Source organism: Drosophila subobscura, chromosome A (assembly GCF_008121235.1).
Source record: "Drosophila subobscura isolate 14011-0131.10 chromosome A, UCBerk_Dsub_1.0, whole genome shotgun sequence".
Lineage (NCBI taxonomy): Eukaryota > Metazoa > Arthropoda > Insecta > Diptera > Drosophilidae > Drosophila > Drosophila subobscura.
In genome coordinates this window covers 2,005,000-2,066,235 of record NC_048530.1, presented here as the reverse complement: position 1 = coordinate 2,066,235, position 61,236 = coordinate 2,005,000, and the positions used below count along the sequence as shown (strand labels likewise).

Here is a 61,236-nt window from a genome sequence, read left to right as displayed (position 1 = left end):
ATTAAAACTAAGGTTTTTGAGTGACGGAGGGGGCTCCACTACACCCCTCTCCGTCTCGTAAATCTATCTATATATCTAAGGCTCTTCCTTCCTGCTGGTGGGTGACGGTACTCTGCGGAGGCTGTGCAGAGGGCGCGTGTGTGTCGCCTCAGTGCACAGCCCCCGACGACTCACCGCCGCTCCCCCCAAAACGATACACTGTTCCATCCATCCCATTCTCCTGCCTCCTTTTGTTTAAGTTTAACCAACACCAAGCGATTGCACATGAAAACCCGTTGTTGCTTATAAACATAAAAAATTGAACAAAAAAAAACTACTCAATTAAACCTAAGCGTAAAAATAGAATTTCAATTAAATCAAAAATTATAGTTCGTTTTTTGTTTGTAATTCAAATTCAAATCAAAATCAAATTCTGAAGAAAAGCTCAGGCTTTACACTTACTCTTAGTATAGAGACTACATTTATGTGTTTAAACTATAAACGATTTCCTACGATTTGTATCCGTAATTCGCCCATTTTGTGGTGTGTATTTTGTTTGTTCAGTATATCAGTACGATTGGTGGTCTTTCCTAACAGCTAGGAATAATTTAAAATTAATTATTCAAATAAAAATTAAACCTTCATTTGTTAATTATTTATGGTGTGTTTGTGTATATAAAGTGTATGGATTGGTTATACAAGATACAATATGTTTCGATTATGTTGTTGTTGTTGGGCTTTGACTTCAATTATGAACAGCTTTAGTTTACACGCATCTCTTTACTTCTATAGTTTAATAGGTTTTAGTTTAATTTGTATCCGCTTTTTGCCTCTTTACAATGGATTAATGGTGTGATTAAATAATAAATTACATGTGTATGTGTTTGTTATGTATCTTTTGGAAAGGCTTTACGTTCATTTGCTTCTCCCTTCTTGTTTTTTGTTCTCTTTTGCGGTGACAAAATAAATGCTATCGTTTGCAGCTTTTGTTTGTTGTTCGGTTTCTAGCTCTAAACATCTTACAAAATTAGCTATATCCTAGCTATACTTCTACGTATAATGTATTCATGATTTTTGTATTATTCATGTGTATGTGTATGTGTGGATGTGTGTGTGTGTGTGTGTGTGTGTAGTGTCTGCTCAAAGCATTAAAAAAAAAAAATTATCTTATGCACTTACTTAGGGCAAAACATTTCTTTTTTTCTGTTTTGTTTTTGACTAAGAGAAGGTTTTCCAATATTAAAAACAATATCAATAAAAAAGAGAGTACTTATAATACAACGAAAGGCGGAATTCCATCATTAACTAAAAAACGAAAATTGTTAAACAAATGTTTAAGAGCGTTACAGAGTGAAAGCGATTTTTTGCACAGCAAAGTGTTGTTGGAATCATCGACTATATCTAAATCTAGGCAAAAAATATACAAAAATTGTGTAGTGCAAATTATAATCTCCATCTCCCTTTCTCTTCCTCTCCGCCATAGCTATAGCAAACAGCTATGTGGGAGTGTTTTTGTGGTGGGGCTTGGGGGGGCAGTTTTCAGAAAACTTCAAAGTCACATGGTGGGGGTTTGGTAGTTGGAGTTGGGGATCTTAGGGCTAACTGTTGACGATCCACAACTCAATTGTGGACAGGCATCGGCAACTGTCCGAGCAGATTGTTGGCAAACTGCGAATTGGTGAACTTGAAGTGCCGCTTATCGTAGAACTTAAGAAGCGCCGGCGAGAACGGATGCAGATCCTTCAGATGCAGATAATGCACCTCTGGCTCGCAGGTCGTGTGGCCGCACTCCTCGCATACGTACATCTACAGAGTAAAGAGAAATACAGGGATTAAGAACTTGTCCTTTAGAAAGAGTTTATCTTTAAAAATTACCTTGGCGCGACGCTCTTTATACGCATACTGATGCTGGACACTATGCACCTTTTGGCAGTGTGACTCGAGGGAGCAGCGCTGTGTGAAGCTCTTCTCGCATAGATTGCACTTGTACGGTCGGACGCCCGTGTGGGTGCGTGTGTGCCGCTTCAGATCGAAGGTGTCGTTGAATCCCTTGCCACAGAATGTGCACAGGTAACGCTTGATGTCCGAGTGGCACTTCATGTGTCGATTGAGCAGCCTCTGCAGCGAGAACGTTTTCATGCACACGCGGCAAACGAACTTTCCATTGACCCCAGAATCATCCCCGGCCTGGCTGGCCGATCCGGACCCGCCCATGCAGAGGGCATCAGCAGAGCCATGGCTACTGGCATTGCTGCTGGCACTGCTGTGATGCTGGTGCTGCTGCTGATGTTGCTGCTGGAGGGATTGCTGTTGCTGATGCTGAAGTGTCTGCTGCTGCTGCTGAGGGGACGATTGCTGCTGCTGCTGTTGCTGTTGCTGCTGGGAGTGGTGTCCGTGCTTGCTGAGATCATCAATGCAATCGATGTTGCGTATCCGGTGATGGCCACCATGGGCATTCTCAACAGCCAATGGATTCTTGATGCCATGTCCGCCATTCACAAACTCCAGCTGTAGGTCCGGCGGCAGGCCCAACTATTGAAAGAAACAAAAAGGACATGGAGAAATGGAAATTAATGTGCGGTTCAGATCAGCAGAGTGACAGGAGAGGATTATTGCTAGGGATCCTACGGGTTAAAAGACAAACACAATACAACGTTGCGGGTACACAAAAATTGGTTTCGGTTTCAAATTGGTTTTCGCTTACACGCCGCTGCAACACCTTGCTCTGACTGAGCACCGATACTGTGGGCGATGGCGCACAGAGGCCAGCGGCCGTGGCAGCCGCCGCCGTGGCCAACGAACGCAATGTGGTGCGATGCACCGTTCGTGTAGCTGGCACCTCCGGCGATGGCTTCATGGTGGATACAAGGGTGATCATCGTGGAGCCATACGCCACGGCCTTGGCCCGACCACTCAGCTTGCTGCCTCCTGCTCCGTTGCTGCACTCGTTCCCTACAGGATCATAGTCCATATCTGACACCTCTTTTTTTACTTCCTCCATCTCTTCCTTGACTATAAGGCAATCGATATCCTTGGGTACCATTGGAAGGGGCATCTTCCTGGACCTGCCTCTCGACAGCTTCGTTGGCTTCTTTGTCTTCAGCAGCTTTAGTTGCTTCTCCTGCTGTGGTTGCTCCTGCTTTTGAGGATAATTTATCTGTTGCTGCTGGAGGAGGGATTGCTGTGCTTGTAAAATAGGTAGAACACTTACGCTTTGGATGAGTGGCTTCGTGTCGAGCAGGGCGGCGGCAGCCGCTGCCGCTGCATTTGCGTCCATGCTGCTGTTGCTGCTGCTGCTGTTCGTACCGGAGCTGCTGCTGCTGCTCATGGGACGCGCTAGATGCACGGCTGCTGCGGCAGCAGCAGCGGCGGCCGCAGCGGCAGCAGCAGCCGCTGCCGTGGGCGATGGTAGCGACATGTTGCTGTTGTCATGGTGGTGCAAATGGTGAGAGTGATGCGACTGCTGCTGTTGCTGGTGGAATTGGTGGTGCGAGTGATGCTGCTGTTGCTGCTGCTGGTGGTGTTGCTGCTGCTGCTGCTGTTGGGCAGCATACAGATTGTGCTGCTGGTAGGCGGCGGTATGTTGCTGCTGCTGCTGGTGGTGCGAGTGGTGCGACTGTTGTTGCTGCTGGCTAAGCAACTGCTGCTGTGACATCAACGCCGACTGCTGCTGGTAGCTACCGTGCTGCGACTGCTGTTGTTGCATCATCTGCAGGCCTCTGGTGGCATGCTGGTACGAAGGTGGCGGCTGTTGCACATGCTGCACGTGCTGCTGGATATGTTGCTGCTGCACGTGCTGCTGCTGCTGTTGTATGTGTTGTTGCTGCTGTTGAACATGCTGCTGCTGCTGCTGCTGCTGCTGCTGTTGTTGTTGCTGCTGCTGCTGCTGGGAGTTAACGCCATTGCGTGTCATATTGTGGGTCAACTGCGTCAGCAGATTCTCGTGCAGGGCATCCAACTGGGATGCTGTGCTCGCACTCTGGTGGTTGCTATGGTGATGATGATGGTGATGCTCCACGGGCGTCACCGACACTGAGTCGGGCGTCAGGGAGGGCGTCGAACCGAGCTCAAAGTCCTGCCGCGGACTGGTGGAGCCCTCGTCGTCCACACAGCTCCGCTGCAGGAACGAGCTCAGATCGACGGCATCCGAGAGCTGCTCCAGCAGATGGTCCGTCTGGGAGCTGAGCATCAGCGTGGCCGTAAACTGCAGCGGATCCACAGTGCCGTTGGGGCACTGTGAACTGGCGAGATCCGACATGATGGCGTCCTCGTAGGCGCTGGCATTGAACTGCCCGGAGCTGCCCATCGTCGCCTGGATGATGTTCTGTGCAAAGGTGCCTATATCAATCTTTGCCTCGTCGTACTCGATGTCAGGCTCGTCCTTGAGTATAATGCCGTACGCTGAGGGATTACCACCGTAAAAGGGATGACCCATCGTTGAGTTTGGATTATGGAATTTGGAATTGGATTCGTTATAGTTAGGATTGCTGGCCAAGCCACTAGCGAAGTTCAAAAGGTTATTACCATCGATACCTGCAGCAGATGCTGCTCCACCACCGCCAACCGTACCTCCACCTCCATTTGCAGTGCCATTGCCACCTCCTCCTCCTGCTCCGTTGGATCCGCAATTAATGTAGCCACCGCCTCCTCCTCCTCCCCCCCACCTCCGCTGACTCCTGCTCCCGCTGACATAATGTAGGCCGCCGCAGCAGCGTTCTGAATGGAAAGAAAGTTGGGATTTCCGGTAAAGCCTGCGTGGGAGCCTGCCCCGTGTCCTGCGGATGTTTGACTGCCGCCTGTATTATTACTGGCAGTGCTCTGTTGGCCACTCTTCAGGCTCTCGTAGAATGGTGGCAGGGCCCCCGTGGGGGGAGAGTTGGGACCGTAGTTGCCTCGTCCGTCACGGCCTCCGCCCATGCCACCGCCTCCGGCTCCGCTGCCTCCTAGGGCACCACCAAAGCCGCCTCCCGGCGAACCGGCACCACCGCTGGCGTTCTGTCCACTGCCCGATCCGGCCGAGCTGCTCCCGCTGCCAAAGCCGGACGACTGAAAGCCCTGTCCGGCTGCACCGGAACTGCTGCTGCTACGCCCGTGACCGGCGGCTGCTGCCAAGATGCCGGGCAAGCTACGCACCAGGCGCGGATTAAGGCGCTGCGACTGGGCCAGCAGTACGCGTGCTGCCAAGATCGTGTTCCGCCTGCGGGCCTCGCGCACCTGGCGCGCTCTCTCTAGCCGACGGGCGGTTAGCTCTTCGTCACTGTCGTAGCTAGGGCTACGCCGCTTCGGCACGTGATAGTCAATGGGTTCCTGCTGCTCCGGTCCCAGTTGGTCGAGATCGAGGGCACTAATGGGCAATAGAACGCTTCTTTGGGGCGTTTGATGATCCGGATGCTGATTCTGATAATGGTGATGCGGGGAGTCGACGTGTCCTGCAGTAGCTACGGCTGATGTCGTGGTCTGTGGTGCGCGTTGGATCACGCTGCAGCGGACAGCGGGCGTCGGTTCCCTTGGGGGCGGTGGACTGGGACGCTCCTCTGCCGGGGGCGGGGTGCTGCGCATACGCAGCGACAGCGGCTTGTCGACGGGCAGCAAGGGTTTCTCGTCTACAATCAACTTGCAGCCGTCATCGGAGTCTGTGTCGGAGTCCACATTCGAGTGATGTTCCTTTTCTTTTCTGGCTCTGACGACGATCGGCTGCTCTTGCTGGTGCTCCTTGGGGTACTCCTTCCGCTGGGCATGGGTGAGGACGATGCCCGTGTTGTAGAAGCGCGGGCGAGGGGCTTCAATACCAACGTCAACGTCAACGTCGCCGTCTTCCTCCTCCTCTTCTTCTTCGGCCGCCTCTACTAATGGGCACTCTTTTTGCTTATCTTTTTTTTGCGCTTTTCTATTGGGCTCTTCTTCTACATCTACTTCGCTGCTGCTACTGCTGCTGCTCCTCTCTGCCGCCGTCGACTGCGGCGTCGGCTGCTTTGGTATGCTGCTGCTGCTTGCTGTTGGTGTTGTTACGGATTTTTCTGGAGAGTTCTCGTCGCAGTCTTTTGTGGTTAATGCGGGGGGCGTGGGAGTTGGTGTGGGCGTAGGTGTGGGTGTGGTTTTGGCTATGCTGCTGGTGGTGGTGTGGTTGGTGGTGGTGCAGCTCAGGCGCTGCAACAATTCGGCCGGCCTCAAGCAACCAAATTTTTCTGCAAAAAAAAACCGAGAGAAACGCAAAATATTAGATAAATATTCAAAGAAAATTATACACATAAGATAGAACCGATCTATTTGTAAATTTACTAAAACAAAATTGAATAAATAGGCCCCAAAGAATTACAACGAAAAACTGCCGAAAAAAGCCACGTTGACCGTTGCGTAACTAAGCAGCAGCAATCTCACTAAGCAGCGATCTCCCTTTTGAGAGAAGTGTTCAAGTGTGTGTGATCGTGAGCGATTGAGTGATTTCAGGAGTAACTGTAACCCCAACAGCTGCGCAGTGCAGGGTGGCTCACTTTTATGTCTTTTTAAATAATTACACACATTCAAATGTAAAATAAAGAGCACAGCTTAGGTTGTAAGCCTAAGTTGTGCCCCCCATACACTCTTTTGATTACCTTTACGCATTATCTTACACAAATTTAAGAATTTAAGAAATAATTACATTGCAATGCAAATGCCCTTATAAAACACAATTGTTTGTCCACTTTAATTAAGGTCACTTACATATGTACATATGTCCACATGTACGTATGTATGTATGTATTTGAGTTTCATTGTCAAAGCAGCAAAAAAATAAGCAGTTGCTACATACAAACTTTTGTGAATATGTGACTTTCAAATTATAATAATATGAGGATATTTATTCGGACAACGGACAGAAACGAATAACCCTACAAAAAAGAGCAAGCTTACGCGGATTTCTTTTACTTGTTACTCGCGCATCTTGCCCTATTCTTCCCACTCCGTTTTCAACTACTTCAGCAGCGCAAAAAAACTCTTTCTTTTGCTCATTCTCAATATTGGAGACTGGGCTGGGGGAGAAGCTAAAACGCAATTTCATGTGTCCTCTTTGCTGCCGTTCTGTGAGTGAAACAGCGATACGTGAAGGAATTCAAAGAAATAGAATGGGTACAGACTGGACAGTGATGAGAATTTCGTCAGTATTATGGAGGTGACTTTTAATGTTTAAGGTGCTTTGAATAGCCTATAATTTAAAATAAAAATGAAAAAAGCAAGTGCAAGTGCAAGTGCGCGAAAAGACGAAACGGGCCAAGACAAGGCTAGCGACCAGCTGGTCGCAAAGTTGTCTTTTGGCTTTAAATCAAAAAACAAGTGCAGCAAAACATGGCAATAGCAACAGCAACAAAAGCCGCGGCATTTAACGGCTGTCATTGTTGATGGTGTTGTGGTTTTTCTGCAGCGACGTTCGTGTTTGATCAAGATCAAGGCTGCAGTTTGTGGACCGTGTGTGTGGGTGAGCTGGTTGATGCCGGACAGCCCTTCATATTAGTTAATGTTCATATTTACCCAAGTACCAGTACGATTTTATAACCATGTGTGTAAGCGTATATGTATACATATGTATGCATGTGTGTGTGTGTATGCGCTATTACAAATGCCAAGCACGCACAACCCTGTTGCTGCCATTTACTGGACGGAGCAGAGCGGGGGCTGCTGGCTCTGTTGGTCATGGCCACCCCTGCAGCGCAGTTGCAGCGCTGTCGCATAAATTCTAACTGTCGTCACACACTCGCGCGCATACATATATACATACATATGTGATCTATCACTTGCATACAGTGGCGGACAAAAGTCGTAGTAATACGGAGAAAACGGCTTCATTAATATGCCCTTAAAGAAAATATCATGATTTTTACGGGCTTTTGGTTCATCAGAAAAGGAAACTAGCATTCCTTTCTTGTTCGTCTTAACACAGCACTTGAAATGGCAATCGTACATAGACTATTGTCCGCCACTATCGATGTACGAGCTGCGTTTAACAGAGTTTTGCGCTGAGCTGCTATAGACGTTAAGGCTAAAACACTTAACATTTTTTGTTAATAATTTGTTTAATCTCAATTTAATTGATTGTTTGTTTTGCTGATTTTACGCGTATATACAATTTCGTTTTTGAATTGACTGCAAAATACCTGACATGCCATTCATTTATTAATCGGTTAATAGAGACCAGGCGGTGCCCCTGGGTACGCCCTGACACGCCTTACATATGTACATATGTATGCCGCAAGCATGATGATATTTACATGCTATTTTTACATTATACATACATTTTGTACAGGCTTTGGTTTGGCAAACATACATAGGTATTTGCATATGTACATACATATGTATGTATGTATGTACAAAAAAGCAACCTTAAATATTGGCCTCTCTTTCCGTCTCAGCTTATGTACTTGTTCCTGCCCCCTCTCCTTCTTTCGTTTACATGATCCTCTCCCTCTTCCGCTCTGTATTGATGTTGTTGCAATTGCTCGCCATAGTTGTAATTTATTTTATTGTGTTAAGGTCAAGGCGAATTGTAAAATGCTTTATAATTACATACACACCTACTTATTCATATAAAGCCACAAACAAACACACATGTATGTACATATGTATGTATGCACAAACATGTTTTCAAGCTGAAATTAAAATGCGAATAAGGTTCATTTTTGTGTGTTGCTGCTGATGCCATGAGGAAATGAATTTCAATTGAAGTTTAAAAAAAAATACAACAAATTATTGACCTGCCGTTAGCGAGCAATTAACACAGCATTATAAAGCATGCACATACGACATACATACATATGTACATACATACATATGTACATACACAGATAACTCAAGAGTTTCTAGGAGCTCGGGGACCTAAAGAAACAGGTGGATTTTCTCTGTTTGCTCTAGATTGCTTTGGCATATTAATGCGTTTTCCATCTCTCAAGATCTCTTCCTTTCTATCCATTTATGGCTCTCCTTTTTTAGTGTCGCTTTTCTTTGACTGAAAATCATATTTTCTTTGCTCTCATCTGTTTTATGGTCTCACTTTCGTCTCTTTTTCTCTTCTATTCGATCTGAAACTGTTCTGAAATTCGTTTACTCTTTATTTTTCTGTCTTTCCATCGTATCTACATACATACATATGAACTATGTATGTATGTGTGTACATATATGGTCATCTCTCTCACGCCCAAAGGTCAATGCACGTTTTATCCTTTACCGTAATTGATTTACAAGCTCTTTTTTTTTGTTATTTGGTTTGTTTGTTTTCGATTTTGTGTGGATGAACTTTTAAAATATGCCACCTCCGCCTGCTGCCGTTTTTGTCTAGCGCAAAATGCGTCGTAAAAAGTCGATCCACTACAAAAATCAGCGAAAATAAATATAAAAAAAACTCAAAATAAAATAACATTATCTGCCTTCTGCTGTGTGTACATACATACATACATACATACATACAGCTGCGGCGTTTAAAATAGCACCATGAAAATAATATTATTTTTTTTTTAGATATTTTGTTAAAACAGTGGTTCTAATGAAGGCTTTTAAAACTATTATATCAACTTTGAAGCTTAATTCAACTTATCCGAAAGAAATGGTATGCTTTGATGGGTTAAATTGGAAATATTTGGAAGGAAAAGGAAATTATTCCGGTATTTGGTCGGCAAAGAAAAGTAGCACTAATTTCATAAAAGCTCAAAGAACTTCAAATTTATAAGAAAATTTCCCAATTTTTCATTACTATAGTTTACTTTAATTGTATTCAAAGGTTAATAATTTGTTTTAAAACTTTTGGCAACAAAAAAAAGGACTCAGAGTCCTGTCATAAAATGTAACCTTATGTTCGCGTCTTTCCTGGGGGATTCATCTCCACAAATCTGGCAGGACCCCAAAATTGCAAGCTTTTTCTTTGAATTCGTATTAGAAACAGATTCATTAACTGTTCTCCAAAGATTTTCCCTATGGTTCATATCTGGGGACTGAGCAAGAGAAACTTTGCATGAAAGTCACTGTTTTAAAACCCCTTAGAGCTCTCTATCTGGTCTGTTTTGGATCATTTCCCTGATGAAAAGACACAAATCAACGGCATTTTCTATAGCATATAAGGCAGCATTATTGTTTTTTTATATGATAACAAAGCCACGTTGATTCATCATCGATTCCAGCACGGGTACTAAACCACCTCCATAATACGAAAGGCATGCGCATACCATGATTCTTGTCTCAGAATGATTATTAGGTATAAATATGTGTCAAAGGGTTGTGTTTTTCATTTGGTAGTCGTATTTCATAAGATCTAAAGTTTCTGAATAAAAAAAAAAAAATATTGGCTCCCTCCGGATCACGGGATCTATATCCATATATATTTTGGCCAACTCCAGTGTTTTTTTTACCTTGTATTTACTTTGCCCCATGGTGCCCTTGCTCAACTGGATTTTTCCACAGACTTCGAAAACTTATTTTATATTCTTTTAAGCTTAATCTAGCTTTGCTTATCTTTGGAAATTTTTTAAGATCCATTTTAAGCTCTGTGGCCGGCTTTAAAGGACCCCTCTTGCACTCACAAACCAGCATTTTCAACCGAAATGTGGATATTGCGCCAATCCTTTCACGAGTTTCTTGTTGAATACATGTTTTAAAGCAATACGAATCATTTTAGATGAGGAACCTACTATTTTCCGCACATAAGGATAGCTTTCTTCTTCTGTAGTTAAAGTTTTGATCCTTTGGCTTTTTTCTTCCCCCCAAAACAACTAATATTTTGTAACTGTCTGTTTAAAAACGACTTAAGCAACCGGATATTATATCAATTAAAAACATAATATATCAAAAAGCTCGGAAAAGTAAAAGTTTTTATGAAATACAAATATTGGTGCTATTTTTGTTGCCGTTAAATTTCGCTTCTTTTTCGAAAAATTGCCTTAATTATTGAGAGCCGCCAAAGTTGTAAGAGTAAGGACACTTTTCTCAGATAGGAGACATCTCAACCTACTTTATATTGCTTCAAAGTGCAAAAAATGTTGTATAGAAACCATTTTGTTAAACAATAAAGACTGTTGTACCACGCGGTGCTATTATTTTCGCCGCAACTGTACATATGTATGTATATGTAAATTGTTCACGACAAAGGCAAAGCCCGTTGAATTTGTTGTCTAGAATTTGTAATAAATTGCTTTCGCCCTCTCCCTGCGAAAGGGGTGGATGGATCTTTGACAGGAAAATCGGGTAGATGAACTTGCTTAAACTTAAATGGGATTGGATAACGCTAATATGTACATATGTACATTTGTAAGTACATAATGCTACATAAATATCCCGTGAGTTCTAATGTTCTTGTATGATCTCTAGATCTAAATATATGTATATATGTACATATGTATGTATATGTATATGGATACTGTACATGTGAATGCGGGTGGCACCTGAGCGAGAAGTACGCCCACCCAACAGCTGTCGTTTCCATTGGCCATGGGCGTTCAACCTGTTGTTTATGGAAAACTACTTAAAAAACGACAGAAACAACAACAGAGGGAAGAGAGCACAAAACCGAAGCACAACCAAAACAAAACTGAAAAGAACAACAACAACAAATACATACATACATACGAAGGTATCCGATAATAAATAAAACTAAAAGTTTCAACTTTTATTTTATATTTAATAGATTTTCAGCCACAAAAAGTTACAAAAAGCAAAAAAGAAGAAAAATACCAGAAGGAAAGAGACGGAAAGATACATACTACTCTGGCTGCAAAATCGAATTCCAAACGCATTCTGAGCTTATCGCATTTGGAATTCCTGTCATGCACGACGACGACTACGATGACGATGACGACAATCCCCTCTTCAGTCTTGTGCTTGAAGCTGATTCTTCTTCAGTTCCCGCCATAGCCCCCATCTTGGGGGGGTTCTGTGTGTCTAATTGCAAATGCCAAACACGTTGACAGAGGCGGCAACGACGAACGGCAACGAACGTTGTCAAGCTGCTCTGCCCATGTATGTATATACAATCACATGGAGTGGGATATATTGTATGTACCTTAGTACATATGTACATACATATGTACATGTTGAACAATGCCCACAGACCCAACCCATGTCGGAACCCCAAAGCGTTTAAGGCTGCGTTTTAAGTTCGGGCCACAGAAACGCAAACACACAATCTTTGTTGCATGAATAGATGACCATTATTATGAGATGATCAAACGTTTAACCTCAATAGTTGTAAGAACCAACTGCAGAGACATGCAACAGGTGCTCGTTCTTATTTGTTTATCGCCTATTTGGGAAACTCTGTTCAAAATAATTCAGGTAGTATTAGAAAGAGTGTAGAAATCGCTGTAAAATCAAAACTAATTCGGATTTACCATATCATAAATGTTTTTAAGTGAAATTGTTTCAAGTGAAGCTTCTCCACTGATTTCAATGTCAAATCTGTCTTTAGAAAATCTCGCAATTGAATCGGATCACCTATTTAGGCCCTCACCCACTTGGCCAGCGAATGCAACCACCGCCCACACAACCGCTGAACCAACTGAACCACCATCATTCATCCATCTATAAAGCCTATCGAAATGTTTGCTTTCGCAAAAAGAGAAAAAAACAAACAAAAAAGATTGCAAATGTCACACAAAATTTAATAGAGCATGAAACGGCATGAAATCCATTGAAAAATATAGAGAAAGAGATGGAGAGCGAGGGATGAGCAAAATGAGATGGAAATATATGCGAGTGCAAAGTGTCATCGATTAGCTGACAGACAGCCAATCAATTCCATTCCATTTCGATTCCATGCGATACGATGGTGACAAGTGCATTTCTTTCAAATGTGCCACAAGAACAAAGCAGGAGCGAAGAGCCACAGCACACAAAAATAAACGATATGGAGAGAATGAGAATAGGAACACCTTGATCGATAGCAGATGCCTGGAACTGGCACTGGTATCGGGACCCTTGTCAAAGAAGCTTCCTGTTTGGGGTCGATCCTGCCAAATTGATGAATGCATCCGTTTGAAGAAAGGCAACCAGGCAGGAAGGAAGTGGCGAGTCCTCGCAGAGCTTCTAACAGGTGCTTTCCCAACGCTCCCCTGAGTCCTAATGTGCGATCCTCCTCCTCTCTTTCTCTCTGTCTTACAATTCAAAAACAAATTATGTAGTGCAGTGTAAAAGCGTAAACAGGGAACCCTTTTCCGCTGCCTGATGCTTGTAGCATTTAGCAATTCTAATGCCGAAAGGGATACCGAACACTGCTCAATACCCATACCCTGACCTGAAGTGTGGTTCCAGCCCATTTGCAACACGATCCGATCCTCGATCCTCTGTTTTTTTTCCCCTCTGTTTCCAGCTTTGATCAAGATCTCTGGCCCTGGAACCTTGCGGGCAGTCTATAAATTTATTGCCTAAGCGCTTCTACTCCCCCTTTTTTCTGCTGTTTGTCTCTGTATCTTCACTCTGCTTAAATGAATTTGTCTCTAACGCCCAATTTGGCTTTTGGCTCTTCCTTTCCGTTGGATTTTCGGATGCGGTGTGGGGCATCTGCTGTTGATAGTTCGATTTCTAAGGGTTCCAAGGTCTTTATTAGGCCCTTCCGTCTCAGGTTACCATCTCTCGTGTTGTCTGGCTCTGAGGACGCGACTTAAAATGCATTAAGTGCCGTGCAATTAAGTCTTATCGATGCCCGAAAATCTGCCCATCTTGATTGCTATATATTAAATATATATATTAATATGTGTGTATGTATGTATGCCCCATATGTACATGCGTATAAGTATATGAATTATAAATTGCCGACGCGTTAACAAAATAATTTCGTTTAACTTAATTACTTTTTGGTTTTTTTTTTACGCTGGATTTTTTTCATTCTTTTTTTTTGGGTTTTGTTCTTGTTTTGGTGCAGAGATCCACTTGGAATGGAACCATACAAAAGTTCTCTGGACTTCTTTGTGCTCCAAGTTTTCTTCCCAAGTCATTCGTGTTGTGTAGTTCTTTCTGTAAATTCTTTTTAAAGTGGAAAGTCGGAAAATAATTCACAAAGAAAACTATGAGTATGTGGCTCTAAAGCAGGGCTCGGCACCCTGGTATTGGTATTGGTACGAATCACTGTAATACGCGTGTACGTGAGGGCAGCGCAGCAGCAGCGCATTTTTCCGCACCCCAGGGATAGGGCCGTGCCGAGCCCTGCTCTAAAGTAAAATTTTTTCCTAAAATCAGACACATTTTAATAAGTTTTTTATTTAATTAGTAAGTTGCATAACTGTAGTAGCGTTGGTACTATCTGATTTTCCCACCTTCCACTGCTTGCTTATCTACCACTCTCCCGTCTAACACTGCTTGCTTCTCTACCACCGATCACTGCTTCATTCAATATACATATGTATGTAGTTCCCCGTGCTTGCTGGCTCTAATCTTTCCTTAAAATGAAGAACTTTTGCTCTATTTGCGTGCACTCTAAAAAATTTCTGCCACTGCTTTGATAACTAAACGATTTTTTCTGCTGCTGGCTGGCTGCAGCTGGTACTGCTTGCTATTTCAAGGTCAGAAATGCAACGAATTGCTACTGCCTCGCCTGCCTTTTTGTGGCTGCTGTTGTTAAATGTTGGTTAAGCATTTAGTGTTGTGTGTAGAGATATCGCTGCTCATCATCATCATCATCGACATTCACATCATCTCCACGACATCCACAACAGCGCTCAGGGCCTTTGGAGCGTCTTAAATTGCAAACCACATTGACATAAGAATTTGTGTGTATGTGGTGTATAGCACGAGAGCGGCAACATTTTTGACTACTTTGTATGTGCATACACACATGTATAAAGTTACAACAATAAAAGTTACACCAACATCTACAGTAGCGGCACAAACAAAATACAACAACAACAGTTAGACCACAAACAACAAGAATAATAACACCAACAAAGAGCAACAACAACAACAATAACATCAACATCGAAAAGCGACACTAACATATGCAGCTGCTAATTACAGTTGCTTTTATTTACGATGATTCGTTTTTGTTTTTGTGTGTGTTGTTGTTGCTGTTGACTGTTCTAATGCAGTAATTTATGTTTGTATTTGTTTCAATTTGTTGCTCTTTTTGGTATTAATGTCAATGCTAACCTTGCTCTCTTTCATCGGACTCGTTTACATTGCGTATTGTGCCCCAGCTCCAGCACAGCGCAGCTCAGCTCAGTTCTCACTCGCTCGCTGCATAGATCTTGGCGTGGACTTGACTTGAACTACATATGTACATATGTATGTATGTACATTTGACATTGAAATCAATAGATGGCAGCGTTTGCCACAGCAACAGTCCTTACAAGAGATGGCGTCGTTGCATCATAAGCTGGTCCCAAAAGTACAGTTGTGCAATCGAGCTAACCTCACTTAACCGCACATCACATCGCATCACATCATATCATAGTGCATACATATGTATGTATGTTCATAACCCTACTCTTCTTCACTTGCGCTGACTGACTCGAAACAAATCGAGGACGCTCTAAACAAAAGTGCAACAAAATGTTTAACAAAATGCAGAAGAAAAACCAAAACGAAACGAAATGGGCTGTCTGTCTGTGTTTGTTTGTTTGTCAGCCCCGTTGTGTTCGCTTTTGTTTTTTAGTTGTTGTATCTGGATTTTGAATGGGGCAAAGTTTTAACGCAATTGCGTTAAATGATTTGTAAGCCAAACACACAATAATACATACTACATACTAGAGAGGAGGCTGCACCTAGCTGTTGTAGTAAAATGTTAATGAGACATGCACGAGCTTTGGTACAGAAAATCGCTCTTTGGTTCTATGTATAAATGTACAGTACGGGTAGAATACGTTGGGGTAGTCGTATGGTGCCAAGAGGCACTGGAGTACAGTGAAGTCTCTCTGAAAATATGTATTTATAGATGCACGTAATACACAAAACGATTGTTCACTGTATCAGCCAATTCATACAGCATATGTCATATGCGGCAAGCTCTATTGGTTGTAACAATTAGCACACAGACACAGCCATACACACTTGCTCCCATGGGTAGCCTTCAGTTGAGTTTGTCATTCTAGTTGGTCAGTCAGTCATTCGTTCAATTCCACACGATGCATTTGTATACTTTTAGTAGCTATTTAGCATGCTTCTTTGTGAGCACACACACAGCCACATAGAAATAGACACATGATCGTACTCGTACTCGCACTCGTACTCTCAAAATGGCAAACAACAACAAATGAGACACACAATTTAGGTCAACGCATATAATATATGTACATACATATGTACATATTCATTCTAAAAAGCTTCTCAATGAGCAATATGTGCAATGAGCAAGTGTATGTGTATGGGTCAGTTGCACACTTTAATTGCATTTCGTATTGCGAAAATGACTAAACTATAATTAAATATAACGGAAACACTCATCGAACATACACATACATACATACGCACATGTTCATGTGCACACTCTGGGGTTCCAGTGTAAGACAATTTTACAACGATTACTAGAACTTTTGCTCAAACATTCCATTTTGGTTTCGTTTTCGTTTCGATCATCGAAGTAAGTTGCTCATCTGTTTATTTTTTTTTACATAAATGCATTCAATTAGGTTAAAGTTAAGACCACCTGCCACCTGTTGTTCCTGTAATTTCTGTGTTCATTCTTCCTTTACATATTTAAATCTCTATCGACATACATATGTATATGTACATACATCTATGCACATAAATGCATATGTATGTAAACTTCTGATGCGACCTACCAGCTACTCGTATCTGGTTGACCTTCCTTAACCGTTATATAGGCCCCGATTACAACATAATATCAGCGTCTGTCAACACTAAAAAAAAACAGCTACAACGATGAAATTAAGCAAAAAAAAATCAATAATGATGAGCAAAGCTTGCCACACTCTTGCTCTCAATATTTATTGCTACACAGGGAAACAGAGAGAGAGAGAGAGAGAGAGAGAGGAGATGACACAAGAGAGAGAGCGGGACCACTGAAAGAGCGAGACATGGCAAGTGTCGTTATGGCTTGTTTTAACTGTAAATATTAACACAACTTTTTTTTTTTAGTCACAGGCGGCAACAAGAGACAGGCTAACACAGGCAACAGAGAAGAGATGAGAGTTCGCCGTCTGCCAGTTTCTGACCCACATTTGCATACAGTAAACAGACACAACAAACGAAAAACGAAACTGAAACGTGTTGTTCATTGCTGCGAGGAATAAGGACAGGGAGTATATGTAGGAGTATAAATGAAGGAAAAAACATACACACATATGTACTTATACAGCTGACTGTACCGTTGCTGGAAAGCATCCTACCATCCTAGCTGTACCGCTTTCATTAGTGCACACACTCTCACTGCAGCCACTTTAATTTCCACTTCTCTGCTGTAGCCTCATATTAGTGTCCCTAATTTTACAATGGGTATATTGGGTGCCATTCATCTTTCCTCGCTGTACTATTCCATTCCCTCTCCAAAGTCCATCCATTTCATATTTTACTCATCTTTTTTGTTGATTTTGTTACAAATATTAAATTATGCGTATAAATATTTTATTTTTTTATTCGCTTCCCCCATACAAGCTTTTAGCTTTTTAACGATTTACCCCCGCTTTAGCCACCATTCAACCGCCAAGCTTTGTTCCCCCCGCAACCGCCCGCGTTTACCCCATCAAAAATGAAATGAGCCAAAACCGCAAGAAAAATTTCTGCTGCTGCTGTTGTTGCTGTTGCTGTGTCCGCTCTGTTCATTATGACGTAACTTTTCTCTGCCAGTGCTGCTGCTGCTTCGGTTGCTGCCACTGCCACTGCTGGCGCTCTGATCTGCTTTGCTGCTCTGCTGCTGTGATTACGGACCCGGTGTTAATACAGTTAAAGCGGCCTAACCTTGAAAACCGGTAGATTTTTTTTCTTCCATTTTTTTTTTACTCAATTTCATGTGTGTGTTTCCACTGTTGTTCATGTGTGAGTGTGTGTGTATGCATATAATTTATTACTTGGATTTTTTATATTTATAGTTTTTGTGTATTTTCAGCAGGCTCTTTTGGATTTTGTTGGTAATATCATTTGCAGTTGGCCCATTCCTCCACCCAAAAAAAGAAAAATAATTAAACGATACAAAACTAAAGACTTTGGCAACGAACTTGATATTGATATTGAAATATTCGACGTGTATGCTTGTACATATCCATTGATGTATGTATGCATACTTAACTACATTTTGTCAATTTTTTCCATAACTAAATGACACCATCCCATGCTTATGAAAAGACATCATGAAATTAAATAAAAGAGAGCTTTACACTGTGTATTTAACTTTTTTATTAATTATACGAAAGATTTCAGTTGGAACAGATACCCAAAAATATTTAATTTCTAAACGTATCGATAAAATGTGAATTTAATAGTTATGGAAATAGGCAAATAATTAAATTTAATTTTAATTCCTTTTAATTTCCTATTAAAAGATCCTACTCTTTCAATGCTCAATGCAAACGGCACTTGAAAGCGGAACTATGTATGTAGTTGCACCTTTCTCATAATCATCTGATATCATCTCTGCTGGGTCGCTCCCATACCATGAAAATGACAACACATTTTTGGTATATTTTTTTTTGGGGACACACAAATTTAAATTTTATGCAAAACCAAACTGAAATCGAAAACGAATTGAGGGAACAAAAATTTCACAAATTTCATTGGCTTAAAGTTTTAAACATATGTAATTGACCAATCCCCCTAAGATGGTTGGGCCGCAGCGGCAGGGGGTCTACCCCTATTAGTAGAGGAAGAGAGATACTTTCAACTCTGGCTGATGCGTAAATTGCACAATTTCCGAATGAGACAAAAGATTTGTCGTTGTCTTTGTTTTGTTTAGTCTGATGAAATTTCTTTTCACGGAAAAAAATCGAACAGCCATAAAATTTCACATACTCGTAGTATGTCTTCAACAAGAAGAAGAGTTGCCAAAAAATACAGATAAACAGAGATGTGTATTATTTATATATCGTATACATATGTATTGGTGTACATACATACATATGCATATGTAAGCTTAATGAAGTTGCCGCTCAGTTGATCAGTTTGTCAATGGCTGCGTTTGTCAAGCCAGCAGAAAGGCTGGCAGGCAGGCAGGCACGAGAGGCAAACCAGTTCAGAGGTGCAGCGCAGCAGCAGTGCAATGTGTTTAACGCATATGCGAGATGCTGCGGGGGAGGGGCATACATACATATGTATATCGTATCGCTATATAGTACAACTTGTCAATGTTTTAGTTAGTCGTGCATGCAGACAGAGAGAGACAGTGAGAGAGAGAGACGAACGGGCCGAGTGGCCGAGCTAAATGCAGTTTCATGCAGTCATTCATTCATTCATTTAGTCAGTCACAAGTCAACCCTGACCTGAAAAGAGCATACACATGTATGCATTGTACATATAGTCACACAGATGCATGAACAATATATACTATATGTATTTTTACATACATATGTATATGCAACTGTTTAACAGTTTAATGCTTTTTGCTGTGGCACAAGGCGATGTCGCCTTTGTAGATCTCGCATTAAAATCTTTGTGGTACCTTCTCTCTCTCTCTCTCTCGAGAGAGAGAGAGGGAGAGTGAATCTCTTAGTTTAAGGGATATCAAATGTTATGTAAAGGACGGTACCCATGTACATACATAAGTACCTCTAATTTAATTTAAATTTGATTTTAAATTTGTATTTTATCTGATCAATTATTTATTTTTCCTCTAGATGCGAGGCGAACTACAATTTCAAAGTAATTCTAGGCCTATCCGTACCTCAAGTCAAATGCGGAAATTGTTTTGCATACAATGAATATACATACATATAAATCATGTTTCAACAGGGAATTTATATGGGCTGGGCACAACAAATAATACATATAATTTTAGCAGATTCTTACAAAGAGTTCAACCTGGAAATGGTATATGTATGTACATATGTGTACAAGGTAGGCATACACTATGAATATAATTGTATGGACTTGATGGATGCCCATAAAAGAGCACACTGTTTGAAAGGTTTCAGCGCTTTTGCTGTCTGTCGCTTACGCGCCGAGACGTGTTTGCTGATCGTCTGCCAAAAAAAATGCAAATATTTCACACAAAAACAGTTAACTGAAAACAAGTTCTGTACTAATTGTTGCTGTTTCTTTTTACAAATCGAATCATACTTATACAAATGCGTTTAAAATGAAATAATACAAAGATACGTCGAGCGTATCGAAATTTAAAAATACTCGAAAACAAGTTCCCACTTGGCGCCAATAAAAGTTTATCATAACAATAACAATAATATCATTTCAAATAATAAAATACTCGTCTTTTTTCTGTTTTGTTTTTGTTTATTTTTTGCGATGGATCAGCCACAAAACAATTTAAAAGTTATTGACACCTTGCGTCTGTATCTACATATATGAATGCATGTACATAGTACATATGTACATACATTTGTACATATACTTTATGTACACACATACATACAATGTACGAGTATGTATTTTGTTAATTTGTCTTCAAATTTGTTTTTAACTGTTGAGTTATTTATGGAATTTTGCATGTGTCTCATCCTGAAATTCCAGCCAGATGGGAGAAATCCAGTGTTTCCTTAATATAAATATTTGTATTCTGCATTTTGTATGTATATGTATGTAAATTGTAAGTATTTACATAATTTCTTAAATTGAAACTGTATCTAATGCACATTTACCGCATTCTGTAAAGTCTATGATCATCAATGTACCGCATCATTCACACGACATGTACATACATACATATGTACATACATATGTATGTATGTATATTGTTACTTATAATATTCTCGGGCATTCTCTTTTACAGGAATACGAATTGAGCATAATTATGTTGCGTCATGTTGGAGCAAGGGGAGCAGTTCGGAGCAAGGACGTGAGCACGGCTCCATAGTGTAGATCAAATGGATCTCATGGTGCTGCTGTATCCATGTCGGAATATAATTCAATTAGAAGTGGTTTGAAAACCATAGAAAAATGCATTTTCATGCTGTGCAAGCAGAACAAAAAGAGAAGGAACAAGACAGAGAGAGAGTGGAGAAGCACACCTCACGCATCATCATCTTCATTAGCAGCATCATCATCATGATGATCATTGAGTCGACAGCGGCAGCAGGGCCAAGGCGAGGCATTATCAAGTATGTATTTCATCCACTGCCTCTCTTGTTCTTCTACTGTTCTTATACTTACATATACTGTATGGATGTATGCTGCTTTTCTACAGTTCTTTCTTATACTTCTACTACTTCTACTGCTTGCTCCGCCAGCGCCCTGCGTCTTCTACTGTTCCTCCTGCTTCCTTTACTCCTACTTAGTACTGATTTTCTACTGCTTTATGTACATATATATACTGCACTGCTCCTCTACTGCTTCCATCAACGACTGCATACCAAAAGCAGAACAAAAACCTGGGCTTCCTTTTAATTATTTTTTTTTTTATTATTTTTCTTCTTTTTCAAATGTATTTTTTCTCTGTCTCTCCCTCTTGCTGTTATTCTTACTGTTCTTCTCCTCTGTGTCTATCTCGCTCTCACTCTTTCTTTCTAGATATCTCTTTCTTGCTCTCTGTTTGGCCGCAGTGGAGCGAAGCGGCTGCCGAGCACTTGAGACCTGTTTTGAGTCGTACTTCTGTCTGTTGCTCTTCTTCTCTGTCATGCTGTTGCTGCTTCCTTTGTGCTTTGTGTATTTTCTCCTCTTTTACTTCGACTTCTTCTTCTCCTTCTACTTCTTGTCGACTCACTGCACAAATAAATCTCAGCTTTGAGCGTTATCAACGGAACGGTGTTTGTGTGTGTTCAGGACATTCTCTGGCCTTTTTCCCCTCTCTCCCTACTATTCAGTTCTTCCATTGCCTTTATTCCGATTGTCAAATATATATTCTTCTCTCCCTAGCTCTCCCTCTCTCACCCACTGTGTATGAGAGATTACCGCCAGACTTTGAGCAGGGTCTGTGCCTGGGCCTGGAGCAGGGTTCTGGAGCCCACGGCACAGGTAGACACACCACAAACTGCATTGTTTTATCAGAGTCTCTCCCTCGACATTCGGCAGGTAGAACTAATGCCAAAAAAAAAACACACGCATACGTACATTCACATAAACACGATGAGGAAAGGAAAAACAGAAAAACAAACGGTAGAAAAAAAGTAATTGTAAGACGAAATGGAAATGGAATTCGATGCCGCGCCCCAGCCTATTGGGAATAAATTTTACCAATATAAAAACAATGTTTGATTTGAAACATAATGATGCTGAATGAATCTCTGGTCAAACTTCCTTATGTAAGGATATTTTCTCATGGATATGTACATATGTACATGGATGCAAATATCGTTAGATAAATGACAGAAGTTTCAAATTAAATTACATTTTTTTTTAGTTGGTGTTTTCTATCCTTTTATTCCATTGATTTAGTTCATTCCAAAGTGATTTTTATCATTTCCAAGTTGCTTCCACCAATAAAATTACAAGACTTAGCCCTCAAATGCGTGGTACAAGCAATTATCTGCCCTCCAATTAGAGGAGCGCGATACATAAGAACCGATTAATTCGATTTGAAATTGATGTGATTTCCCTAGAAAACTGCTCTTAGGTAACAATAATACAAACTAAGTACATATGTATGTATGTAATAGCATTACTTTATGTTTTCTTTCTCTTTACTTGACTTTTGCTTTTTTGCCTGTATGCGTGTGTGTTCCCCCAGAGGGTTCGCTGAACCTCCAGTGCTCGCATCTTGGGATTGTGATCGAAAAGGGGTTCCCTACTTTGACGAGGGGGGGGCCTTTCGCTAACTTCCGCTCAATGATTGTAACATCTGCGTGTAGTGAACTCTGCACTGCGTGCAATTGAAGTTGGCCAAAAAGTGTTCGGCTCTGGATCGCACTGCGATCCGCGCTGGCTTTGTTCTAACAGCTGCAGAATTTGCATGGAACAATGAATGTGCTCCTGGTTTTTGTTGGCCTTTTCTTTCTTTTTAGTTTTAGTATCTTTATCGATGATGGCTCATCAATGAATTTCCTTTTTGCCTTTCAGTTATTTATTGACTTTTACTTGCGGCCACTGAGACAGAGAAATGGGATCGATGGATCGACAGGAAGTTTGCCCAGAAATAAACATAGCAGACAGCTGGGTTAGTTCACGGTGGTAGAGTCAGGGGCAGAAGCAGGAGCAGGAGGCCTCTGTCCTCGGGGGAAAACACATTCATAGTTCCATCATCAGCGGGGGTGTTGGACCCCCAAAGAGCTTTCACTGTACATGCTTCTTGGTTGCGGTTCTCTCTGTTTTCTGTTCTGTTCTCGGTTCTCTGCTCTCTGCTCTCAGTTGTCGTTCCCCCTTGTGCCCAGGCTGTGTATTTCATCCTCCAAGGCCCTTCAACATTCAGCTTCTCTTGGCGTTCTTGGTTCTTGGCTCTTGGTCGTGTTCTTCTTTTCTGCTTCGTCTTTGGTTTTCTTTTCTCTTTTCTTTTTTTTTACTGGTTCTACAAGTTTTATGGCCTGTTGCCTTGACTTTGCTTAGGCCAAATGGCAGACGAACACACACCACACCACACCACCCATCAGTATCCCCCACTTCCCCGTACCGTTCCGTTCCATTCCGTTCCTTTCCTTTACTATCCCATTCCTTTCCTTTCCATTCGAAACTGAACCTGGGGTTCCTCCTATGATAATGATGATGATGATGATCTTTGTCTATGCTCTACGCTCTTTTCGCTTCTTCTTTGGCAACTTGTACTTTTGCTGTTGGCCAAGACTGTTGGATATTTTGCTCTGTGTGTGTGTTCGGATCTTAGTAGCTTGTACTTTGCTATAGTTATATAATTCTTTGTATCCCTCCGTTCGTTCATTCGGTTATTTCTTCGATTTTATCTTCTTCTTTTTTGCCATTGTGGCTGTACTGTGGCTATCTGTGTGTAGTTCTTGGCCATGGGCAAAGAACAGCCCACAGACTAAAATAAAAATAAAAATATAAGAACCAAAACAGTATTGTAAGCGAGTCGAGTCCAATGATTGAACAAAGAGCCAGATTTTAGTGAGACCAAAGGCCCAAGCGAAAAGCAGAGGCATCGCAAAAATAAACATAGAAAGCTTTGGAGTGACCAAAGGTATATATTTATTGCAACCAGAACTCGAAAGAAACTAAAAGTTCTTTCGTTAATGGTTAATGGTAATCTGTGGATAAATAGAACTGTCTATGATTCATCGTCAGAATATTTCCTGCCAAAGAAAACTTTCAAGAATGAACAGAAGCCAATCTTTGGCTTCTGTTCAAAGAGGAGCCAAACGATTTCCCTTCAGAATAGCCTATCATTACAATATCCGCAAAGAACACGCATAAAATTATCCAACGGAAGCGTTCATAATACATTTTTAAGTGGAAGCAGAAGTAGGAGACAATGGACAGAGAGACCTGTGGGGAGGCAACTGGGAAGAGCGTGAAGGAATGAAGGCAACGTGTTATTTAATTTAATAAATCTAAAAAAAAGTTATAACCATGAAATGTAATGCCCATGTAAGGGGCATGAATGTGGCGTGTGAAGATGATAATGATTCTGTTGAAGCTACAGATGGATATATGTAGCTAGTATTTCTTATATACACAATATGTAATTAATGCCCAGACAAAGGAACGTTAAAAATGGCTTAGAGACAAAAGACTTAGGCAGCAAACCTGACCGAGAGCAGAGTTTGTAGGCAGAGGCAGAGGCAGAGGGTAAACGTAGGAGAACCTCCAAAATGAAATTCACTTTCAGAAAATCGAAACGATATTCATTAATAAACAAAGCTAGAGGCGACCCCCAATGAAAGTTCCCCGATATTGCCTGAGAAATTAAAACACCAAACGACCTCCGCCTAAATCGAAAAACGAAATGACTTAATAATCATTTCTTATATAAGAACCGAATCCAAATTTGAATTTGAACCCCAGAACACAGAGGACAGAGGAGAGCTGGAGAACTGGAGAACAGATCGCTTACGAAATTCAATGAAAGTGATTGATGTTGAAGTAAGCCCTGTCTCTGAAGCGGGAGAATGGTAGATGGATAGACAGACGGAAATAGTATTGAGGGGGATGTAGGAGAGAGGAGGGATCATCGTCATAGTGTGGGCGAACACTGGAGGAGAACAACAAATGGTAAAAAAGATAGCCGAAAAGCGAAGCTTGAAATGAAAAGATTTCCAACCAACAGATATGGAATTTTGTATGGCACTTTGTGCTGATTCTCAACTGACAGATTTGTGGCAATTATTTATCCATTTAAATGGAGGAATGAGAATTCCTTTTGATTTAAGAACCAATTTGTATGAAGCTAATTTGTATGTACATTGCGAGTGGTTTGAAAGAAAAAAGTTTACATAAGTTTAGTAGGGGGAGAAGAATTAGCAGAATTTCTTTATATATTCTAGAATCTAGATATATGTATATTCTAGATATATATTCTAGATATCCAAGAGAACACTTCTTAAAAAGCACCCAGATACAAATTTGCAACAGCCTTGAAATTGTTTTTGGAATAACTTATGGCCAACTGCCAGTCACTGCTCTACTGCAAATAAAAATGTTTTCCCCATATCCCAGAAAGAACTCAAAATCGAAATTAAATGTGGAATGTGTTTGGCATTTCTTCCCGACCAATTGTTAGATTTTATTTCTCCATTTGACGTTAACTTACCATTTTGAACTTCACTTGCTGCTGTGCTGTGTTCGACATCCAATTCCGTAGAGTTTTGATTTTGATTGTGATTTTGATTGAGTCCATGGTCTATCAGGAGACTGTGACGCGACTGTCCGAAGTAGTGACGGCGATGGTGGAAGCGTTTTCGCGTGAGACTCAGTGGCTGTTGGTCATCCTGCTGCTGGAATGGCGATGACGTTTGACCCTGACCCTGTGGCTCGGGATGGGGATGTGCGGGCGATGGCGATGGCGAGGGCGAGTGCGGTGTGCCAGAGCCATGTGGGCTGAGCGGTGGCACCAGGCATCGATCATCGTCCTGGCTCTTGTGCTGCAGCAGGTTCTGTGATTCGAGGAGGCGCTGTTGCTGCTGATGCAGGCGGTTCTTAATCAGGAAGATCTTCGGCATGGTGGCTGGCGATTAAAGATACACGACTAACGATCGGCGACCGATAAACACGAGCGATTAACACGACGCAACGGAACGCGTCACGCGACGAGACGCGCCAGTGGGGGAGAGTGGGTGGGTGGCTGGTGGTGGTCTTCAAAGGGTTCCCGAATAAACAAAACACTAATCCAATTGTGTGTATGTTTGATCCTTGCCCCGCCCACTGTGTTGTGCAAAAATCTGCGCAACAAACAACAGAAAAAAAATGCAGATACAATATATAGATTTATTTTTTGTTTGTATCCTGAGCTGAAGCTCAAGGTAACCTTTGCTTAGGCTTCTTCATTATAAATAATCCATGTTTCGGCTTCTCTGGTGTATTTTATTGTTTGTTTTTTCGTTTTGGTGGTTTTGTTTGTATGTTTTTCTAGTTTTTTGTCAGAAGCACTTGGAAAAAATTAACTTGAAAAAAAATTTCGTAAGTTTTAGTTTTGTTAATTTTTTAATTTTGTTGTTTTGTTCTCACAATACACGAAAAGTATTTTCACAGTATTTATAATTATAATTTGTTTTTTTTGTGTTGCAGTTCACGCGTTTTTTGTTGTTTCTAGTTGAACAGAATTCGATCTTGTGTGTGGATACGATACGTTCTGTGTGATATGTTTTGGGCTGTGTTTTGTTTTGTGTCAGTTGTGTGAGGGTGGGGGGCGGGGAGAGCTCAGGTGAGAGCGCTCAGGTGAGGTTGAAGCGAAAACACGTGCATTCACAACGCCGGCTCGCCACTTACTGTATTCGAGCGGTCCCAGACGCTGAGCAGTTAGGCCAAAGTCGTCCGGCCGTCAGCACACACACACTCGGATATCCATGGATCGATCTCGCCGTGCCGTTTGTTGTACAAACTCAGTTAGACAGACGGTGGCTTGCCCCGAACAAAACCGAACCGAACCACACCGAACGGTGCACGCTGAAACGGGGCGAATTCGTTTTTGTCGAGCCCAAACGCAAAACACCGTAAGCCGAGTCGCTAGAGAGCGAGAGATCATAACTTCGCTTTCGTACAAATGAGTCAGAAGATACTTCGACTTCGGCTTCGGGTCTGGACTGTTGCTCCGTTCTCCGTTCGCCTTACGGCTTACGGTTCTGTAGGTGAGAGCGAGCCGCCGACGCCGCCGCATCGTGAGCACAGAGCACCAAGCACCGAGCACCTGTGTGTGAGAGGAGAGTGAGAGTGTTTTGTGTGCGTTGCTTCATTTCGCTCACATAACGTTTCTCATGCAGTTTTTTGTTGTTCCTTCCCAGTGTGTGTTTGCACGAGTGAGTATCTGTGTGGCTGCCATGTGTTCGTGTGTATGTGTGTATGTGTGTGCGTGTTGCCTAACTTGTTGGTTCAGAGTCAAGGTAGAGGCAATCATCGTCATCATGATGATGTTGTTGTTCATGCTGACGATGATGATGATGATCGCTGTGTTTGTTCTTTGCTTTGGCTATTTGCCGGTTGAGATGGTTTTACTTGTATCTCTATCTTCATCTCCTTCTCTCTGTCTCGCTGTGTGAGTGTGTGTGTGTGTGTGCGTGCGCTGTACTTGTTGTACTTAGAGGTTGATTTTTACTGCATCCTCTTCTACTACCACTTCTTGAGCACTTCTTCTTGTTGATGGCTTTGGGCTCTCTGGTCTCTCTGGTCTCTCTAATCTCTCCTCTCCCTCTGCTTCTCTTGACTGTGAAATAACTGAAATCAAAGGATGAGTAGGAGATGCAATAAAAATCGATATTTAGTTGGGTGCCTCTTTTTGTTCATACTGGGAAAGTCGCACAACTATTTTGATGCCAAGTTTCAATCGGTTGATAGCGTTCAAATGCGTAAATGATGCGACAATTTGTGAATAAATTGCGAGAAATTTGAAAATTTAATGGTATTTCTTGGGCACGTTTGAGTTTTCTGATTTTATGATTAAAGCAATTTTGGCATTTTTAACGAGTATTTCCTTTGGAATTTTTTTTAAATTTTTAAAACAATTTTTTTATTTTTACAATATATGCGTATAAATTGAATATAATTGAATAGGAATAGCTCAATATTTAAAAAACTATCAGATCCCAAGGAACAGTTGTAAATCTGGTTGGGGTCTTTGTTCTTTAAGGAATATTTTTAATATAACGTTTTTTTCCAAACCTTTTGATTGCTTTGCTAGTTTTCTAATGGTTGACTATCTGCAAGATACAAACGGACATTTCTTTAGATTTTACTAACTTCATGTAATATTGACTACATTCAAATCCAAATACAGCCAAACATAAATGTATGCACATGTTCTGCATACTACCCACAAGTTTGTGTCCTGAGTCATTTGATTTGAACGTACATATATATTCTAAGGAGCTACGAAAATTCCAATAGTCCCCGGTGCCCTACAAGAATTTCAGCATTATTGTCAGTGCGTGTGTGTGTGTGCGACGAAGGAGACGAGAAGTAAAATACAATAAGAAGAAATAGCAAGAGAACAGAAAAAACTGGGAAAAAGTACCATATAAGCGAAATTAAACGGCAAAATAGTTGGCACCGCAGGCGCGCAGGCATTTAACGAGCAGGCAGGCCTCTCCCGCTCCCTGGATCAGGTGTATCTGTGTGTGTGTGTATTTCTGTTTGCTCTTGCGCATGTGTGTGTGTTTGTACGAAGACGAAAACTATGGAGGAGAATTTGCCTTGGCGCTTAGAATGCGCTAAGAATGGCAAATAAGATTGCCAGCAGCAGAGGGAGAGGCATAAGCAGCAGGCACCAAGCACCAGGCAGTGCGAGCAACAGAGAGAGCCCACAGCGAGGGAGAGCGACACAGCTAGAACGCTACACTGCTCTGACGCGTACAGGTGTGATGGAAACGGATAACTAACGTTATTTCACACACATACACTCACAGGCCGCGGCAAGTGATGTAAGCGACGGCGAATTCAGCGCGTCGAATTGAGCAGCGCACACCTGTGGGACGCGCAAACACACGAAGAAGCGAACGGAGAGGGACACAAACGCATACAGATGCAAAGAGTACTCGATACGCGCACACAGATATACCTTTTGCGGCGACGTAACAAATTTACAGCTAACTTTTTACTTGTGTGAGAGTGAGAGAGGCAGTAAAGAAACGAAGGTAAAAACGAAGCCGCAGCCGAAGCTGCGGGCGAAGCCGAAACCGCTACCAAGAGCACGGCTCAGAGAGCAAACGATCGCGAGAGATTGGCAGAAGAAGAGTCAGAGTGGCAGAGAGCGAGAGAGGGGGTGAACGGGAACAGGTGAGAGAAAGAGAGAGATAAAAACCTGTTGTTGGCTTTGGCTTTGACTGTGACTTTGCCGTTGAGGCAGCGCGCTGCAATGTTAATGTCGTGACGCTGACTCTGGCAGAGGTAGCAGCAGCAGCAACAGCAGCAGCAAAGTGTTGACTTCTTCTTGGCTGGAGCCTCCTGAAGAGCCTCATCTTCTTCTTCTTCGTCTTCTGTTCCTGCGCCAACTTCACTCTCACTCGCAAATGCCGCTCACTATCCAAAATGCAAGTGTTGTGCCGCTCGATGCCTTGGTTCTCGGTTCCCGTGCTGAACAGGCCCAACAGCCAACGACGCCCATAATATTTGATTATCTTTTGGGGTATCAAAGCTATCATGTAGAAATGCTACGAACACTTGCACCGAATAAAGACTCCACCAGAAGACTCATTTGTAGAAATATGTCCATGAATTACACTTTCTTGACTGAATAGATCAATTTCTTCTTTCCGAAACCTTGAGCTCCATACCCCAGCATTGGAGAAACTAAGAAAACGTACGCCCTAGAGAATTGAAATATTTTAGAACATAATTTACCTTCATATGCGTATTGATTTTGTGTTTGCTTAGATTGTCCTTCTTGTAGTAAAATAATTTATATTCGGTCAAGTCTGCTCGTTAGGCTAAGAAAATGTTATCGGAACTGGTAAATACATGAATACTTCCATGTACATATGTATGTACATACATATGTATGTATGTATTTACATACATACATATGTACATATATTGTGATTGACCGTTGTTCATTGCCGTTGATGTTGCAATGTTCTTGATTGTTATTTATTTGGAAGTCGTCGTATCGAAGTTGGGTATAATTTGAGCTACTTATTAATTTTATTTTATTTTGTAAAAAAATAAATAAACAAATATTATTAATGATATTTATGGCTTCATTAATGAACAAAACGAGGGGTCTAGTCCGGGTTCAGATGCAAAATATTGAGTTCTCCGGCTCTTATTTCCCATATCCCAACAAGAATCCAAGAGAATGTTACTACAGTTCTCCTTCTATTTTCATGCTTATGGTACGATTCTTTAAAATTTTCAGTAATAGTTTATAAACCATACATCCCAAGAATCAACTGCTATAAACATATAACAAAACAATACCATTTTCTTTGATGTTGCTCATACGGGTTCTTTATGGTGTTCTTGTAGCGAAAAGCCAGCTATCGAATCCGTGCAGTTGTTGCTCTTGTGATCGTACTTGAGCAGTTCTTGGCCCAGACCTAGGCCACCAAAACCAAAACGAACATAGACTTGCGTTACTACCAATACCTTGACTTTGGTTCTGGCTTTTTTGCGGTTGGGTGGAGCTGTCAAGGGAGTGGTGTGGGGTGGTTGTGTCTCTGTGTCTGTGTGTGTGTCTCAAAGAAGAGAACTTTTTCTCGTTTTTACTGTCTGCATCGTCTGCGCTTGCTCCTCCTGCTTGGTGTTGGGTAATTGCTGTGTTTAAGAATGTGTTCCTTTGGGCCGGGTTCTGTTGGGCCTCAATGCGCATGCACTACAACTCTCTCTCTCTCTCTCGCTCTCTTTTCTCTTTCTCTCTCTCTGTGGTCTAACTCTCTCTTTCTCTCTTTTCCGGGCTGTGTTCTTTCAGTTGTTGTTTTCTTTACATTTTATCTTTATTTGCTCAATTGTCGTCATCGACATCGGCGACTCGCTAAAATAATGCTTCAAGTGAAGTAAGCACAGTGAGAGAGACCGGGAGAGAGAGAGAGAGCATGGAGTGGCGCAGAAAAAAATATGAGGAGAAGGAGGAGGATGATGATGATGGAAGAGCGGCAGGGAATACCTGTTTTACCTGTTTGTATACCTACTAACGTACTAACACTGTTATAGCGGATTCAACGCGCACCGCACACGCCTGACAACAGCAACAGCAATTGAAGACGCGGCCAAAGCGGAGGCAGCAGATGAAGTAGAAGAGGCACCACCATCCACAACAGCAGCAGCAGCAGCAGAGGAGGATGATGAAGAAGGAGGAGGAGAAAGAGCAGCACCACCAGCAGAAGAAGTTCTTGCAGTACAAATCCCAACGCCCAAACCCCACACACACGGAGAGAGAGTGACAGAGAGAGAGAGAGAGGGGGGCAGAGGTAGAATCAGATGCTCCAGCCTGTCGTTGGGTTTTTTGTATACCCTTCCAATTGTGAGTTCGCAACGGTTCGCGAAACTGATTGACATTTTCCATTGTGGAGACTATTTGTAGTGTATTCAATGATGCGGTCTTCGGGCCTGTTATTCCTTTGTTCTTTCCTTTGGCCGAATGCCAATCTGAGTCCGAACCAGTCGACCCTCTTGCCGCTCCACCACCCCCTCGTGCTTTTCTCCTTCCTTCACCTCTTTCATTCGCTTCTTCTCGTGTTCTTTTGCATTATCAAACTTCATGATGATCATCTTGGGCCTGGACTTTGGTTACACCTTTGCCATTATTTTTGCAGACTCCAAGTTCGCCTCCGCACTCCTCCTCTCCTCCTGCGTCGCCTGGTCTTGTCTTGCCTTGCCTTTTGCCGTTGTTTATTTGTTGTTTCCTTTTGTGCCGTTTTATTAACGCTTCACTTTTTTTTCCCCCTGTGTCCACGTTCTTGCCTGACGCCAGGAATCTTGCTCTTCTTGGCCTAACCGATGTCTATTTCTGGCCGGGATCAGGAAGGAGGAGTAACAGAGGGAGGAGAAGCAACAGTAGGAGGCGGAGGACTTGGGACGTGGATGTGGATGTGGATGTGGAGAGTAAATCCGGTGAGGAGCGAGGCATGAGAAGGGGCCAGTTAGGCGGTGTTGTGTTGGGGGTCACTGGGAGACGGCTAATTTATGTTGGAAATGCAAAAAATTGAAAATATGCAACGGAGATCTGGACGTGAGGAGCAATCAGAAGCAGAGCGCTTCAGGAGGACAGGACAGTGGAGTAAAAAAGGGCGTTTAGGCAGATATTCGAATCGAAGAAACTGAGGAAGATGCTCCTCCAAAAGAAGTTGAGAAAGATATGGAAGAATAAAAAAAGGTTTGCCAGAGATACATATGTATGTACATATAGAAGATATTTCTCCTGTGAAATATAAAAGAATCAACAAAGGAGAAAAAGTGCAAACAAGAAATGAAAAGGAAAGTCAGACACTCAGAGGATTCGCGTAAATTCACAGTCAGAATATCATAAAATTCAAGGGTTACGTAATCTCTCGTCTTGGCATAGAATCTAACTCTGTGTGGAGATGGAAATCCATCAGACTTCCATTTGACTTTCAATTGAACTTTTGAACATTTTCGCAGTTTTTCATTGTACACTTCTTTATGGTTCAAGTTGTGGAGTCAACTAAAGTGCGCTTACGAGTACGAGAATATGAAAACTGAAACGTAACACAAAATCAACTTTAACTAACAAATTATCATTGTCATCATCAGGGCTGTTGACACCCTTATGCTGCTGTTGCTGCAACTTCTTTATGGTATGTGATATACATACATACGTACATACATATATACACACATACATATAAAATCGTACATGGAGTAAAAAAAAACTTAATTAAAATTGTATGCAAGGTCGAAATTAGTTGCCAACGTGGCCATCAAGCAACCACGAACGGGCAACAGCCCAACAACAAACACAAATGTCAGAAAATTACTTTATTCATAATTCAGTTAAGAGGGCGCCCAGCACCCCGTACCAAGCCCAGTCCTTGCCGTTCCCCCGCGTCCCAATGGTCGCACTGAAGCGTCAAGCGCACGTTTTTCGACTAATTTTCAAAAAGAAGACAACCTGATTGCAATATTAATGAGATTGTTTCAGAATGAAAGATATCTGTCTGCTCAGATATAGCCTTATGATATGTATTTTTATTTTCAACTACATACTTAGTATATGTAGATATGGTAAACAACACGTAGTTTGCACACAAACCTTCTTTATTTTTGCTTGGAAACAATGCCTTAGGAAACATACTAAATGTTAAATGAAGACGTTTTTAAAAAATAAATTGAGAGAATACATTTTTTATACAATATTAAAAAAGATTGGTAAGTCGATTTGTAGTCAAGCTTTTATTCCAAAGATGTTAAATAGATCTTTTTAGAGTTAAGCAAATGCTTGATTGATTAACGATTCTTAAAAGAAATATCTTAAATTGTTTACCGCCAAATAAATCTTTCTGCCTATCAGTGAGTCTACCTCGCTGTCTCTGCAACATCCACGGAATTTTAGCAACATTTGCATAATATAATATTGCATGGAGTAAGCGGCTAAAACTTTTCGTTTTCCTGCGAAAGGATTTGTTTGTATCTTATTTTTTGTCTGCTGCTAGGCAGGTTTCCTCCTCTCGCTCAACAGTAACCGCACGCAAGACAAAAGATTGTGGGACAAGAACGGTGTTGGTTTCTCAGTTTATAATTTGGGCTGGGCGTATTTTTAGTTAAGACCACAACTCTCACCCTCCCAGACACACTGGCCAGAGGGGCGTGTCAGCAGGGCAAACCCTTGGCTGAGCGCTGAGCACTGATCCGATCCGATACAATCCGAGGGGATGGATTGGATGTACACATATGTACATATTTTGTGCACACTGCGGGTATTCTGGAGTTATACAATAGTGCGGCAAAGTGATGATAATCCGAGAGGCTCGGACAGCACACAACAAGTGCAAGTGACGACAAATTGAGCAATGCTACCAACAAAAGTAGCGATTGCATTGCTTGGCTTTGAGCTGCAGTCAATACAAAAAAGAAGTAAAATACTCCAAAGACAAAGGCAGACACCAACAAAAGGCAACAAGTGCTGGCCAATTGTTGAGTGCACAGCAACAGCAACGTCAACTTAAGCAGCAGCTACCAAACAACAAAATGCATTAGCCATCAGCAAAAAAAACTTCAACAACAGTTACACCAACCAAACCACACACACACACATAAGTGCCACAAAAACTGCAACATTCAAAGCCACAACTCCAACAACAATTACACCAGCAGCAGCCACATCGGATTAACCATTAAACTTCAAATTCAAATTCAAGTTCATGATGAATGTATCACGTGCAAGAGTCGGAGTCGAAATCGAAGTCGAAGTCACTGTCGGACCTCATGGAGTCTCTCTGAGACTCCAACGTTTGGCGCTTTTTTTGTTTGTTTGTTGTGTGTATGTGTGTGCGTGCCTATTTTGTTGTTGTTGTGTGTCTGTACTTTTTGTTGTAGTTGCGCCAAACACGACAAGAGCCCAAGTAAAGCAAAAACAACAACAACAACATGCTGAGTGCCTTCGGTACCTTGTGGCAATAAGTGGCTTGAAATTTTTGTTGTTGGTCGCTACACATTTGGCCATATGAATTTTCAGCAGAACGAGGTCTGCGAGTATATTTACTATCTTGTTTAAAGCGTTTTTTTTTTAACAAATTTTCGTCTAACTTAAAGCGTTCTGACCAAAATTTTCTTTCATAGAAATGTACATATGTACATATGTATGTATGTATGTATGTACATAGATATACAAATGTTGATCATGAATTGGTGAATTGTACTTGTTTGAGTACCAAAACTTGTTCCAATTAAAAAGCAAAAGAAATCAGTTGTTCAATGAGAGAAAAAACAGTAGCCCAATCCAGAAAAAAACTCATTTTAAATACGTTCTAAAAACCTTCATCCAAGCTTTAGCTTGCTGTTTAAGGCTCAAATTGAACTATCTCAATCGGAAAAAGTGTCTAAGCCAATTTCTTTCAGATAAAATGCATATGAACTTCCTTCTGGTCGGGTGATGGTAGCTCATTCGCGCAGTTTCGCTGGCTGAGCTTTTTGTGCCTTTGATTTTTCCGCCTGCGCTGGCATGGGGCGGGTTTTTGGGTGTCTACACGAGACACAGACACACACACAACGACACTGAGCTATACTTAGACTTAGAAATGAAGGCACGCAAATACCCACTGGTGGTACACCGGGAAGCAACCTGACTTGTCTGTCTGGCGGTGTTGCTTATATATATATTTTTTTTTACCTTTATAATGCTCTTTTTTTGTACGAGTTTTTTTTGTGGCTATTTACCTCAGTTGAACATTTTTTTGCGCTTAGTTTCGTGGCAAGTGGTTGGTTGGCTTTACAGTGGTTGCTTTTGCTGTTGCTGTTGTCATTACTGTAGTTCGTCTGTGGTGTTTTTGTTTGGTTTTGGTTTGGTTTCTTTGGAACACTGCCATGCCGTGCCCTGCCTGCCCTGCCCCGTCTGTCTGTCTGATGGAGTTGTTTCTTTTTCGCTTTACATCATAATTCTTGTTGGACATTTCCCACTCTCTTTCTCAACCTTTTTTTCTGATGTAACTCTTGCCATACTGTCCCGTTTCATTGGCAGCAATTATGCAACGATCAGGTGGCACTTCCAGAATTATTTACTTGCCCACTTACAGATCCTCCACCTCCGCCTCCCCCATTACCCTGTCATAACTTCTGTTTTGGCTTGTCTCAAGGTGATTCGAAATTAACATTGACTTTGCGTCCATTACAAGAGCAATGTCGTTGCTATTGCTGATCCAAATCGAATCTAAGTGAAGCAATAGCAATTTGGATAATTGAATTCGTTTATCCAATTTTTTTTCCTTCTTCCATTTTTGCATGTGCTGGTAGGTTGTTTTGTAACCTAACTTGTTGCTTAATTGTGGCAGGCGACCGTTAATTTGAATAATCTGTTGTTTCCTGTCCGCTTCCTGTTTGCTGTTGGACAGACAGTCTGTAGAGATCTGCTCAGAGAGGGTAAGCGAGGTAGAAGTCTCCAGCTGGATTCTAGATACCGAAATGATCGATCATGGTAAAGAATGGTTACCCAAGTATCCTTGGGATGGGTTCCAGCTTTGTATCACCCTCTTCGTTTTGTATTATGACACGCCCCAACACCTTAAGTCAACATCCATGTCATGCGACATTTAATAGGGCTAATGCGCCATAATCATGCTGTTGTAATAAGAGAGACGTCAACACGCCGCACCGCAGGGAACTTGATTGATAAAAAACCAAAAGAAAAATAAAGCCCCAAATCTGAAACCAAAACTTAAACCAAAACTGAAAGCAAGCAACTCCCCAAAAAGTTGAGGGGGATGGGAACTAAACCGATATACATATAAGATACTACCATAAGATGCTCTGACAATCTTCCACAATGCTCTACACCGAAGAAAAGTCAACTGCAGTTTAGCATATTAATGGTGGGGCCCATCGATGATAAATGCGTTCGCTTCGTTTGCCAACCCAACAAGCAACAATCTCCATCTTCCCGTCAATGAATGCTTTTTGGGCCCGGGCTCAGCGGCAGGCTCCAGCGACCCGAAGACCTAAGCTCCAAAGCAATACAAACAAACAGATCGAACGAATGGGGAGACCCAATGAATGCTAATGCTAATTTACTGGACAAGCTCCACTTTACACTCTCTAAGTGAGTGAGTTTTTCGGGTATGAAAGGCCGCGCGAGTGGTCAATGAATTCCAAAAAGGAATAAATAGAAATGTTCATAGAAATGTTTCTATGGGCGGAGTGGGCAGGCGTGGCTGGGCAATTAAATGTGGATTTTTCTTCATTCTTCTCGGATGTCTCGTGTGTGTCACTCGTCGTGGTGAATGTTCTCAGCTGAGGAGTGGTCGACTTCTTGATAGCGCTACAGCTGCAGCGTCAGCTGACTTCAGCATTTATACAAATTCGATGTGATAGACTCTCAGTTTGAGGATGTTGATACGAAGCTGATGTCTGCAATCGAAATCATGTTCATATCAAAGGCAAAAAGACCTCCTCCAAGTGTAGGGTGCATCAAGAAAGTACCGTTCGATGGATCATAGCAGCAGAAGCCGTCATCGCTGATCCATAAACTACCAAATATCACATCTAAAATGTATATTATGCACTCCACACACCAAATTCCGCCTTGATGATGATGCTGATGACGCTGAGAATGAGAAAGAATGGTGAAGTCGTAGATGGAGATGGAGATGGAACAGGAGAGCCCATAAATTTATGCTAAAATTTAAATTTTCTTTTAAGTAGATAGACTCTGGATTGAGGAATCAGTAGAGAGGTCATTCCGATTGGTGTCGCGGTGACAAAATGCCACATAAATATTAAACACACACCAAACCGATAGTCGAATGTCACTCTTATTAAAAAGAAAATGGTCCACGAAAATGGAAATGAGTACGAACAAAGCGCGGCCCAAAATGAAAGAAAGAACTTCCGAAAATGCTGTCCCTAGATAATGGCAGCCAGTGGGATGGGATTTAATGGGGAGCGGGAAGTTTCAGCAGGATTCAAGTATACAACAATTTGAATGTTTTTCCACCACAAAGTGTCACAATTGAAACCTCCCGTGGCTGAATACAAATCTAATGTAATCCCCGGCATTATCCAATTCGTACAAAAAACCATTAACCATTCCATATCTGAGATTCTGCAGAACGGTCAGCTAATCGGATTTCCCAGCGTAATTTCTGACAGACGATTGTTTGCCCCCCCTCTCGTTTTGGTTAAGCTTACACTTTGTCGCTATTTTGTACTTCTTAACGCCTCGAGCAACAGAAACAGCAATAGCAAAAGCAGCAGCAACAATAATAGCATTAACATTAGCATTAGCATTGGGCCGCTTGTCATGCGGCAGAGAGTCGTCTTGGCCAGGGGCAGAGACAGGGGCAGGGCCGAACAGAGCAGGGAGCTGACAAGTGTAATGGACACGCTTGGTTCCCATCCACATCACGATGAACTTGAAGTTTCGCCATTCGCTTGATTGAGTTGTTCTGGCCATCCTATGCCATGCGATGCCCTCTCGCCGGTCGGCTTGCCGGTCGCTCGCCGGTCGGTCAGCTGGCATGGCTCAGCAGATCGGACTAGCTGTACTTTATATATAACGATTTGACCATGGGAACTTACTGCCACTTTATCATCATCATCAACATCATCATCAACATCAGCATCATCATTGGCGTCGTCATTGTCATCGTCCTCGACATTGCGAGCAATGTGACAGACAGCATCAAGTTAATTGTCCAGAGTATATTCCCTATAAGAGCATGGACATACATATAACACATGGATATAGTACTAGACTGGAGATATTTTCCACTACTTCCTCTTATAATGCAACCAAGAGATGTTGAAAATCCATATCGCTATTAGAATTGATCATTGAAATCGCTGCATTAACTGCAGGGTATTCATAGTGCGTTGACGCTTTGTCTCTTCTGATTTACCATTGTTGCCTGCACTGCTTGGACAGTGACGTAATCCCAGTGGCAAAGTGGCACTACAACAACAACAGCAACAACAGCAAGTACGTACAGTACTGCATTCTTTTTTTTTTGTACATTTTTCTGTACTTTTTTGTGCTTTTGCTTGCCACTCGTACACGACGTACTCTCGTACTGGTTCTTCTACAGCACTGTGACTCTGAGAGTTTTTTCAGAGTTTTTCTGAGCTGTGTGTGTGTTTGTCGCGGTCGTGGTCGTCGGCCCAGACAAATGACTTCCGTTGCGGCTGGCTACGCTCTCATCATAAACTAAAGAGACAGAGTCAAGAGAATTAGGAACATTTTGGTTTGATTCTGTTTCGTCTTTAACATACACAAACACACACACACACACACACACACACACACACACACACACACACACACACACACACACACACACACACACACACACACACACACACACACACGGCGTATGCATAATAAAAATATATATAAAATAAAATACAAAGCTTTTTGTTTGCTGTTGTTTTTTGGTACTGGTGCACCTGTTCTAGCACCTTGCCGCCTTATCGTGGAGTTTCCACTTTCTGGGGACTTTAATGACACCCGTCCAGCCATTTTGATTGGTTCTTCAAAACTCTACGTTTTTTTTTACTTTTAGTTGCATTTTGTTTTAATGATTTATGCAGATTTATTTTGGGGGTCTTTGGTCAGGGATCGGTATTGTTGGATTTGATGTGAAAAGTTTTGGGCTTGAGCTTGGGCTTCCCAAATTGTTGTCGATGCTCATTAAACTGCGATTTAACCTTATTTAAGCTACTTTGGTTCCTCTAAAAATCTAAAACCCTTAAACTATAAAAATCAAATATCAAATAAGTAATGGTGCGAGCGTCTTAAGAGTGTTTGTTTGTGTCATTGTTGACGTTGATGATTTTCATTCAAAGTTTTCACTTCCTCCAGAGGAAATCCATTCAGCCAGATTTGATTGATTTGCCCAAAAGCATAAATTTGGGGACATACAAAGTGTGGGAAAATGGTAAAGACTCTGGAATTGCAGAGAAAGCCCAACTGCCATGTGTTGTATATTTCAACAAAATTAAAGAACAAATTCATGAACAGATTGATCTTATTTATTCCATAGAATTTTGTTTAAAGAAGTTCCTATTTAGATTAAGATTTAGAAAATTAAAATTTCGATGTGGCAGCTCCCTTAGCTCTTCTGGTGCATATCTATCTGTTTAATAAAGATCAACAGAGCTGCAGCTGAGTAATTTGCATAGAATTACTCAAACGAATGCAGACAAGACAGTCGAGTCAGTCGAGTCAGTAGGGAATGGTCCTCCCACCACTCGCCAGGGAATGGAAATGGAAATGGAAATGGGAATATAAACTATGTTTAGCCAATTAGCTACATCGTGTTGTGTGTTGTGTGCGTTGAGAGCGAGCTGTTCACGGTGCTCAGACCGATGATAAACCAGCTCAGAGATTAGTTGTAGCCATTAAAAATATATTCTGCTCTTGCTGGATGGTAATAAATGTCCCAACAAAATGAAGCATGCCTAATGAATGAAGTCAGTTGCTCTGCGGATTGGGAGTGCGAGTGGGGGAGTTGGGATTTGGTTTGGTTTTGGGGTTGAAGTTGGAGTTGGAGTTGGGTCTCTGCCCCTAGGGATGCAACAGGTGCACTGCCCGAGATATGCCGTCTGTTTGGGCTTGGCTTAGGTTAAATTTCTTCGTTGTGTTTGTTCAGGGGGATCTCTTTGTGCTTCAGTTAGCTGCTCAGCGGCTGCTTCAGTTGGTGTTGCGTTCATGTTGGTTGTTGGTTGGTGGCTGCTGCCTGTCTGTCCATCAAACGGCACCGTCACCGTCACCGGCAATTAGATGAATTGCTACCATTGCAGAAAGTGGTCACAAACTCTGTGAGTGTAGCAGAATAAGTATTATTGCTTTGGCTTACATAAAAGGCCATAAATTAGTCACTTAACCGCTGCTGCTGCTGTTGGCCTCTGCTGTAGAATTGCTGTTGCTCCTGTTTGATATAAGTATGGCCAGAAATGGCATATGGCCGAATGCCAATACAGTTCTGGCCAACTATTCTGGCCAATCTAGCAATTCTTTAACAATTCAACAATCTATCACTGCCACTCAAAATGCTTTCTATCTTTTTTTTCTTCCCCCCTCCCCACCTATTTTTTTTTTGCTGTTCCAGCCAAGTCTCTAATGATCTCTCTAGCGCGTTTGCTCTAATTGACTGACAGTTGGACATATAGAGACAGGGGGGAGAGACAGCGAAGGAGATGAGACGGCGAGAGCCAAAGGCAGAGCCAGAGCTAAAGCCAGTGTCAGTGCCAGCGTCAGAGCTTAAGTCTCATTTCCTTTGGATCTTTTGCAATTTCTGCAACAATTAGTTCAACGATCGTTTTTGGTTTTGCCTGCAATTAGTTAGTTATCCGCGTGCTATGCTATGCCATGTCATGCCCCCCTCCCACTCGTGGATGCATTCATCATGGTGCTGAAACATTTTTCTTGCTCGTTTTTGTTATATTTAAATCTATGATGAGTTATGATTGTTAACAAATGGAATGTTCTGGTAGCCACTTTCTGGGCGATCCCCTGCCTCCACAGACTTGGACTAATCTATTTATAGCCCTCTGTTTCTTTCAACGATTGCTGTGATATATAATTTAGAAAAATTTTAAATTTTGTGCACAAATTATTGTTATTTTGATGTCTGCATTCATTCACAAAAGTGGCGACTAAGAGCGCCCCGAAAGAAATGATTAAGTTGAAAAGATTTTTCGCTGCTTCGATTTTCAGCAGCTTAAATGACTCCTCCGTGTGTGTGTGTGTATGTGCCCCAAAGAGCACCAACAAAATACTCAAGACTCGTGCCCCCCCCATCGAACAGGCAGTCGTAACATTATTGATGAGCTACAAACGATAAACCACTGAAACTCGACCACTCAAACTGATATTAAAATATACATTTCGGCATGTCCAAGGAATCATTCAACATTTGGTGTGTGTTTGACTTTGTTTTTTATGACACGCTGTGGTTGAGTTCCCATCAATAATTCAGTTTTTTTATCTAAGAATAATTTACATAGCTGCAAATCAGTCAGCATATCATCAAATTCCTGAATCGAGCTCGTTATGTTTATGATGTGTACAATTTAGTGCAGTTTAGAATATTTCCAGAAAATCGTTGTGTCTTTCGTTCCTCCACAAACCTTACACATTTTATGGCCAAAAAATATATATATAAAAGAATGTTTGTTCTACATAAATAACAGGGTGAAAGCTTTCGACACGAGAAATGTTATGGTTTAAGGCTCTGTCATGTTCTCTAAAACGTAGCTCAAAAACTAAAGTCCACCAAACCGAATCTCAGAGCAAATTGGCTTTTTTGGCGCTTTATTTTTTGTTTGTTTCATTGCCTGCAGATTTTTGCAGTTCATTGGACTGAGTCGAAGCTCCAAGTTGCCAGAGTCTGCTGACTAAGTGAATGAGTCGCTCTGGCTCTGGCTGCTCGCTGATCTGGTATTATTCATGTGGTTGTGGTTGTTGTGGGGCCGACCTTAGCAGCGCATCATGAAGAAAGAAATGCGGCACAGTCCAAGCCGAGAAGCGGTTAAAAAAAAACAAGTCGAAAAACTTAACTTATAAGAGATAAATTAGCGCGATTTCCGAGATATTTGGCTCTGACTTGGCGTGGCTTACACGCAACAAGATTAGCAGTCATAGCAATACACCAATGGCGCCCAAAAACTTTAAGAACATAAGCTGCAATGGCAACATCAAAAATAACAAACGAAAATCATCAAAAATTGCCACACAAAAAGCTACAAAAATGCGTCCGGAAAGACAGGATCTATCAGTGGGGGAAGAACTTTTGTCTCATTTAGAGACCGATTTAGAGAATCAATAACTATACCAATAGTTACACCAACAACCACCACATAAGCAGCCCATAAAACTTCAACAAAAAGCTGAAAGTCATAATGACTAATGATTTAAATGGTGGTCAGAAATAGTTTGGCTCTCGGAAAGAAAAAGCTAAAAAGGGAGCAGGGACGTGTGAGATGCTTCTTACGCGTCCCAACTTGTATATTCGGTGCTCAGTAGTACATCTGTACCTTAGTGGGTTTGTTTCAAATTTAAAATGTTTAATTTTTTCTACATTTGTCATCTACATCTACATCACTTCTTACGCCAACACTCTCTTTTAGCTCGCCCCCCTCCCCAAGAGCCGCAAACAGCAGTGGGTGGAATGAGAGAATGTGCAAAAAAATGAAAAAAGCAGCTGGTAGCCCCTGCAAATTAATTTCTTCATCCATAATAATGATCCAATCGGATCCCAATTCAGTTTTTGGAAAGATATAGTTATTTCCTACGGAATGGCATTTTTAGTTTTCTTTTATCTTCAAAATTGTGGATACAGCAGATTTTCGCTCTTTGCGGAGGCGGAAGAAAGCGGGGCGAAATTTTGAAATACACTTGTAATAGTGTAAGCATACAGCAATCTGAATACAAAATTTGGTGGCTCTAGCTTTCATAGTCTCTGAGATCCAGGCACTCAACAAGACGGACGGACAGACTGACAGACGGACGGACAGACAAACACGGCTATATCGACTCGGCCATTACATACATCCACTTTTCCCAACAAATACAATATACCTATGTACTCTTCGAGTACCAGGTATAACAAGCATTTGTTATCCGTATGCGTAGTAAAAGTATCTTTGTATCTTTTGCATGCTCCTATCTGTGTTTATGAGTGTGTGTTGGTGTGTGTTTGTATCAATTTAAAAACAAACACTTATTTTAATTCGATTTAGATTGCGAAATTCCGCCTCAATTACAACGCTAATTAAAATGTGAAGCATACTTGATGGCCATCGTTTTGGCTCGCGACGTTAAATGGCCAACTAGCCAAAGTAGTCAAATCACTTGATTGCAACTCAAATAAATTGTTCATTATAAATGTACGAAAAACATATTCATATTTTTCCACCTTGGACTTCCTGGCTAGCGTTGGTTCTTGCCGTTTTTTTGTGGTGTTTCCTGTTGATTGGCTTCCAATCCGTTTTGGAGTGTATTTTGATCAGATGATTGCAATGCAGATAAGAAAACATTTTCGTGTTAAATGTATCTAAAATATATTTATGAGTAACATCAACTTGAGATGTTAGCTGCCACATTAGCAGATTGAAAAGATGTTTAAGAATTGCATAGTGACCGTTGGGCGCTGCCGCGTTGGTGGCACTCCGACAGAAAAGGAATGAAAATATTAATTTTAAAAGTGTAAATCTAAGCAAACAAACCGAATTGCTATATGTTAGGAATTGTTTAGCTGGTTCTTTCTCTGCCAGTTAAAATATTTAAGTTTTAGTGCTGGTTGCGGCACGACTACCAATCAATAAACTTTTCCCCTTTCTTTTGAGTTTTAATATCTCAAATTAAAATGGGATTTCCGTCCACTGGCAGTGGACGGACAGTGGACAGTATGTATGTACATATGTACATATGTATATACGGATGTACATATGTATGTACATATGTACGCTACGCTTATCTTGCTGCCATGATCGCCCAAAGGCTATTAGAACTTTTGGCTATAGAGATTGAATTATTGTTGCGGTTGAGGTTTTGTCTCATTGGATGATACTTAATTTCATTTTCAGTTGGATTTCGGCTCAGTTTCGGTTTCGTGCGAGTCGTTTAAGTCGTTTGAGTTGGACTGGAAGTGAGGCAACCGAACCCGTAACGCGGCACGCACAACAAACGGCAACTCCAAGACAAATTGTAGGCTCAACTATACACATTATGTGTATTTTTTTTGTTGCTCTTTTTTTTGTAGTTAGAGCGGCTTTGAAAATAATGAAGCAAACCGATTGTATGGCCGAAAATGTCTGATGTCTGTCAGACCTTGGCCTTGGCGTCGGTTATTGGCAGCCATAAACTAACAAAAATTAAGCGAAACGTATCTCAAAGAGCGTACACATTGTACACGTATACCTCCTGCAAATTGCGTAAAGAGCTTTTTAATTGCACTGGTGTCTGAGATCCGAGCGCTCAACAAGACGGACGGACAGACGGACAGACGGACAGACGGACAGACAGACAGACAGACATAGACTCGGCTATTGATGCTGATCAAGAATATATATACTTTATGGGGTCGGAAACGTTTCCTTCTGTGCGTTACATACAACCGTTATGTGCACAAATACAATATACCCTATTTACTCTTCGAGTACCGGGTATAAATATCTAAATTTGAGAAACAATCAGGGAGGTTGCCTCTCCAGTCCTACCAAACCCACCCCCAATTGCCGGCATAAATGAATAATATATGTATTTATGTACATATGTACATATGAATATAGTAGATTGATAGACAGCCCCAAAAAAACATTTAAATTTCTCCATAATCCGGGACGGATGTACCTGCTGCCGCAGGAAATTCACACGTGAAATGTTTAATTAATGAAATGAAATGAACAAAAATCAAGCAACTTCAGCGACATTTTTCTGATTTGCTGTGGCTTGGGCAAAAGGTTAAGACACTTATCTAACGGAAACTTTGGGTTCTTCTTCTGTGGGGATCGTATAATAGTTCTTAAGCCAGAACTTTATAAAATTCGTTTTCAAACTGTTTCTTCAAGTTCAATAAGCTGATTTCTTTTGGATGATGTTTTCATTTTGCGACAATTTGACAAGCAAAAACGGTAAAGTTAAGTCTCTTAACGGTGCCCAGACGAACGATCCAATTGAGGAATAAAGAATTGGCAATGTCAAGGCAATTAAAACAATTCCAATTCGATTGCCAAAAAGTTACAAACAAAATTCCACAAAAGATTAGCAAATAAAGAGCTTGAATGGGGGAATTATGGGTAAGGAAATAGAGCAAGGGGTGGAGTGGGGAATGAACTGATGAGGGAGCAATGAACAAAAGTGGCAGGCAGTAGAGAATGTCATCAGAAAGCTGTTGAGATTTAATATTTACCAAAGAATATGGCTAGACTTACACCCATTTGGGCATCAATCAAAACTCTACGAATAACTACAAATAAATAAGACTATAAATAACCAAGAAGCTAGTAGATATGTATTCATCATGTGGACAGAGAAATCTGCTAGAGATCTGTATGTACGCGAACAACAAATTATGATTTGTGAGACTTGAAACAGAAAACTTTTGCCAGATGGCTGGAGCTTTAATTAGATAGTGCAAGAATAAAATATTTACAGATACATATGTAAATATGTATGTAGATGGATCCCCCCAGGGGCATAGGTGTGTGTGTGTGTGTGTGTGTGTGTGTGTTTATTATATAAACTACCGCACAACATGCGAAATTCTCACGCAACAGAGCAGAAACAGTTGAAATGAGAAGAAGAGAACGAAGGAGATGGGGAGGCAGAGGAGAAGCCACAGCGGCACAGCTACAGCACAGAAGCAGCAAAATGGACGAATAATAAACGTTGAAAACAGAACGAAGAGAGAATTCTGTACAACTATCCAATAAATTTCAATGTCACTTACACTTGATTTATAAAGAAATGGCAAATTGGATCTACATACCTATGCCCAAGATGGGAGGAAACAGAAACCCCATGTTGGAACTGTAAAGTAAATGAATGAAGGGGGCAACCAGAAGATGGTGAGGCAGAAGAACTAATCTAATTACTTCCTCATTGATTTCGAGTGCATTTGAGCGTGCTGAAAGTTGCACCCAACCACCGCGGCCACAGCCGCTACTTCTCCCAACCCTCCCTAAACCTCTCCTCAACCACTCGCTGGAAAGAAAAAGTGCAAAAACTTCAATGAAATTAAGCAAAAAGAAAAATAAAGTAGAAGCAAAAGAACAACTGTGGAACGGAAAAGAAGCAGCAACGAAGCCAAGCCTAAGCCATCAAGCGTAGAGGCAGAATGACAGACCTTAACCCATCTGTGGCTAATTGTGGCTACGAATCTACTAGGGATCTAGGGATCTCTCAGTCAGTATTTAAGTCAACTGCGGCAGCAAAGCTTTATGGAAAAATCAAGTGGGGTTTCCTTTTAACCATCTCAATTTCTGGCTGTAACTCTCGGCATAATCAGCAAATCCTTGCTACAATTAATGATATTTCTGCTTGAATTGCTCTTGAGTAATCTACACTCAAATCGAGCATTTAGGGCTATGACAATCCGTCGAAAATCTCTAAAGCTATCCTACAAAATATCAATAAGTGAAACTCGAATGAGTTCTAGTCATAAGGTTTCTGCTTTTTTAGAGCATTCTTCGTCTCCTGATCCTCTGGTTATTTATCCTTCTCTCTTTTGGCATGTGTCGTGGGTTAATTAAATTGTTCTTCTTTTTGCTTGCTGTTGTTTTTATACCCGGTACTCGAAGAGTAAATAGGGTATATTGTATTTGTGCGGATAACGGTTGTATGTAACGCACAGAAGGAAACGTTTCCGACCCCATAAAGTATATATATTCTTGATCAGCATCAATAGCCGAGTCGATTGAGCCATGTCTGTCTGTCCGTCTGTCCGTCTGTCCGTCCGTCCGTCTGTCCGTCTTGTTTGTCGGCTAGTTCTCAGAGACTATAAGAGCTAGAGCCACCAAATTTTGGCACCAGACTGCTGTATGCTCACACTGAAACCAGTGTATTTCAAAAATGAGCCCCGCCCCCTTCCGCCCACGCAAAAGGGCGAAAACCTCCCAAATCTATCATTTTGAAGATAACAGAAAACTAAAAAGCCATTCCGTAGGGAATGACCATATCTATCAGATCACCAAATTGGGATCAATTGGATCATTATTATAGCCACAATGGAGAAATTAATTTTCAGTGGCCAAACCCACCCCGTCCCGCAGCATTCACACTCTGCTTCGCGCTGTTTATGGCCTGGCCCCTGACACGTCACTGCCTCTGCCTCTGCCGCTGCCTCTGCCCTGACTCTGCAGTGTGTGTTTCTAGGGGAGGGTGGCGAGCTAAAGGAGCGTGTTGGCGTGAGCAGTGTTGTTGATGTAGATGACAGATGAAGAAAAAATGTAAAATTGGACAAATAACCGCTAAAGTGCAGATTTAGTACTGAGTGCCGGGTATAAAAGTTGTGACGCGTAAGAAGCGTCTCACACGTCCCTTCTCGTTGTTGCTAACAATGTGCGCTGGCTAAAACATAAACAGGGAAGTGTTGAAAAGGTTGTTACATTGTAACATTTTAATGGTGCAGCATTTTGTGGCCAAAAATGGACAAGTTGTTGTAGTTTTAGTTGCTGTTTGCTGTTGACTTGAGTTTGAGGCTAACAAAAATCACTTGTTGCTTCCCTCCCCCGCTCCCCGCCCCTGCTTTGACTCTGCCTGATGCTACTCTTCTACTTGAACGCTGCCACAATGAGCTTTCATTGTAATAACAAAAGCAAGACAATGGGCAAAGAATCTTGTTGTTTTTGTTGTTTGTTGCTGTTGTATTGCTGGTTGTTTGGCTGCCTGCCCCTGACTATGTGGCTTGATAATGATGTTTCACCCAATGTTGCAGCAGCAGCAGCAGCAGCAATGGCAACCAAAACAACACCACAGAGATTCACACGAACTTCAACACTTGAGGCACTTGAACAGTGTTTGCTTTTGTTGTTGCAAATCACACAATAGGCATAAAAACAACAACATGCTTTGGGTTTCAGGAGCAGTAGCATTGATACCCTCCCTGTGATTTATTTATTTATTATTAATATACTGAAAATATCTTTATAAATAGTGCCTGAAATTTGTATCTAATTTATATTACCTGATTTCCTGTAAAAATATCTAATAACGAGAAGGGACGTGTGAGACGCTTCTTACGCGTCACAACTTTTATACCCGGCACTCAGTACTACATCTGCAACTTAGCGGTTATTTGTCAAATTTTACATTTTTTCTTCATCTGTCATCTACATCAACAACATTGCTCACGCCAACACACACTGCAGAGTCGCGGCAGAGGCAGAGCTGTATCAGGGGCAGAGGCCATAAACAGCGCGAAGCAGAGTGTGAATGCTGCGGGACGGGGTGGGTTTGGCCACTGCAAATTAATTTCTTCATTGTGGCTATAATAATGATCCAATCGGATCCCAATTTGTTGATCTGATAGATATGGTCATTCCCTACGGAATGGCGTTTTTAGTTTTCTGCCATCTTCAAAATTGTAGATTTGGGAAGTTTTCGCCCTTTTGCGGCGGCGGAAGGGGGCGGGGCTCATTTTTGAAATACACTGGTTTCAGTGTGAGCATACAGCAGTCTGGTGCCAAAATTTGGTGGCTGTAGCTCTTATAGTCTCTGAGAACTAGCCGACAAACAAGACGGACGGACGGACGGACGGACAGACGGACGGACGGACAGACAGACATGGCTCAATCGACTCGGCTATTGATGCTGATCAAGAATATATATACTTTATGGGGTCGGAAACGTTTCCTTCTGTGCGTTACATACAACCGTTATCCGCACAAATACAATATACCCTATTTACTCTTCGAGTACCGGGTATAAAAAGGATACCATTTGTCGTTCCCAAGAACAGAGACATTTCCACCGTTAAGTGGAGCCCTTAAAATCGTAATACTCTCTCTTGTAAGTGTATAGACGACAGTCGGGCCAAGCAACAAAAAATCTATTTCCATTTCAATACGAAAAAAATGTATATTTTTGTTTGTTTCTTTTTGTTATTTCGCTTTTTCGTTCTTGTTGCTGTTCATTGTTTGTTCTCGTCACGCTGCTCTGCACAGTCCAAGAGTGGTGGAAGGGGCAACTGTGTGTAAGGGGGAGAGGCTGGAGTTGGGTGTTTTGTTAGAATTTGCAATCATAGAATTTGTACAGTGATTTCGAGTTCGTTTGGTTTGTTCTGGTCAGTTGATATCTGCTCGTAATTTGGTATTTAAATTCTTTTGTGAAGAGGTCCCCGGTCGATCCCAAGTCGTGGCATTCACAGCCATTGAAAGTGAGGATCAGATGCCATGGCCACGGCCACTCTTTCTGTCCAACACTTTCCATATTTTACGTCATTCTTTTCGAAGAATTTGTCTCAAAAAGTAACAGCTACATTGTTTCTTTGCGCCTTGCAGAACCTTCTAAAATTGTAATGAGAGAAGACATTTTAGCCATACTTTAGACTATATGATCTTTTCAACATATTTGCTCGTTTGAACACAGACCAAAGTCCAGGGCAAGATGTCGAGTTTTCCAGTTCGTTCCCTAAGTCTTTCGTTTCAGCAATGGACAAGCGCTCAGCGTATAAGCTGATCAAATAGGAATTCAACAAAAACAGCACACAATGCGGTTCACTTCAGTTCATTTCATTTCATTTCAGTTGACTACAGTTAGCCAGGCCCTGCCCCTGCCTCTGCCCCCAAGCCCCTGGCCAAGTACAAGTTCTAATGAAATTTGTCAATAAAAATTCGCAGAATTCCAAAAGAGCAAAAGCAAAAGCAAAACACCGAAACAACGAAAGCAGCGCGACGGTCATAAAAATAAAATGAGTAAACAACAAAAAAAAAGTTGGTTTGCATTTCTTTTTGTTTTTTTTCCCTCATATATTTGTTATGAATCAAATTTACTTTTTTACCGTTTCAAGCGAAAGGAGAATAACGCGAATTTACGCGAATGTGTGTACATATGTATTTACATATATCTCGGATAATGTTATGTACAGCTTTACGAAATTTGTACAATCAGCAAAGAGCCAGAAAAAAGTGTCTTTAAAGCTGAGACTGGGAAGCAGGAGGCAGCAGAGAGGGACAGGTTGTGATGAATTATACATACTATACGTACATATATACATATGTATATGCTATATATATATCTTTACCGTATGTATTCGTAAGATTGGTGCGTCCAGTCAGGTTCGTTTCGATGCGGTTCGCTTTAGGTTCAGTCATTGTCATTGTCATTGTCAAAGAATTTTTTGGGATTTTGTTCTGTTTTTTGGGTAAAAGTATATACACAGATGATCCAATGTATATACATGTACATAATACAACTTTATATGCAGTATATATCTTATACTATATATGCAAAAACTGGTTAAACATGCCAAGCAAATGTGTAGGCGTGCCATACAGGGTGCGATACTGACTGGGGCCCCAGGGCAAGGCCGCCGCAAAGATGGGATTGGGAATGGGGATGGGAGAAAGCCAATTTCTGATTCAAAATTGTGTCATGTACTGATGAAATGATTTGTTGTGATCTACCACAATATATGTATGTACAATCAATGCGCATGAATCATTGTTCCCAAAAAGGGTTGAGGGGTTCTTATGCGGGGTATAAAGATGCAGAATAGACAAAATAGACTAAAAATCTAAGTTTTTTGTATCTTTAGCTTTAAGTTGTACTGAAAATATGTTAAAAACATTTGAAACCCTTCCAACATTGCTTAAAGTAATCATAAATATATTACAGAGTATTTCTGTATATTTTGCAAACGTTTTGTAGGTTTATTTTGTATATTTATCTACAAAGCAACTCCAAGTACATATGTATGTACATATGTACATATTCCCCACTCTCATTATCCACATAATTATCGTCTGATCGCTTACAAAAATTTGAGGATAAATTGTGTGTTGTTTAGCTTTTGAAATTCCAATCGAATGCCTATCCCCTGAGTGATGCACAGCCCCAGACTGCTGTGCATCGAGCGAGTGCTTTATATTAGTTATGCATTTAATGCGATGAAAACATTAAAAATGCATCGCAATCAACTCGGGCAGCGTGCTGCTGCTGGGGTGCTGCTGCTGCGGGTGTGTTGTGTGTGCTTTAGTTGAGCAGTCGAGTCAGCTCCCACGACATTGGCTCTGCTACATATAGAATACACTTAGAGCACCCCCCCCAGTTGGGGCACTGGAAATGAATGCGCTACAGAAGGTGCCACTGCCACACCATCATCATCATCACGAAAACTACAACTACAACTACAATGAACAATTGCTCAGAGCAGCAGCCGACACCAGCCAGCAGCCACCGCCACCGCAATGAACTCATGGAATAATTATCCTATGAATGAGCAGCTTGCATGATCATTGCCAAAGCTTCCGCTTTTGTTTTTGTTCTAAAATTTAATTTATTCCACTGTTGTTTTTGTTGTTGCGGCTGTGTGGCTCTTCTTGGCAATTACCGCATGAAAATGTTGCATTTAAGAGTTATTTTCTTATGTCATAGACACACGATCCACCCCACGTTCGGGAGTTAGTCAGAGAATATTCCAACTAATTCAGCTCTCTTTTTGTTCCCATAGCGCTGGAGAGAGAGAGAGAAAAGAGAGACGGAGAGAATTTGCCTTTTATGAATTCCGCACAGATCTTTGGGATCCAAGAGGAGACGAAGAGATGCCCAGAGGCATCTAAGTGATGCGCATATAAATGTCGAGCACAGAGCACTCCTGACAACCTGCCTCTCGCAAGTGTTGTGTTCGAGTAACGAGTGAGCATTCTTCATTCTTTTAGTCTTTGGCTCTTCATTCTTTTAGTCTTTGGCTCTTCATATTTTTTGCTGCAATAAAACTATGCAAAATTATGTGTAGCATTCTTGAGGCTCGACTCGACTCGAGCCTAGAGTCTCTCCCATGATTTCAGCCCGAAACTGAAATTCACAAGCCCAAAAGCCACAGACAGAAGCCACGTTTCTTATTGCCCGAAATCAACAGAAATTCCTTTTCAAATTTGTTACAAGTGCGGTACAAAAAATAGGGCATTGATAGGGCTTTAAATAAACGATTAATATTTGTGGAATTCACACAAATTTCTTTTAGAAATTTATGGACTTAACCCAAACAAATCCATTCTCCCATCTCTTGCTGTATTTTTCAGTTAGTTCAAATAGATTAAGACAAATTCCTAACTCATTCTATTGGTATATTGTATTGACCACAACTGTACGAGGATGTCGATTTTTTAGTGTATTTATTTTATCCAATTATTATTCCCCCTTGCAACATGACTCAAGTTGTTGCATAGAAAGCAGCTGTAAGAGTACAGGAAAAACCTTACCAAACTAATCAGAAATGCTAAGAATAATCACAAATGTTACTCCGCGGAGCACAGTAAATCCTCCCCGAATTGGACAATGGATTGTCATGTCAATGCGTGGCAAGCTTCCAAGATGTGTCTGTCCTTTACGATGAGACCCCAGTTCTATTTCATGCGACACATGTCCGGCATAATGTGAGCTGAAAAATATCTAAGAAACTTATACGACTTTTTGTCTACTTATGGAGACACAAAGGCTGCGGAGATCACTCCTTTAATCCCTTTGTTAAAGTTCGATTCAAGTTTAAAATTCCCCAACGATTTGGTAGCCTTACAATAAATTTTAGCTCCTTTGAATGCGCAGCAAAATTTTAATTGGTTTTTGGATTTTTGTGTATTTTTGGTGGCTTACTTTTAGCGGGGTTTTTGGATTCAAATGATTCAGTGGTCTTGACTCTCGACTCAGCGACTCAGCCCTGTCCGTGTATCGCTGGAAGTGCAACCGAATTTTTGTAAAATCTTTTGGGTTGAGGCAGGAGTTGGAGCTGGAGCTGGACCGTTGTCAGAATCGTCGCGCAATATGCATAAATTTGTATAAAGAAAAAGCAAACAAATGACATGCTTCGATGCGATCGCACGAGGCAACAAAGAAAATCGTTTGTCATATGATTAATGAGGCAACGCCCTGTTGCCCCACACGCCTCCTCTTCCTCACGAATATTTCGCAGCTCGATTCAGTATATTTTACCAGAATAAAGATTAACAAGGAGTGCTTAAACAACAGCGATACATCCCTTAAGAGAAATGCCTTTTTGGACTCTCTGCAGCTCATTTCAGAAATCTTACAGCACAAACTCCACGTCGGGCTCTGCCCGAAAGGTCAGTTACAGAACCCAGTTTGGCTTTTCAAGTCTCTATTTCTCGCTTCCCTAATTGTGTGGGTCATTGCTGTTCTTTGTGGTACATCCTTTTGGCAAGTGTGACAAGGATTAAGCCCCTTACGGCTTAACCGCAAATGGCAGGCGTTGCCGTGGGGCGTGTCCTAGTTGCCTGCTTCCATTGTGCGCCATTAATTTGCGGTCACTGTGAATATATTTTATGATTAATTGAACACAAAAAGTGCACACAATTTGGAGCAGTGTCTGGTGGATGTGGAGGGGAGTGGGGGGGCATGACAACGGTATCAGCAATATCGAATTCGGTTACTGCCCATCAATACATTATTTTTTGGGTTTTGCTGCATTTGGGCGTTCTCACAATTTGTCGAGAGTCGTCGTCGTCGGTTCACTGAATCTCTTTTGTCGAGAGTATTTGGTCTGACCTTCAAATGGTTTTCTCCCCCTACACCCCCTCCCTCCCCCTCTCTCTGCTCTCTAGCAGTCTCTTCTTGCAGCTGTTATTCACCGACTTTCATTTGTCAGACCGTTTTCAATTTTGTATTTGCTGCAATTTACTTGATTTTCGCTTACGTGTGGTTTGTTAACAACAGCCAGAAAAATAATATAAGAGCTGAGGCGGTGCAGTTTGCCAGCGTCTTTTGTCTTCGTGTTCGTCACCGTCATCGTCCTCGTCATCATCCACTGCCAATGTGAGGGCTCATCGGCATGAACATCATACAAGAAAATTAATTCTTGCTCATACGCCTCGAAATTTCATACCATAATTCAATATCAATTTTCTTTCCATTTCTCCAAGTTTTTCCCGTGAATACTCTCACCAAGAGAGTATTCAAACTTCGTTTTAGCCCCCCGCGCATCCCATTAAAATCCTTTTCATTTTCGACTCGCAAAGAACCCCGAAAACGATTCAAGAAAAATCGCCAAAAATGTTTTGCGCTTTAATTTGAAAGCCGCGCGCGCGTTTCGTGCACATACAAAAATTGTAACAATCAGCCACACAAAACAACAACAGCAAAAGCAACCACAAAAAGAAGTGCAGCGATAAAAAGCGGAGAAATAATACCGAGGAAGAGGAAAATGTGCAGACAACAATTTGGGAAGCACAGCTGCCTGGCTGCCTCCAAAGTGGGGACGCGGCCTCATCGGGTTGCACCTTGCAGTTGCAACGTTTGTGTGTTGTGTGGTTGTGCGGTTGTGCGGCGGTGCAAGCGAAGAACAACGCCCCACAAACAATCACTTACAAGCTGCTAAATTGCATAATCACCCAAAAAAGGAATCAGCGGCCCGGTCCGGCAGTCCAGAGTCGAAGATGTCTTGGGTTGCTCTGCGGCTCCTTGTGGAATAATTGTTGCCATTATTTGCTCAAGGAATGACACACACACGCAGACCCAAAACCAAACCCAAACCCAACCCCAGATGCAGATGCAGCAGGAGCTGTGGTGATGGGGGTAAGCTCAGAAGCAGCTGCTCCGATTACTTCACCGATAAGTTATCATAAAGCAGCTCTGCCTTTGCTTTTGCCACTGCCCTGCTCGGCATGCCCTGCTCTGATTATCTTCACGGCGCACTTGAGCGCAATTTGCAAAGCAAACAAAGGCCAAACGACCTGAAGTGGAATCAGTTTCCTTTTTGGTGGATGCCACAAATGAAATGCAATCAAAATGCCGCCGTCTCTCCACCTTCCCTACCTCATCCCCTCTCCCATGTCTCTACTGCGCCCCAGCTCCTCCTGCTGCTGATTTTTGTTCTGCTCTGTGGGCTTTGTTTTGCGGCTGCTCTTTAATTTATTTACACTGGCCAAATGCCACACCCCATTAACATTAGCTTTGGACGTAAGTGCATCTGTGTGTGCCGCTGCTGCTGTTGCTGCTGTTGCTGCTGTGGAGATTTGTGATGCACCCTGCACACAGGTGCCAGAAGTGAGGGTATATGGACAAATTATTGCGAATATTCCTGGGAAGTAATGGGAAGTACGGATTAAAACCTACGAACTGCAGTTATGCCATTTTCTGAGATAAATCCTAGATCTTTCTGCCACTGCCAAATACCTTTAGCCGTAAGCTTCATTTTTTTTGCGATATTTTAAGCATTGCCCTCCCTGATTTGCACTGCTTACTGGGTAGAATTTGGGTCGAGCCGACTCCACTGGACTGCAGCTGTTGCAGGTCCACATTAAAGCCAAAAGCCTTTTATTAAATTTATGTTTGATCAACTTGCGGCGTAAAATTATTTTGTGAACATTTTTTAGCTCCTTTTTTTCCCCTTTTTTTTGTTGTTTTTATTGCTTTTTTGATGTTCGGTTGTTTGTTATTTTCTGACCAAATGGCATGAAAGCGAAAATTTGATTGCAGACTCCGTCGGAACAGATTGTAGGCACTGCTTGCATCCGAGAGACTCCTTGCTGTGATTGACAGGGGGTGCAGCAGGCAGTCAGGCAGTCGGCAGGCAACAGCCGGCAGCAGCTGTAAGGTGGGGTCGAAGCGAGAGAATCTCAATATGAAGACGACAAATGACGACAACACCGGCGGCAGTGGCACCAGCAGCGCTCAAGTTAACGGTGTACTGCGCTACTGCGCCAAACTATAAAATCATTTAAAATGCATAAAAACTAATTTCGTTGATTAATTGCCTTCTTGTGTGCAGCTGCTGCTGATGATGTTGATGTTGGTGCCACTGCCGCTTTGATGGAACTGGTGTACGGGTTTGTATCGGTTGCATCCGAACATAACATATGATCAACCCCAGCTACTCCGGGGGCCATCTTCGGCACCTGCTCGGGCCAAAGTCATTGATTTAATTTTCTCCCATTTAATATCCGCAGCTCAAGTCGAGTCTATAAGTTATAAGAGACAGGCTTTGGCATTTTGGGGATATAGATAATATTTTATGGGGTTTGTAACAATCCGATTCAGACATGAATCCCCCAAAGCAGCTGCAGATGAGAGAAAATGAGTTCAGCGGCTAATCGAATGGTAATTTAGCTGAAGAATTGACTCAGAAATGGGTTTGGCAATCGATTTGATACGTCCACATCCAAAGCAAATATACAGGAGATTATTTATAATTGAATGCGAAAGCTGCTGTATATGCATGAATATTTTTTGTCATGATTCTACTACGATTTATAGTCACTAAAAATATCCATGTTTTATACTTTGTTGTAGCCCTTTCCTATAATCCACTTTCTATATTTTACACATACATATACTTTCGCATAGGGTATTCCATAATGCTTAAGATGCTTTAAGATTTTGCGCTTGCTTAAATTGCAGTCCATCATCATCCACTGCTCATCCTCCTGCTACTGAAACACCTCAGGCTGATGCCGTTGCTGCTGCTGCCGTTTCTGTCGCTGGGGGATCTCTTAGATCGCTTGGATCGTTGCCTCTCATACATACAATGTGTAATGCAAATCAAGTTGATTGAAAATCAATGTAAATATATCTGAAAATTCATGTTGTTGTTGTCGCTACTGGCGCAAGCGTTTGATATGCCATTAAAAAAATAAATAGAAAAGAAAACGACACGAAACGAATCGGAGTGCAGTCGATAAGGAAAAATTGCCTTAATTTTCGGAAGCCAACTTGTTCTCATGTATCACTTGAGAGACCTAGTCGGGTTCGGGACTACTACTACTACTACTACTTACAAATGCGCTTTTAAATGCTTTTGATGTTTGAAATATTTCGATAACACCTTAAAGCAGAAATGTCCGATGCTTTGTCCCCTCGATATCAGCCAATCAGTGAAACACAGGGCGAAATATACTTAACTAACTAACGGCTTTTGTTTCAGTTTGGATCTTTGGATTTTCATTTTCATTCCCATTTCCATTTCCATTTTTGTTTGTGGGCCTAATGAGCATGTAGCATCATCGCGATATGCCGAAGTTCTCGATGTGTAAATTTTGTGTGAGTGGATTGCGTTGGGGCTGGGGCTGGGACTGGAGCACACGGCACTTGCTTCATTCAGACATATGCATATGCATGATGGGGTGAAAGATGGGCTCCCCAGATTCGGTTTTTTGTGGTATACTCGTATTCGTATATTTTAAAAGCTAACCATAAATTTATTGCCGCTCTTGATCTGATTCAAGCTTATCCTAATGGGTTCCAGTTGAATCATGATTGGACCCATGCTACATTCCATTTTAATTATAAAATATATTTTCTCCCCCAAATGTTTGCAAAGCAGCAATTTTTGGGGTTTGTTTTGGTTCTACTTACTGTAGATCAAGTTCCGTTTTCATTATATAGTAAGTAGTCATTTTTTTTGAAGAATTGCTTGCTTCAAATTCACTATCGAAACTGCATATTAAGCAGCTAAAAGGAATAATACTAGCAATATTTTCTTTCTAAATTTCTTTGCTAAAATAGCAACAGGCAATGAAGTAAACATACATTATAATACTGTAAACTAGATACATAGGTAAATTCTTTAGAGATATGTATGTACATATATCGAACGAGAAGGGACGTGTGAGACGCTTCTTACGCGACACAACTTTTATACCCGGCACTCAGTACTACATCTGTACATTAGCGGTTGTTTGTCCAATTTTAATTTTTTTCTTCATCTGTCATCTACATCTACAACACTACTCACGCCAACGCCTCTTTAGCTCGCCACCCTCCCCTAGAGCAACACACTGCAGACTCACGGCAGACTCACGGCAGAGGCAGAGCCAGCGGCCGGCGGTCAGTGTGCGGCCACTGCGCGAAGCAGAGTGTGAATGGGAGAATATGCAAAAAACAAATATAAGCTGCGGAACGGGGTGGGTTTGGCCACTGCTAATTCATTTCTTCATTGTGGCTATAATAATGATCCAATAATGCCCAATAATAATGGTGATCTGATAGATATGGTCATTCCCTACGGAATGGCGTTTTTAGTTTTCTTTTATCTTCAAAATTGTAGATTTGGGAGGTTTTCGCCCTTTTGCGGAGGCGGAAGAGGGCGTGGCTCTTTTTTGAAATACACTGGTTTCAGTGTGAGCATACAGCAGTCTGGAGCCAAAATTTGGTGGCTCTAGCTCTTATAGTCTCTGAGAACTAGCCGACAAACAAGACGGACAGACGGACAGACGGACGGACGGACAGACAGACATGGCTCAATCGACTGAGCTATTGATGCTGATCAAGAATATATACTTTATGGGGTCGGAGACGTTTCCTTCTGTGCGTTACATACATTGACTTTGTGCACAAATACAATATACCCTATTTACTCTTCGAGTACCGGGTATAAAAACACGCCTGTGTGATAATTCTGGTCGCTTGTATGACCGCCGCAGGGCTGAGCTTTGGGGATCTCTGGCAGAAGCGCCTGTGCTTTTATCTATTTAAAATATACTCCAAATTCTTGCATTACAATTTGCTTGGTGTTCCCTATGATTTGAAGTTTAACTTTCCCTAGTACAATGCCAAGGTGTACATATGTCATTAAGCGGCCACATGTTGACTTCTTTGTCAAGAAAGTCTCTTCCTGGTACCATCTTATCGTTTTCGCCGACTTAGATAGGGTGTGTGCCACACCAATACTCGATCACGATCAGAACAATACGATTCTTCTGGATAATTTGAATCATATGTACATAGTATGTCCCGTTGCAAGAAGGAAAATACCATGCCAATCTACGACCATGCCCTCGGGTGCTGGGACATGCAGCTATTTAGACTATTGCCATTCCTCGATGGCCTTCGCATTGCAGATTATTGGACATTAGACCAATCTTGAAAAATCGCAGGCATTGACAACTTCTTGGAAAAAAAATCGATCAAATATGAACAGAATAAACATTGAATTCTCTTAGACCAATAAATCAAGAAGAAGGTACATAGATTTTGGTATTTATTTGATACTTTGTTCGGTTATAAGGAGAAAACACCAAGGAAACGTTTTTCATTTCATCACCTTGTTTTATTGTTGTGTCCCATGCAACCCCTCCAACAATTATCCGTTCAATCAACTTTAATTTCCTTGGGTTCTTAAGGCTTGGAGTTGTTTTTATCATCTCAGATTTCCGAAACTCAGAACTATAACCGTGCTCCGTAGTCAACAGAAGCTCCACCAACTTGATTTGCATCAGCATTGTTCTATTCCCCCCATCACCTGTGGCTCATGTTGTTTTATTTTTGTGTAATTAAAGTATCATTCACACCGCGTGTTCGCACAGGCTAACGGTATTTTGCTAAAAAATAATAATGAAAAAAAAGGCCCCAACAATACCAAAATATAAAAAGAAGAGGCATGTCGTCGTGCGTTGCTTCCGCTTCCATCCAGAAGGGGGGAGCCCAAGCGGCGTTAAACAGGGGAAGCGGAGCGGCTCCCCTTCAATGAGTCAACATTAGCCAAAAATACATACATACATACATACATACATATACATAAATATATGTACATGCATGTACATACATATGTATGTATTTATGTATGTGAATATGTACAAAAGTATGTAAAAATGAATAATTCCTACTTCTGTTATCACACCATGGCTCCGAGCTGCTTCCTATCTGCCACCTCTTGATCGTCCAGTGCGTATGGATCTGTTGGTACCCATTACACATTAACAATTTTGGGCCGGCAGAAATGGGATCGTTGCATCATGGATTATCATTCATGCATAGTATGAACATACATACATATGTAAATATGTATGTGAATATGTAGCAATATTTAGTAAAAGAACTGGTATCCCAATAGTTGAAATATCGATGACAGTTTTTTGTTCTCTTTTCACAGGTGCATTGCCTTCCCTGCCTCTGCTTCAGCTTGATGCCGCTGGCACATCTTCGTCTCTTCCTCTGCATAAAGCTTTGCTTCGACTTCCACATGTACAGCTAGATTTACTCTCCATCTTCTTCTTCTTTTCTGCTCTAGTCACTACCTGACTGCTGCCTCTGCTAATGCCTGGCTTCTGCTCACCTCTCAGCTCTCTCAGAGCTCTTTCTCTACCAACACTCACTTCCTTCCACTCCATCAACGGCTCCCTCTCTTTCTCTCTCGGTCAACTGCCTCTGTCTGTCCATGGTTGACAATTCTCTTAGTCTTTGACCTTTTCAAGGGGACATACATACATATGTACGATAATTGTCATGTCTCTTCCTCTCTATCTCTTGCCTGTGTTAATGTACATACATACATACATACATATGTATGTTTGCTTGTGTATGCTTGGGACAATTAACATGAACTTTTAGCTTTGCTTAATTACTCGACGTTGACGTTGTCGTTGTTCTAAAAGTGACGCAAAATATCAAAAAAGAAAACAAAAAACACAAAATGAGCCGAAAAATGCAAACGAAAAAGCAAAACAACAACTATGCAGAGGTTAATTACATTTTGAAGAGCAGCGACGGCAGCAACAAACAAAACAAAAATTGAATTGTGGCTTAGGCTTGTTTTTCCATACCCTTTGTGTGAGAGTGTTCTGATTTAGACGAGTTGCTTGCAATGCAGAGTGGGGCTCATCTTATGTTGGCTCTAAGGGATACGTCATCAGTTTTACTCTGAAATGTAGCAGCCAAATTTGATGAAAATACAAGCAAGACCTTATTAAGGCACCATGGATAGGGTATCGTTAGCTTCGACACTCTTAGCTCAGAAGACAGCGACACGGCACAAGAAAAACAACAACAATAGATGAAGAACAAGAAGTAGGGAAATAGGAAGGAGAGAGGAAGGGCGAGAGACACACAAGCTGAAGTCAGAAATCAGTGTGACAATTATGTAAATGGAAGCACTTGATGGTGCTGTGGGA

General features: G+C 41.6%; 1 protein-coding gene and 2 long non-coding RNA genes across 7 annotated transcripts; 1 reads left to right on the top strand and 2 right to left on the bottom strand.

The window, feature by feature from the left end:
- Nucleotides 1-619: 619 nt before the first annotated feature.
- Nucleotides 620-26,508, bottom strand: LOC117889610 (transcriptional regulator ovo). Its single transcript, XM_034794035.1, is given in 7 exon segments — nucleotides 620-1,785; nucleotides 1,855-2,511; nucleotides 2,684-3,118; nucleotides 3,191-4,380; nucleotides 4,504-4,635; nucleotides 4,638-6,164; nucleotides 25,676-26,508. Coding segments are annotated over 7 exon segments (4,536 nt in total). The 5' UTR covers nucleotides 26,085-26,508; the 3' UTR covers nucleotides 620-1,599.
- On the top strand, nucleotides 6,895-18,138 carry LOC117889612. Of its 5 annotated transcripts, XR_004648518.1 has the most exons (5): nucleotides 6,912-7,129; nucleotides 11,173-11,244; nucleotides 11,305-11,566; nucleotides 11,621-11,952; nucleotides 17,987-18,138. It is a non-coding gene; the product is annotated as an uncharacterized LOC117889612 (long non-coding RNA). The 5 variants fall into 5 exon arrangements; XR_004648519.1 differs by lacking the exon at nucleotides 17,987-18,138 and having other exon boundaries at nucleotides 6,895-7,129; nucleotides 11,629-13,085; XR_004648517.1 differs by lacking the exon at nucleotides 17,987-18,138 and having other exon boundaries at nucleotides 6,901-7,148; nucleotides 11,621-13,084.
- On the bottom strand, nucleotides 13,057-24,219 carry LOC117889611. Its single transcript, XR_004648514.1, has 3 exons — nucleotides 22,889-24,219; nucleotides 13,407-13,410; nucleotides 13,057-13,066 (listed from the first exon to the last, which is right to left on the bottom strand). It is a non-coding gene; the product is annotated as an uncharacterized LOC117889611 (long non-coding RNA).
- Nucleotides 26,509-61,236: the final 34,728 nt, after the last annotated feature.